Source organism: Ranitomeya variabilis, chromosome 4 (assembly GCF_051348905.1).
Source record: "Ranitomeya variabilis isolate aRanVar5 chromosome 4, aRanVar5.hap1, whole genome shotgun sequence".
In the NCBI taxonomy this organism is placed as follows: Eukaryota; Metazoa; Chordata; class Amphibia; order Anura; family Dendrobatidae; genus Ranitomeya; species Ranitomeya variabilis.
Window position 1 is genome coordinate 5,230,624 of NC_135235.1, and position 72,089 is coordinate 5,302,712.

Here is a 72,089-nt window from a genome sequence, read left to right on the forward strand (position 1 = left end):
TGCTCTGCTGCATGGCCACTCGCATGTGCGGTCCCTGGCTGCCGCTTGGAAGCTAGCCTTGGCTTGCGAGGTCCTCTGCAGCTGGTGCATGGCTTCTCACGTGTGTCCAGGCTAGCAGCCGCTGCCAGGTGCCCTAAGCCACAGTTCCTGTGCTGTCAGTGCTATAATGGTTTCTGTTTGTGCTTAGGGTGCGCGCGGCCACACCTACCCTGCTTTTATCAGGGTTTGAGTGTGCACCTGTGTTGCTTCCTCAGCCTATTGCTGAGGAGCAGCTCCTATATAAACTTCCTCTTTGCTGCTGGGCGTTGCCAGAGCATTGCATTGTGTTTCTGTGTCTTGCCTTGTGAGGTATCCAGCTCCCGTTCTGTCTGCAGTAAGTTCTGGAGAGCTGATGCCTGTCTCTCGCCTGTTCTGGGGGCTGAGTACCCAGATCCGCCTATCCTGGAGGCTGTATATCCAGATCCGTTTGTGTCTTGTTTACCCGCCTGTTCTGGGGGCAGAGTACCCAGATCCGCCTATCCTGGAGGCTGAATATCCAGTACCTGATCCTGTCTGAACCTGTCTCTGTTATGTTTCTTAAGTCCTATTGTGTCTGGCACCCCGCACCCTGTGACTGAACTTTCCGGGCTCATCTTTCAAAGATGGAGTTCGGTGTTCTTGCTGAGCGCTTACTATTCTGTGCTCAGTCTTCCATGCGGTGCTAACCCTGTCTGGCCCAGTTCCAGTCCAGCGGAGCTAGCACCATCACGCTTGAGTTCCTTCCTAGGTCTGATGTCCGGAGCCTGACAGCCGAAGTTATGAACCTGATGACCTCCGCTACCTGGTCCTGTGCCCTCCGTGTCCCAGCCGATGACCTGGGCTGCCACGCCAGTGTCCCAGATGTCTTTCCAGTATTCCCGATGTCCTTTCGGTGTCCGATGTCCTGATTCCTGGGCTGCCACGCTAGTGTCCCAGCCGATGACCTGGGCTGCCACGCCAGTGTCCCAGATGTCCTGCCTGTGTCCAGATCTTCTGCCTGTGTCCAGCTGTCCTGCCTGTGTCCAGCTGTCCTGCCTGTGTCCAGCTGTCCTGCCTGTGTCCAGATGTCCTGCCTGTGTCCAGATGTCCTGCCTGTGTCCAGATGTCCTGCCTGTGTCCTGAGGTCCTGCCTGTGTCCTGAGGTCCTGCCTGTGATGACGTCCTTCTGGATCGGTGTCTGATGTTCTCCTGCTGAGCCTGTGCTACGCCTGAGGCCTGAGAGAGAGGCCGTACTTGTATTCCCGAGCCAGATGACCCTGGACTGCATCACCCTGTGATGACACCTGCCTGGTGTCTGATGTTCTTCAGCCAAGCCTGTGCTACGTCCTATGCCTGAAAGATTGGCTGTCCTAGTATGCCCGTGCCAGATGACCCTGGACTGCATCAACCCGTGATGACTCCTGCCATCGTCACCTAAGCCTGTGTTCCTGATGTCCGGCCTGTGTTCCTGATGTCCGGCCTGTGTTCCTGATGTCCGGCCTGTGTTCCTGATGTCCGGCCTGTGTTCCTGATGTCCGGCCTGTGTTCCTGATGTCCGGCCTGTGTTCCTGATGTCCGGCCTGTGTTCCTGATGTCCGGCCTGTGTTCCTGATGTCCGGCCTGTGTTCCTGATGTCCGGCCTGTGTTCCTGATGTCCGGCCTGTGTTCCTGATGTCCGGCCTGTGTTCCTGATGTCCGGCCTGTGTTCCTGATGTCCGGCCTGTGTTCCTGATGTCCGGCCTGTGTTCCTGATGTCCGGCCTGTGTTCCTGATGTCCGGCCTGTGTTCCTGATGTCCGGCCTGTGTTCCTGATGTCCGGCCTGTGTTCCTGATGTCCACCCCGAGATGGCGTCCTTCTGGGATCGGTGTCTGATGTTCTCCTGCTGAGCCTGTGCTACGTCCTATGCCTGAAAGATTGGCTGTCCTAGTATGCCCGTGCCAGATGACCCTGGACTGCATCAACCCGTGATGACTCCTGCCATCGTCAGACGTCCATCTAAGCCTGTGTTCCTGATGTCCTGCCTGTGTTCCTGATGTCCTGCCTGTGTTCCTGATGTCCTGCCTGTGTTCCTGATGTCCTGCCTGTGTTCCTGATGTTCTGTCTGTGTTCCTGATGTCTTGCCTTTGTTCCTGATGTTCTGCCTGTGTTCCTGATGTCCTGAGGTCCACCCCGAGATGACGTCCTTCTGGGATCGGTGTCTGATGTTCTCCTGCTGAGCCTGTGCTACGTCCTAGGCCTGAAAGATTGGCTGTCCTAGTATGCCCGTGCCAGATGACCCTGGACTGCATCAACCCGTGATGACTCCCGCCATTGTCTGACGTCTGAGTCGTGTACCCTTCCTAGACATGTGGAATCGGGATCCTGACATCATTATGTTCTTGTTATGTACTGTGCTATCATTTAAGTAAACTTTGTTTCTTCATACCTGAAGTTGTGCGGTGTAGTCTAGTTCTGCATATCTACATCTTGTTCACATGCTCAGCTGCCACAGACCCTGCTCGCTGCCGTTCCCTAGTCTGGGTAGGTCCAGGTTACTCTGTGGTCCAGTGGGTCCACATTGCATTCCTTTTTGGGATGCTCGCCCACGTCGTCATGGTCTGGCGACGTGGAGGTGTCAGCTCGGCCACGTTTGTGGTCGCAGCCGTAGCACCGGAGCTTTTTAGTGGTGTTATTGTGCCAGGGTTGTCTATTGATATGTCACACTCTGCCATGAACAAGAGGGGCAACTGTGTCAATAGCTGATGCAAGAGTGGCATTTTAGAAAGCAGTGGCACTGTCTGTGTCGTGGAGTGAGGATATGGATGCCAGTGGTAGGAGAGAGTCAGAGAGTGTGTGGGTGTCTAGGTGTGCAAGGTTTCTGCGGGGGTGCGCATGTCGCTGGACATGGGTAACCGGTATTGATGAGTGAACGTGCTTGCCACTACTCTGTACTCGCCGGAGTATCACTATGCTCGGTGTACTCGGTGAGCACAGAGTATTTCCGGGATTATTCGGCAGGAGCTCGGGTCTCCACCCTACAATTCTGGCACTCTTTAGAGCACCAATGACAGCGCAGGGATTGTTAGCCATGCTATGTAATGCCGCAGCCATCTTTGTTGTGGTGAGTCATCGCGTATAAGAGACCTGGTGCCGCCCTGCTCGCCGCATTCTGCTCCGGACTTAGCGAGTGTAGGGAGAGCTGCTGCTGCTGAGATAGGGTCAGAATCGTCCTGTTAATAGTTAGTGCAGGTCTGCAACTGTTCAGTCCACAACTCCTGAGAAACCAGCAGTCCTTTTTAGGGCTAATTCGGGGGTCCTGCGATTGCAGCACTAGGTAGGCAGGGGAGTCTATGTGCACATATCCACATCAGTGCAAGGCCTGCAGGCAATGTATGTGAATACATAGCTCTCACTGCGTACCTCCAAAAGTTCCATTACTGTCTGCTGCTGCTGCTTATTTAATATATATCTAGCTGCAGTTTTCTGTGGCTTTCTTTTTCTTCTCCTGATATCTGCTGATTTTATTTTAAAGCAATCCAAAGCCCCTTTATTTTAACATTTATGTGCTTGTTCATGCTGCCTACTACAGCCAAGTTATTGAAATCTAAGAACGTGCAAATCTACCATTTTTTTTTGTCCCAGACACCAGATGTGAGTGCGCCAAAAAATCTTTTTTGTGCATCATAGTTATCTTCTTGACACAATTTAGTTGTGCCAAAAAAAATCAAGGCCACATTTAGATCAGTTTGTTATCTGAGGCTGACGGCTGGTATATCTATGGTGGAAAAATCGTAGCTTTGCAGGCATACATATCATAGTTCTGTGTGCTAGCCTTGTTGTTTTTTTTTGTTTGTTTGTTTGTTTTTTTCAAAAATTCCCCCCCCCCCCCAAGAAAAATTATACAGTCTGTTATGTCATACACATTTAGTGTGATCTGTAAGTAAATTGATCTCCACTCTGGTACAGATTTAAAACAACCAATTTTATTAAAGCACAATTTTAAAAAGGTAAAATACAATTACTACATGTCAACAATGGTATAAATCCATAAGAGGGACCATCGGCCCTCCAGAAGAAGCGAAAGCGAAACGCGCGTCGGGGCAGAGGGACGCCGAGGATCTTGCTCTAGGCTTATCAGGCAAGGTAATATACCCTTTATATCTCACATTATATTGGCTGTAAACCATTTGGGAAGTCTGGTTTTAGGACTACTATTGTGTATGCAAGTTATCCCTATTAGGGGAGTCAGCTTTACCTGCACTTCCTATAATGTGTTACTATCATTACTATATATAGCCTATATCTACTGAAAGCATTATCCTCAGGCCGATGGTCCCTCTTATGGATTTATACCATTGTTGACATGTAGTAATTGTATTTTACCTTTTTAAAATTGTGCTTTAATAAAATTGGTTGTTTTAAATCTGTACCAGAGTGGAGATCAATTTACTTACAGATCACACTAAATGTGTAGGTTCTAGTTTGGTGGTACACACACCCCCCATGAGGAGGGAATTGTGATTAAATAATATTGAGCAATTTTATGTGAATAAGTCTGTTATGTCAGGCTGAGGCTGTCAGGCTGTAGCTTTGCAGGCATAAGTTGCATAGTTCTGTATGCTAGCCTTGTTCTACTTTAAAAAAAAAAAGTTTTGCAAAAACAAAACAAAAAAAAAATGTATACAGTCTGTTATGTCAGGCTGAGGCTTCGCAGGCATAAGTTGCATAGTTTTGCCCGCTAGTCTTGTTCCACCTTTTTTCTTTTTTTTTTTTTCTCCAAACCCCCCCAAAAATGTATACAGACTGTTATGTCAGGCTAAGGCCTTGTGTATCTGTGGTGGAAAAATTGTAGCTTCGCAGGTATAAGTTTCATAGTTCTGTCTGATAGCCTTGTTGCCCTCATTTTTAATTTTTTGCCAAATTTCACATACAAGAGAAAAAAAATTATACAGTATGTTATCTGTGGCTGCTGCCTGGTGTATCGGTGGTGGAAAAATCGTAGCTTCACAGGCATACATATCATAGTTCTGTGTGCTAGGCCACCCCCCAAAGAAATATTTTATACAGTCTGTTATGTCAAGCTGAGGCCTTGTGTATCTGTGGAGGAGAATTGTAGCTTCGCAGGCATAAGTTTCATAGTTCTGTCTGCTAGCCTTGTGGTACTCATTTTAAATTTTTTGCCAAATTTCACATACAAGAGAAAAAAAATTATACAGTATGTTATCTGTGGCTGCGGCCTGGTGTATCGGTGGTGGAAAAATCGTAGCTTCGCAGGCATAAGTTTCATAGTTCTGTCCACTAGCCTTGTTCCACTTTAAAAAAAAAAAATTCTCTAAGGCTAGTTTCACATTTGCATTTAAAAACGCAGCGTTTTTAACGCAAACGCAGGTGGTGAAAAAACGCATGTAAACGCGTGCAAGCGCTGCGGTTTTTAGACACATGCGTTTTTGCATGCGGTAAAAAAACGCAGCGTTTTGCCGTGTTTACATGCGTTTTTTCATGCATTTGCATTTTTGAAACACATGCTGAGAAGTGTGTGACAGCTGCCAATCATCAAAATCATCTAGAAAACCCACTATAAATATAAAAAGCTATATTTACTTCAGCGCGATATATGTGAAAAGCCGGTAATTCAATTGCCGGCTTTTCATTTCTCCTGCCTAAAAACCCGACATGATATGAGACATGGTTACATACAGTAAACCATCTCATATCCCCCTTTTTTTTGCATATTCCGCACTACAAATATAAGTAGTGTGTATGTGCAAAATTTCGGCGCTGTAGCTATTAATTTTAAGGGTTAAATCGCTGAAAAAATTGGCGTGGGCTCCCGCGCAATTTTCTCTGTCAGAGTGGTAAAGCCAGTGACTGAGGGCAGATATTAATAGCCTAGAGAGGGTCCATGGTTATTGGCCCCCCCTGGCTACAAACATCTGCCCCCAGCCACCCCAGAAAAGGCACATCTGGAAGATGCGCCTATTCTGGCACTTGGCCACTCTCTTCCCACTCCCGTGTAGCGGTGGGATATGGGGTAATGAAGGGTTAATGTCACCTTGCTATTGTAAGGTGACATTAAGCCCGATTAATAATGGAGAGGCGTCAATTATGACACCTATCCATTATTAATCCAATTGTATGAAATGGTTAAAAAAAACACACACACAATATTTAAAAGTATTTTAATGAAATAAACACACAGGTTGTTGTAATATTTTATTGCTCTCTCAATCAACCTGAAGACCATCGTTCTGTAACAAATTAAAAATAATAAACCAACAATATACATACCTTCCGTAGATCTGTAACGTCCCCCGATGTAAATCCATCTCAAGGGGTTAAAATATTTTACAGGCAGGAGCTCTGCTATAATGCAGCTGTGCTCGTGCCTGTAAACCCCGGGGAATGAAGGTAATGTAGGCCAATGACCTATAGTTACCTTCAGTCGTGGTTGATGCGCCCTCTGCTGGATGTCCTCATGAACTGGAGCCTGGGAACTTTTTCCCACGCTCGACGTCATATGAGGACATCCAGCAGAGGGTGCATCACCGCGACTGAAGGTAACTAAAGGTTATTGACCTACATTATCTTCTTTCCCCGGGGTTTTACAGGCACGAGCACAGCTGCATTATAGCAGAGCTCCTGCCTGTAAAATATTTTAACCCCTTCAGATGGATTTACATCGTGGGACGTTACAGATCTACAGAAGGTATGGAATATTGTTGTTTTATTATTTTTAATTTGATACAGAACGATGGTCTTCAGGTGGATTGAGAGAGCAATAAAATATTACAACAACCTGTGTGTTTATTTCATTAAAATACTTTGCAATATTGTGTGTGTGTTTTTTTTTAACCATTTCATGCAATTGGATTAATAATGGATAGTTGTCATAATTGACGCCTCTCCATTATTAATCTGGCTTAATGTCACCATACAATAGCAAGGTGACATTAACCCTTCATTACCCCATATCCCACCGCTACACGGGAATGGGAAGAGAGTGGCCAAGTGCCAGAATAGGCGCATCTTCCAGATGTGCCTTTTCTGGGGTGGCTGGGGGCAGATGTTTGTAGCCAGCTTGGGCCAATAATCATGGACCCTCTCTGGGCTATTAATATCTGTGTTGTGAACTCTGTTTCCGGGCTCCCTCCTGTGGTCATGAGTGGTACTGTGTGAGTTCTCTCTTTGGGCTCCTCCTGGTGGCTCTTTTTGTTATTTTGCAGGTTTCTGGCAGGATCAGCTGTCTCGTCATCTGCTAGTTAGGTTTCCTATTTAATCCACCTGGTCCTTCATTCCTTGCCTGTTGCCGTTGTATTCAGTGCTATTCTGATTGCTCCTGTCTACATCCGTTATCAGTCTCTCCAAGAGAAGCTAAGTTCTGTTTGCTTATTTTTGCTCATCTGTGTTCAAGATGTTTCCTAGTATATGATGAGTTTTTGTCCAGCTTGCTAATATGTGATTTCCCTGCTTGCTGGTGCTCTGGAGTGCTGAGTTGCTCCCCCCACATCGTTAGTTTGGTGTGGGGGTTCTCGCATTCTCTGCGTGGATATTTTTGCATAGGGTTTTTTACTGACCGCACAGATCCCTTGCTATTTTCTGCTATCTAGCGTTAGCGGGCCTCATTTGCTTAACCTGTTTCATCTCTGCGTTTGTCTTTTCCTCTTAACTCACCGTTATTATTTGTGGGGGCTTCTATATCTCTGGGGGATTTCTCTGGGGCAAGTGAGGTCTTTACTTTCTCTTTAGGGGTAGTCAGTTTCTCAGGCCGTGAAGAGACGTCTAGGATTTCAGGAAACGTTCCACGGCTGCCTATAGTGTGTGCGGTTAGGATCAGGTTTGCGGTTAGTCCAGTTACCACATCTCCAGAGCTCGTCCTATTATTTTCTACTTAGCTGGTTAGATTTGTGATCCTAAGCCACTAGGATCATAACAGTGCAACAGGCCCAAAGTGTTAAATGCATCGCAAAAGTGGGATAAGAGAAATCCTGAGTTCAATTTTTTTTTCTGCTCTGCAGTCTGTCCTGCTTTTCTCCTCCCCTTAATCTCTGGGTGGCTTTGAGTTCTGCTGCAGACATGGATATTCAGAGTCTGACTTCTAGTGTGGATCATTTTGCTGCAAGGGTGCAAAGCATTCAGGATTTTGTTGTTCACAGTCCTATGTCTGAGCCAAAAGTACCTATTCCTGAGTTCTTTTTCTGGAGATAGATCTAGGTTTCTGAATTTTAAGAATAATTGTAAATTATTTCTTTCTTTGAGACCTCGTTCCTCTGGTGATTCCGCTCAGCAAGTTAGAATTGTTATCTCTCTGTTACGCGGCGACCCTCAAGATTGGGCCTTCTCCCTGGCGCCAGGAGATCCTGCATTGCTGAATGTGGTTCATCTGCACGGCATCCCTGAAAACATTGTGTCTGACAGAGGATCCCAGTTTGTGTCCAGATTTTGGCGGTCCTTTTGTGCTAAGATGGGCATTGATTTGTCTTTTTCGTCGGCCTTCCATCCTCAGACGAATGGCCAAACCGAGCGAACTAACCAGACCTTGGAAACTTATTTGAGATGTTTTGTTTCTGCTGACCAGGATGATTGGGTGACTTTTTTGCCATTGGCCGAGTTTGCCCTTAATAATCGGGCTAGTTCGGCTACTTTGGTTTCGCCTTTTTTTTTGTAATTCTGGTTTTCATCCTCGTTTTTCCTCGGGTCAGGTTGAGTCTTCGGACTGTCCTGGGGTGGATTCTGTGGTGGATAGGTTGCAGCAGATTTGGAACCATGTGGTGGACAATTTGATGTTGTCACAAGAGAAGGCTCAGCGCTTTGCTAACCGTCGTCGCTGTGTGGGTCCCCGACTTCGTGTGGGGGATTTGGTGTGGTTGTCTTCTCGTTATGTTCCTATGAAGGTTTCTTCTCCTAAGTTTAAACCTCGTTTTATCGGTCCTTATAAAATTTTGGAAATCCTCAACCCTGTGTCATTTCGCTTGGACCTTCCGGCATCGTTTACCATCCCTAATGTGTTCTATAGGTCTTTGTTGCGGAGGTATGTGGTGCCTGTGGTTCCTTCTGTTGAGCCTCCTGCTCCGGTGCTGGTTGAGGGAGAATTGGAATACGTGGTGGAGAAGATCTTGGATTCTCGTATTTCAAGACGGAGGCTTCAGTATTTGGTTAAGTGGAAGGGCTATGGTCAGGAGGATAATTCCTGGGTTGTCGCCTCTGATGTTCATGCGGCCGATTTGGTTCGTGCCTTCCATGTGGCTCACCCTGATCGCCCTGGGGGTTCTGGTGAGGGTTCGGTGACCCCTCCTCAAGGGGGGGGTACTGTTGTGAACTCTGTTTCCGGGCTTCCTCCTGTGGTCATGAGTGGTACTGTGTGAGTTCTCTCTTTGGGCTCCTCCTGGTGGCTCTTTTTGTTATTTTGCAGGTTTCTGGCAGGATCAGCTGTCTCGTCATCTGCTAGTTAGGTTTCCTATTTAATTCACCTGGTCCTTCATTCCTTGCCTGTTGCCGTTGTATTCAGTGCTATTCTGATTGCTCCTGTCTACATCCGTTATCAGTCTCTCCAAGAGAAGCTAAGTTCTGTTTGCTTATTTTTGCTCATCTGTGTTCAAGATGTTTCCTAGTATATGATGAGTTTTTGTCCAGCTTGCTAATATGTGATTTCCCTGCTTGCTGGTGCTCTGGGGTGCTGAGTTGCTCCCCCCACATCGTTAGTTGGTGTGGGGGTTCTCGCATTCTCTGCGTGGATATTTTTGCATAGGGTTTTTTACTGACCGCACAGATCCCTTGCTATTTTCTGCTATCTAGCGTTAGCGGGCCTCATTTGCTTAACCTGTTTCATCTCTGCGTTTGTCTTTTCCTCTTAACTCACCGTTATTATTTGTGGGGGGCTTCTATATCTCTGGGAGATTTCTCTGAGGCAAGTGAGGTCTTTACTTTCTCTTTAGGGGTAGTCAGTTTCTCAGGCCGTGAAGAGACGTCTAGGATTTCAGGAAACATTCCACGGCTGCCTATAGTGTGTGCGGTTAGGATCAGGTTTGCGGTTAGTCCAGTTACCACATCCCCAGAGCTCGTCCTATTATTTTCTACTTAGCTGGTTAGATTTGTGATCCTAAGCCACTAGGATCATAACATATCTGCCCTCAGTCACTGGCTTTACCACTCTGGCGGAGAAAACTGCGCGGGAGCCCACGCCAATTTTTTCCGCTATTTAACCCTTAAAATTAATAGCTACAGCGCCGAAATTTTGCACATACACACTACTAACATTAGTAGTGTGGAATATGCAAAAAAAAGGGGGATATGACATGGTTTACTGTATGTAACCATGTCTCATATCCTGTTGGGTTTAGGCAGGAGAAATGAAAAGCCGGCAATTGAATTACCGGCTTTAGGGGTAGGGTTAGGGGTAGGGTTAGGGTTTGGATCCCTTTATCACCTTGATGGTGGGGGGTGGCTTATCAGTGTGTATTCTTGTTTTTTTCTATTAAAAACGCATGTGTTTTTAACGCAAACGCATGTGCTTAAAAACGCATGCGTTTACATAGACAGCAATACTTTTTTGCCGCAAAAAAACGCATGCGTTTTTTTGCGGCAAAAAAACGCCTCTAGAAATTACTACATGTTGCATTTCCGCAACAAGACGCAAGCATGGAAAAAACGCATGCGTTGTCAAACGTGGCAAAACGCATGCAAAAAAACGCATGCGTTTTTAATGTTAAGTATAGGAAAAAAAACGCATGCGTTTTTAATGTTAAGTATAGGAAAAAAAACGCATGCGTTTTTTTGCAGTAAAACGCAGCGGCAAAAAACGCAAATGTGAAACCAGCCTAAAAAAACAAAAAAAATTAGTACAGTCTGTTATGTCAGGCTGAGGCTTGTTGTATCTGTGGTGGAAAAATCATAGCTTTGAAGGCATACTGATTAGATGTAATTTTGCTCCAAATAAATTCATTTGTGTTGAGCTTTTGAAATAGTTCAGTAATCCATTTAAATTGGGCAAGGGGCAAGGGACAGAGAAGTGGATGGTGCATGCAGAGGACGAGGCCGTGGCCAAGCTGAACGTGGTCGACAGCAAAGACCCAAATGTTCGTGCCTCACCTTCCTGTCCCAGTTTCTAGGGGACCGCAGCACACCACTATTGAAGCCAGAGCAGTGTGAAACTGTTAAATATGAGGAGAACTTGAGTCATAATGTATCTCAAAATATAAATATTTTATTAAGGGTAGATATTTACCACATAGACTAAATACAAATACATATAATAGGATATGATAAAATACTGTGATCGAAAAAAAGGAGTAACAGTCACAGGGAGGATCAGGACAATGTATTATGCTGAATAATTACATATACAGGTCCTTCTCAAAAAATTAGCATATAGTGTTAAATTTCATTATTTACCATAATGTAATGATTACAATTAAACTTTCATATATTATAGATTCATTATCCACCAACTGAAATTTGTCAGGTCGTTTATTGTTTTAATACTGATGATTTTGGCATACAACTCCTGATAACCCAAAAAACCTGTCTCAATAAATTAGCATATCAAGAAAAGGTTCTCTAAACGACCTATTACCCTAATCTTCTGAATCAACTAATTAACTCTAAACACATGCAAAAGATACCTGAGGCTTTTAAAAACTCCCTGCCTGGTTCATTACTCAAAACCCCCATCATGGGTAAGACTAGCGACCTGACAGATGTCAAGAAGGCCATCATTGACACCCTCAAGCAAGAGGGTAAGACCCAAAAAGAAATTTCTCAACAAATAGGCTGTTCCCAGAGTGCTGTATCAAGGCACCTCAATGGTAAGTCTGTTGGAAGGAAACAATGTGGCAGAAAACGCTGTACAACGAGAAGAGGTGACCGGACCCTGAGGAAGATTGTGGAGAAGGATCGATTCCAGACCTTGGGGAACCTGAGGAAGCAGTGGACTGAGTCTGGTGTGGAAACATCCAGAGCCACCGTGCATTCCCCAGGTAAAGCCACTTTTGAACCATAAACAGCGGCAGAAGCGCCTGACCTGGGCTACAGAGAAGCAGCACTGGACTGTTGCTAAGTGGTCCCAAGTACTTTTTTCTGATGAAAGCAAATTTTGCATGTCATTCGGAAATCAAGGTGCCAGAGTCTGGAGGAAGACTGGGGAGAAGGAAATGCCAAAATGCCTGAAGTCCAGTGTCAAGTACCCACAGTCAGTGATGGTGTGGGGTGCCATGTCAGCTGCTGGTGTTGATCCACTGTGTTTCATCAAGGGCAGGGTCAATGCAGCTAGCTATCAGGAGATTTTGGAGCACTTCATGCTTCCCTCGGCTGAAATGCTTTATGGAGATGAAGATTTCATTTTTCAGCACGACCTGGCACCTGCTCACAGTGCCAAAACCACTGGTAAATGGTTTACTGACCATGGTATTACTGTGCTCAATTGGCCTGCCAACTCTCCTGACCTGAACCCCATAGAGAATCTGTGGGATATTGTGAAGAGAAAGTTGAGAGACGCAAGACCCAACACTCTGGATGAGCTTAAGGCCGCTATTGAAGCATCCTGGGCCTCCATAACATCTCAGCAGTGTCACAGGCTGATTGCCTCCATGCCACGCCGCATTGAAGCAGTCATTTCTGCCAAAGGATTCCCGACCAAGTATTGAGTGCATAACTGAACATTATTATTTGATGGTTTTTTTGTTTGGTATTAAAAAACACTTTTATTTGATTGGACGGGTGAAATATGCTAATTTATTGAGACAGGTTTTTTGGGTTTTCAGGAGTTGTATGCCAAAATCATCAGTATTAAAACAATAAAAGACCTGACAAATTTCAGTTGGTGGATAATGAATCTATAATATATGAAAGTTTAATTGTAATCATTACATTATGGTAAATAATGAAATTTAACACTATATGCTAATTTTTTGAGAAGGACCTGTACATGGAGAAGGCAATGCACATAAGCAATGGAACGTAAACAGGTAGGACAATCAGTTAGTCACTTGTTTGTACCAAGACTAATCAGTTCCACCTATAACTATCACCATGTTTAGCGCTAGCATGCATTGCTAAAAACCATTACAATGTATCAGACATAAGTAGCATAAGGTATGCATCAATAAATCAAGGGTTAACTACCCATATTGTGTCTCCTCTTGTCCACGATGTGACCGCAAACCCGATGCGCATTTCGCGAGTATAAACACTCGCTTCCTCAAGGATGTGGAAGATAAGGTGGTGGAAGTAGTGTGGTTATTCTACCTATATACAGCACTATTTTGCATTGAAAAAAATACAAAAATTACAGGCCACATATTTGGCAGTGTGGAATTTCCGTGACAGGCCTCATATATCTGCGTGCTCTAAGTTTTGGCATTTTAGGCCGGTATTCCAGTGTTTTTCCTGTCTGTTACTCTACTTATATACAGCACTATTTTGCATTGAAAAAAAAAGATACAGGCCACATATTTGGCAGTGTGGTATCAGTGTCAGACGTTTGATGTATTTGTGGCCTACAAATTGTGGAAATTCAGGCCTACATTTTGCTGTATTTGCTGTCTGTTACCCTAGTTCGGTACACTATTTTAGTTTAAAAAATTAACAAATACAGGCCACATATCGAACAGTGTGGTATCTCGGTAAAAATACTTCTGTTTCAAGTTGTTATGGCTGTTTCATGACTGTCTTAAATGCTCCAACTACTACTACCACCATCATCATCTTCTGTCTAGAGGCAGTCACTGCGCACATAGAAAGTCTAAGGAGCAGAGTGTGAACGCTTGAGCGGTGTTGTACTCTGTCTCTGGATTACGAAGGCAAAATCTTCTAGATTAAATCATGACTGGAAGAGCCAGAGCAAGAGCACGTGGAACAGCACATGGCCAGGACTCGCAACTACTGAAGCCTGCTGTTCCTGGTCTGTATTCTGACAATCCATCACCTACTAATACTGAACTGGTTGGATAAGGACGTCAAAAAGGAGCCTCTACATTTTCTAGAACAGAAGCTAGATATTTTGACATTTCGGCTGTATTTCAAGAGCTGTCAATTGGTGGTCGTAGATTTGACTTCTACACCACCACCGGAGCTGCCGCCTCACCACCACCTGAGCTGTCGCACCCCCGACCTTCTGTCTCTTCCCCATTATCCCATAGAATGTAAGTCCGCAAGGATAGGGTCCTCTCCCCTCTGTACCAATCTGTCATTGTAATTTATTTTTACTGTAAATTATATCTATTACTTTGTATGTAAACCCTTCTCATATACAGCACCATGGGATAAATGGAGCTATATAAATAAATCATAATATTAATAATACTTTATGGGCGTTTCCACTAGACAATCCATCCAACATATTATTGAATCAAAATTTTGTTTTTCTGACAACTCTGTTCAGCTGTGCACAAACTATTTCAAATTGGTAGCTAGACCCCAGAGGGTCTTGTCACAGTTGACTACACAGATGTTATCTAGATCCCTAATCTCACCTCTACTTTACCAGCATGATGAATTAATAGTAAAAGCCTGTGGTATTGATGGAGCTGTTGTTTTCTTGCCAAAGAAACTCAATAAGATCAATGAGGTGGTTAGCCGCACACAGAATGGAGAAATAGTAAAGATGACAATTACTTTCACATTTGAGTTAACACACACTTCACCAACTTGTTTTCACTTTTACAAATTATATTCTGAAGCCTTGAAGAAAAAGATGAATATATTGTGAAGCAAATAGGTATGAATAATTATCACCCAAATGATGTAACATAAGTCAGAATATACACAACCTATCTGTGGGGAAATGATTTACCACCAAAATTTTGAAGTATGAGACTAGTGTCATCTTGTGGATTGAGCAACAAAGTCCTTCAAAGTGAAACTGTTATGGATGTAATGTACAATTTTATCTTGAAAATTAGAAGAACATGCCTTCTATGATGCTTGAATTAAAGGACTGATTGGTCAGATATGTACGGAATCAGAATGACCGGGCTGCGGGCACCTATGCTGCATCGGGTCCGGAACTGTCAAGGCTGTGTCCCGTTTCCCGGGAGAAGGAAAAGGGGAACGGACAGGCTCCATTACCCAGGAAGAAGGGGCATGTTTAGACAGAGAACCTGGCAGTAAGCTGAAGGAAAAAAATGCAAAGCAGGAGTGAGTCCCCAGCTGTCAGCGTGTGAGCAGCAAGGGGGGCAGTGCACTACGCACCTGAATTGCTGACGCTGCGACCAACTGCAACAGACACACCCAGTGACCTAGAGGCAGGGGGGCCAGCTTAAGAGAAAGTGGGCAAAACAGCAGAGATTTTTGGCGTGGACAAGCAGCGCATAGGAGGCTGAGTGCGGTCCGTCCTTAGAGCACTGGCACCACAAAGGACTGTTCCCATTTGCTCCCGCCAGTAAAAGCGATACTGCCAGAAAGCCAGGAGCCATGTGCCCAGTGACTGCCAGAGAGCGAGGCACCATGCGCTGCATGACCGTGAGTACAGCGCATGTGCACAGTAGAGAGAGCCAGTTCATACTCCATGTTCAGCTTTGCTAAACAATTATTAAAGGGCAGAGAGGAATGACAGAGGATGTTGGTACGGTCAGCAAGGTACTCCCTCAGCATTTTGCCAAACGTTGCCCTCCTTGTGAGAGTCCACCATGCCTCAGGGCCAGGGCGATGGGAGGGTCTGAGAAAACTCTCCCTGAACTTTGCCAGTGTTCCACTGCCTCTGCTGGATTGGAGTTGGGTCTCTCTCACCTGTACTCTTTACTTGGCCAATGAACTGTGACCTGTTCTGCCAGCGTTTTCAGATGGGAACTTTTTAATAATTCAGCAAGAAGGGCCCTATTGTCCTCCAAGATGGTAGTACACCTGTCTCCCTCTGGAATAAGAGTTCTCCTTGTAGCGTGGGTCTAGAAGTGTTACCAATCAGTATTGCCTGTCACCCAAAATTTTGAGAACATAAAGGTGACGGGAAAGGCAGGGTAACATAAACTCAGCCATGCGTGCAAGACTGCTAACAGTCGATACTTCTGTGTCCTCACCAAGAGGACAACTGACCATGGTCTCCTCCTCCTCCTTGTCCTCAGGCATCCACGACTTTTGAGAAACCTCAGTAATATCATTGTAAGTACATTATTGTAAAAACTTTCCCCTGTAGTTTTTATCTCCCCCAACTCATTGTAGATTGTAAGTTGTCACGAGGAGGATCTTTTTTGGGGGTTTAATTATTGTTATCATTGTTACTTAGTGTAGATTGTAAGCTGTCACGAGCATGGTAGTTTTATTTCTGTTTAATTATTGTATTATTGTTATCGTTGTTACTTAGGACTGTTGTGTTTGAAACTGTAAATATGTTGACGCTATATAAATAACTATAAATATTAATATTAGAACACAGAGAAGCAGGTTGGAGACGTTAATTAAGGCATCATTGCCGCTCACCATCTTGATGAATTCCTCAAAGTTTTGGAGGGTGGTACATATGTCTGACATCCATGTCCACTTCTTATGTGTGAAGTCAGAAATGAATACCAACGGCCTTCTTGATGCTGGTAGTCAACAACTGCCCTCTTCTGCTCTCATATCCTTTCCAAAATATGCAGTGTAGAGTTCCAATGCATGGGGAGGACATCACACACCGGTCGGTGAGCTAGAAGCTGCAAGCGCTGCAGAAGCACAGCAAGGGCGGATAAAGCTCTAGCTGACTTTCTAAAATGGGTACGCAGAGCCTCTTTATTTTCCTAGCAGATCTGGCACCTCCGTGTTGCTTTTCAGAAAACGTTGAACAATGAGGTTTAGCACATGGGACAGGCATGGCACGTGTGTGAGCTCGCCTCGACACAGAGCAGCCACCAGGTTCCAGCCATTGTCACGCTTGACCATGCCTGGCTGTAGGTTCAGCGATGTAAGCCACAGATCTGCCTGCTCTTTCAGAGCTGTCCACAACTCTTCATCATTGTGCGGTTTGTCACCTAAGCATATTAGCTTCAGCACAGCCTGTTGCCGCTTGGCTGAGGCAGTGCTGCAGTGCTTCCAGCTTGTGACTGGTGTGTTACTTTCAGAGATGGAGGCTGAAGAGGAGGCGAAGGAGGAGGAGGTACAGGAGCTGTAGACTGTGGGGGCAACCCAGATTGACGTAGGGCCCGCAATACTCTGGGTTGGGAGGATGTGCACCATCCCAAGGTCAGACTGGGTCCCGGCTTCCACTAGGTTAACCCAGTGTGCCGTAAGTGAGATGTACCGTCCCTGACCACAAACACTTGTCCACGTGTCTGTGGTTAGGTGGACTTTCCCAATAACAGCATTGTGGAGGGCACGGGTAATGTTGTGGGACACGTTCCTGTGTAATGCCAGGACGGCACACCGGTACAAATAGTCCCACATGTTCGGGGCCTCAGGGTGAACCTCGACTCTGCCCTCTCTTTCAAGATACATTTCCAAGCCCTTGCCCCCTCCTGCCCACTACAACTCAAAAATATTTTCAGGATCCGTACATTCCAAGAAACTACAAAAATGTTTGTGTATGCCCTCCTGATCTCCTGTCTCCACTATTGCAACCTTCTACTCTCTGGCCTCCCCTCTAGCACTCTTGCACTGCTCCAATCTATCCTAAAGTCTGATGCCCAAGAAATCTGACTGTCCCTCTGTTATTCCCCAGCCTCTCCTCTCTGCCAGGCCTTTTACTGCCTTCCAATTGCCCAGAGGCTACAGTTCAAAACCCTAACTATGACATACAAAGCCTTCCACATGTATGTCTCCATACATCTGTTACATGGTCTCCCAATGTCTGACTGGGTCATGGCTTCCTCTATGCTAACCCAGCATGCCGTCAGTGAGATGTACCGTCCCTACCCACAAGCACTTGTCCACGTGTCCGTGGTTAGGTGCACTTTCCCTGTAACAGCATTGTTGAGGGCCCAGGTAATGTTGTGGGACACGTGCTTGCTTGTATAATGTCATGATGGCAGACCGGGAAAAATTGTGGCGGCTGGGTAACGAGTACCTTGTGATGGTCACCACCATCAGGTTGCGGAAAGCTTACATCTCCCATGGGCCTGAAATGCAACATTTTGAGCGCAAGCAGACAAGAAATGTGTGAATTTAGTACTGTGGCATTGGCTGCGTATTTCCACTTGCGTTCCAATGACTGGGGTATGGAAAACTGAACGCTGCGCTGGGACAAGGACGTGGACGTGCTTGTTGATGGTGCTAGTTGAGTTTGTGTGCAACTGCAGATGCAGGGCATGAGGCATCTTTGCATGCACCATGGACAGGGGATTGGCTTGCACGCACAACATCGGAAGAAGCAGCGGTATCACCTGCAGACACTGTTCATGGAGCCATGTGTTCAACCAACAAAGTTGGGTGCTTTGCTGCCGTGTGCCTGATCATGATTGTGGTGGTTACGATGGGAGTTTTGCTACCCCTGCTGATGCGGGCATGGCCGGTGGTGCAAATGGCCTTTTTGGGGTTATCGGCAGAGTCTTTAAAAAACAACCAGGCTGTTACGGGGACATTCAGTTTTCCCCTCTCCCACACCACCTCCTCACCTCAACCCCGGTCTTTCGGTGTTCCCCAAGACTCAGTTCTAGGACCCCCTACTCTTCTCCATCTACACCTTCGGCCTGGGACAGCTGATGTAATGGCACGGTTTGCAATCTCATCAGTACGCCGATGACACGCAGATCTACCTATCTGTACCTGACATCCCCTCTTTACGTGGACATGGACAAAACAGAATACATCATCTTTCAATCATCTCACCCTAAATAGACATGAGAACTGTGTATACATCATTCGGTACCACTTTAGTAAGAGGGAAAGATTGCCCAAGAGAAAATGATTTTCCAGACATTCACAGCCTTTTTTGCACATTTATTGCAGCTGTGATCTTCATGTTATTGGTGTGGATGTGGTAAATTTCAAAGTAGTTATCAATACCATCATCATCCATATCTTGTAAAGAGGAAATCTTCCCAGGGTTGTGGTTATAATAATAATTTTTATATAGCGTTAACATATTCCACAGCGCTTTACAGTTTGCACACATTATCATCGCTGTCCCCGTTGGGGCTCACAATCTAAATTCCCTATCAGTATGTCTTTGGAATGTGGGAGGAAACCTGAGAGCCCAGAGGAAACCCATGCAAACATGGGGAGAGCATACAAACTCCTTGCAGATGATGTCCTTGGTGGGATTTGAACCCAGGACTCTAGCGCTGCAAAGCTGCAGTGCTAACCACCGAGCTAACGTGCTGCCACCATGTTTACTGTAGTGGCATTCCTTTAACAGTGTATAACAAATAATTTTCGACTGTGACATTTGGATATTATTGGTAATATGTATGGGTGAAGATGAAGAAGCTTGTACCACAGGAGTGTTTATAGTTACGAACGGTGCACTCCTCTTTAAACTTGGTTTTTCACAAGCATCCATCATTTTGTTTGGTTTTCCTCCAACATTAATCTGCTTTCTCTAATTCAGCATCTCACGAACATGTTGCACTTTGCAATTTAGACAGACACATGCGTCTTTGGCAACATATTTTCGACAGGAATTTTTTAGGCCGAGTCTAATACGCTCATCTGTTACACCGATCTTCTGACGGGCATGAAACACATTCTGGTAATTGGTGGTGGCTAAACGACTAATCATTGTAGGCTGTATCCTGGATCTCAGGGCCGCCATCAGGGCATGACAGCCATGACTGGCGTATGGGGCCTGGTGAGCAGAGGGGGCCCGCATCGGGCCCCGTCTAATCTGCTCACCGGGCCCCCCCCTACCGGCGCTGCGGGCCCCCCCTGCCGGCGCTGCGGGCCTGCGGGACACTATTGACGTGCGGGCCCGTGCCGTGCCCGCACGTCAATAGTTAACAGCCGCCGCCAGCCAGTCGGAGGCTGGCAGCTGACTTGAGCGGCCGCAGTGCGCAGTCGCACTTCGCCGGCGTCTGACGTCATTGTCAGCCGCCGGCGAGTGCGTCCTTCACCTGCGTGGAGGAAGTGAGGTTCCCCGCCGCAGGAGCATGGCAAGGTAAGAACTTGTTTTTGTTTTTTTTTGAGAGCGGCGATCCCAGGGGGGTGGGGCCCGGGGCAGAACGCTGGACACGCTGGGGCAGAAAGCTGGACACGGGCAGTATGGGGCAGAGATGCTGGACACAGGGGGCAGAGATGCTGGACACGGGGCAGAAAGCTGGACACGGGCAGTATGCTGGACAAAGGGGCAGAGATGCTGGACACAGGGGGCAGAATGCTGGACACAGGGGGCAGAGATGCTGGACACAGGGGGCAGAGATGCTGGACACAGGGGGCAGAGATGCTGGACACAGGGGCAGAGATGCTGGACACAGGGGGCAGTATGCTGGACAAGGGGGCAGAATGCTGGACACAGGGGGCAGAATGCTGGACATAGGGGCAGAGATGCTGGACACGGGGCAGAATGCTGGACACAGGGGGCAGAATGCTGGACACAGGGGGCAGAATGCTGGACACGGGGCAGAATGCTGGACAAAGGGGCAGAGATGCTGGACACAGGGGCAGAGATGCTGGACAGGGGCAGAGATGCTGGACACAGGGGCAGAGATGCTGGACACCGGGGCAGAGATGCTGGACACGGGCAGTATGCTGGACACAGGGGCAGAGATGCTGGACAAAGGGGCAGTATGCTGGACAAAGGGGCAGAGATGCTGGACACGGGGCAGAATGCTGGACAAAGGGGTAGTATGCTGGACAAAGGGGCAGGATGCTGGACACAGGGGCAGAATGCTGGACACGGGGCAGAATGCTGGACAAAGGGGCAGAGATGCTGGACAAAGGGGCAGAGATGCTGGACAGGGGCAGAGATGCTGGACACGGGGCAGAATGCTGGACAAAGGGGCAGAGATGCTGGACAAAGGGGCAGAGATGCTGGACAGGGGCAGAGATGCTGGACACAGGGGCAGAGATGCTGGACACGGGCAGTATGCTGGACACAGGGGCAGAGATGCTGGACAAAGGGGCAGTATGATGGACAAAGGGGCAGAGATGCTAGACACGGGGCAGAATGCTGGACAAAGGGGCAGAGATGCTGGACACAGGGGGCAGTATGCTGGACATGGGGCAGAATGCTGGACACAGGGGGCAGAGATGCTGGACACAGGGGGCAGAGATGCTGGACACAGGGGGCAGAGATGCTGGACACAGGGGGCAGAATGCTGGACACAGGGGGCAGTATGCTGGACACACGGGGCAGAGATGCTGGACACAGGGGGCAGAGATGCTGGACACAGGGGCAGAGATGCTGGACACAGGGGCAGAGATGCTGGACACAGGGGGCAGTATGCTGGACAAGGGGGCAGAATGCTGGACACAGGGGGCAGAATGCTGGACAAAGGGGCAGAGATGCTGGACACGGGGCAGAATGCTGGACACAGGGGGCAGAATGCTGGACACAGGGGGCAGAGATGCTGGACACAGGGGGCAGAGATGCTGGACACAGGGGGAAGAATGCTGGACACAGGGGGCAGAGATGCTGGACACAGGGGGCAGAGATGCTGGACACAGGGGGCAGAGATGCTGGACACAGGGGGCAGTATGCTGGACACACGGGGCAGAGATGCTGGACACAGGGGGCAGAGATGCTGGACACAGGGGCAGAGATGCTGGACACAGGGGGCAGTATGCTGGACAAGGGGGCAGAATGCTGGACACAGGGGGCAGAATGCTGGACAAAGGGGCAGAGATGCTGGACACGGGGCAGAATGATGGACACAGGGGGCAGAATGCTGGACACAGGGGGCAGAATGCTGGACACGGGGCAGAATGCTGGACAAAGGGGCAGTATGCTGGACAAAGGGGCAGAGATGCTGAACACGGGGCAGAATGCTGGACAAAGGGGCAGTATGCTGGACAAAGGGGCAGAGATGCTGGACACGGGGCAGAATGCTGGACAAAGGGGCAGAAATGCTGGACACAGGGGCTATGAATGATGCTGGACACGGGCTATGAATAATGCTGGACACAGGGGCTATGAATGATGGTGGACACAGGGGCAGAATGGAGATATGGGGTATGATGAAAGACATGGGGGCATGACTGGAGACAGATGGGGAAGGATTTGAGACACAGGAGGCATGATTGGAGACACTGGGGGCAGAATTGGAGACAGATTGTGCAGGATCATGGGGCAGGATGGATACGATGGAGACAGATGGGGCAGGATGGGGAGATCATATGGGGCAGGATGGATACTCATGAGGGCAGGATGGGAGAACATATGGCTGACGCCAGGAATGAGACACACGGGGGCCAGGATGGGGAATATTATTACCATAGGGGCTAATTAAGGGATATTATTACTGCAGTGATGTATTTATTTTTTGAGTATACTGTTTTAAATGAGGGGGCGGTCCTGTTACTGTGTAGAGTGACACTATGTCGCCTCTTTTTCTTTATGCGGTGTAATGTAGAAGTTGGGAAAAATTAAGTAATGTGTTCTACAAGCGGAGCTCGAGATAACTGTGTTATTTCCTGCAGAAACGAGTCCTGGCTGGAAGACATGATGGCGGACTGTGCTGGATGAAAGATGAAGGACTTCACCTAGAGACGTCACTGGTGAGTCAGTGTTACCTATACACTGACACTATACACTGTATACTATATACAGAGCTCCTGTGTATAATGTCACCAGTCATCACTGTATTATCTGTACACAGACACTGCATACTAAGTACAGGTCTCCTGTGTATAATGGCACTTATGGTGATAGTGTGGTGCTTTTTTTTTTATTACTGATCAGAATTGTAGTATTCAGTCACTATGTGGTGGTAATATGCGGTCTGGACATGGTGTAGCGGTATTTGTTCTTTGTATGTGATATTATTCGATCACTGTGGTGGTAATATGTCATCTGGTCATGGTGTAGCGGTATTTGTCCCTTGTATGTGATATTATTCGATCACTGTGGTGGTAATATGTCATCTGGTCATGGTGTAGCGGTATTTGTTTTTTATGTGATATTATTGGTCATTTTAAAAATTGAAAAATAAATAAAAATATACCTAAATTGTATTGCATATTTTAACAAATATTTAATAGGTTACAGCAGAGTAGGGCCTCACCAAAAGAGTCTACCGTGTTATGGTGGCAGCTTACAAAATCTTTTGGCCAAAACAAAAGCTGCCGGCTATATGTGTGATCTGGTGCTGGGAACTGTTAGGGTATGTGTCCACGTTAAGTAAACGCTGCGTGTTTGACGCTGCGTGGGGCCACAGCGTCAAACACGCAGCGTCCACATGTTCCAGCATAGTGAAGGGGATTTTATGACATCCCGTCTCCACTATGCGTGCTAACACGCACCCGGCGGCCCTGCGACTCCGGACATGCGGCGCTTCTTTTAAGATCGCAGCATGTCCGTGTTCCTTGTGGCAGCTGCGACGCCGCAAGCTATAACACAGAGCCCTATGTGTGGGGTGCGATGATCCCGGATGTGTGCAATGAACACATCCGGCATCATCGCGTCACAGTAGGGGGCGGGGCTTAGCGCCGAGCGGGTTTGCCGCTCCGACGCCACCGCCGGCCATCCTGAAGGTGGACACGTACCCTCAATGTGTGATTGGTGAGAAGTGGAGTTTTTCCAAGAGAGAGCGGTGGGACTGTGGACAGTTTGAGGGGTGGAGCGTGGAGGCGGGTCTGGGGTGGAGCCTGGGCAGAGTCTCAAGGGGGCCCCGAAAATTTTGCCAGTATGGGGCCCCGAAATTTCTAGTGGCAGCCCTGCTGGATCTCATACCTCCCATAGCCACCGCTGTTATTAATCATGTACGTTCCCATTCCTGTCATCACCATGCCCCTTTTCCTGATCACTTAATCCAACAATTCGTCCACCATATTTTTACTAAAAACCTGCACCTTCCCAGCAGCAACTGTGTAGGAAACCACTTTCCAGTTTTGCAAGGTGTTTATGATGCCTGTAAACAATTTTTTTTTTAAAAATTGATCCCCCCATGGGGAAATGTTTGTCAGCCCATGCACTTAGTGTATGGGCATTACAAGTCTAGGAGACCCGCTCCTTTACATTGGGCCTACTTTTTAATGAGGCCTTCACCAACGTTTCATCATTCTCCACCACTAGATCACCAGGGTTAACGTATTCCGTGTTGTTACAGCCAGTCCAATTTTTGGCAAGGGTGTCTACGATGCCCATAAAATATTTTTTAAAGGGACTCTGTCAACCCAAAAATCGTATCTGAGCTAAGCCCACCGGCATCAGGGGCTTATCTACAGCATTCTGTAATGCATTCTGTAATACTGTAGATAAGCCCCCAATATAACCTGTAAGATGAGAAATAAAGGTTAGATTATACCCACCCAGGAGCGGTCCCAGTGCGGTCCGGTCTGATGGGCGTAGCGATCCTGGTGCAGCGCCTCCTATTTTCATTCGATGACTTCCTCTACTTGTCTTCACGCTGCGGCTCCTGCGCAGGCGTACTTATATTCCCTGTTGAGGGCAGAGCAAAGTACTGCAGTGCGCAGGTGCTGGGCCTCTCTGAACTTTCCCGGTTCCTGCGCACTGCAGTACTTTGCTCTGCCCTCAACAGGGAATATAAGTACGCCTGCGCCGGAGCCGCTGCAAGAAGACAAGTAGAGGAAGTCATCGAATGAAAATAGGAGGCGCTGCACCAGGATCGCGACGCCCATGACACCATGGTGAACGTGTTCTGTGCTGCTACAGCCATTTAATTTTTGTCCAAGGGCATCTATGATCCCCATAAATAATATTTTAAAAATGTAACCCCCCATGGGGAAATGTTTGTCAGCCCATACACTTAGTGTATGGGCATTACAAGTCTAGGAGTCACACTCCTTTAAATTGGGCCTAGTTTTTAATGAGGCCTTCCTCCACCTGTCATAATTTTCCACCACTAGATCACCAGGGTTCAAGTGTTCCGTGCTGCTACAGACATCAATTTTTTGGCAAGGGTGTCTGTGATCCCCATTAAATATTTTTTTTAAATTTAACCCCCATGGGGTAATGTTGGTCAGCGCATACACTTAGTGTATGGGTATTATGAGTCTAGGAGACCCGCTCCTTTGAAATGAGACAGTTTTTTATGAGGCCTTTCTCCATGTTTTTTCCAAGGTGGATTGGGGTGCATGCAAATTTGGGTCAAGGCGGAACTTGCATTCAATACATAAGGAAACAGTATGGCAGGATCAACTGAAGAATGTGAAGTGGGTTTTCCTGTGGCCATCCAGTATCTGGGTTCAAAGGCTTTTTGGGGTGCATATAACTTGATAGCAGGGCAGGCCTTGCAGTCAATGCAACATTTTTTCAGAAGCCCTCCTGTACCTCTCGTGAAAGGGGTATTGTGGTGCGTTATAATTGTTGGCAGCCCGGCCACTCACTGCATAGGCAATAACAGCATAGGAAACCCACTGTTTAATAATGGCCCTTTAAGAATATTAATGCCGCCTGATGCCCCTATAAAAATAGGCTTTGAGACTTTAACCCCTTTCTGTCATTGGACATACTATTCCGTCCATGTGGGGTGGGCCCTACTTCCCAAGGACGGAATAGTACGTCCAGCGCGATCGGCCGCGCTCACGGGGGGAGCGCGGCCGATCGCGGCCGGGTGTCAGCTGCTTATCGCAGCTGACATCCAGCACTATGTGCCAGGAGCGGTCACGGACCGCCCCCGGCACATTAACCCCCTGTACACCGCGATCAAACATGATCGCGGTGTGCCGGCGGTATAGGGAAGCATCGCGCAGGGAGGGGGCTCCCTGCGGGCTTCCCTGAGACCCCCGCAGCAACGCGATGTGATCGCGTTGCTCCGAGGGTCTCCTACCTCCTTCCTCGCTGCAGGTCCCGGATCCAAGATGGCCGCGGCATCCGGGTCCTGCAGGGAGGGAGGTGGCTTACTGAGTGTCTGCTCAGAGCAAGCGCTTGGTAAGACTGCAGCACTGTGATTCAGTTCGGTGATCTGACAGAGTGCTGTGCACACTGTCAGATCACCGATCTGTGATGTCCCCCCCTGGGACAAAGTAAAAAAGTTTTAAAAAAAATTCCCACATGTGTAAAAAAAAAAAAAAATAAATTCCTAAATAAAGAAAAAAAAATATTATTCCCATAAATACATTTCTTTATCTAAATAAAAAAAAAAACAATAAAAGTACACATATTTAGTATCGCCGCGTCCGTAACGACCCGACCTATAAAACTGTCCCACTAGTTAACCCCTTCAGTGAACACCGTAAGAAAAAAAAAAAAAACGAGGCAAAAAACAACGCTTTATTATCATACCGCCGAACAAAAAGTGGAATAACACGCGATCAAAAAGACAGATATAAATAACCATGGTACCGCTGAAAACGTCATCTTGTCCCACAAAAAACGAGCCACCATACAGCATCATCAGCAAAAAAATAAAAAAGTTATAGTCCTCAGAATTAAGCGGTGCAAAAATAATTATTTTTTCTATAAAATCGTTTTTATCGTATAAAAGCGCCAAAACATAAAAAACTGATATAAATGAGGTATCGCTGTAATCGTACTGAACCGAAGAATAAAACTGCTTTATCAATTTTACCAAACGTGGAACGGTATAAACGCCTCCCCCAAAAGAAATTCATGAATAACTGGTTTTTGGTCATTCTGCCTCACAAAAATTGGAATAAAAGGCGATCAAAAAATGTCACATGCTCGAAAATGTTACCAATAAAAACGTCAACTCGTCCCGCAAAAAACAAGACCTCACATGACTCTGTGGACTCAAATATGGAAAAATTATAGCTCTCAAAATGTGGTAACGCAAAAAATATTTTTTGCAATAAAAAGCGTATTTCAGTGTGTGACGGCTGCCAGTCATAAAAATCCGCTAAAAAACCCGCTATAAAAGTAAATCAAACCCTCCTTCATCACCCCTTTAGTTAGGGAAAAATTAAAAAATTAACAAAAGTATTTATTTCCATGTTCCCATTAGGGCTAGGGTTAGGGTTAGGGCTAGGGTTAGGGCTAGGGTTAGGGTTAGGGCTAGGGTTAGGGCTAGGGTTAGGGCTAAAGTTAGGGCTAGGGTTAGGGCTAGGGTTAGGGCTAGGGTTAGGGCTAGGGCTAGGGTTAGGGCTAGTTTTAGGGCTAGGGTTAGGTCTACAGTTAGGGTTGGGGCTAAAGTTAGGGTTGGGGCTAAAATTAGGGTTAGGGTTTGGATTACATTTACGGTTGGGAATAGGGTTGGGATTAGGGTTAGGGGTGTGTCTGGGTTAGAGGTGTGGTTAGGGTTACTGTTGGGATTAGGGTTAGGGGCGTGTTTTCATTAAGGTTTCAGTTATAATTGGGGGTTTCCACTGTTTAGGCACATCAGGGGCTCTCCAAACGCGACATGGCGTCCGATCTCAATTCCAGCCAATTCTGCGTTGAAAAAGGAAAACAGTGCTCCTTCCTTTCCGAGCTCTCCCGTGTGCCCACACAGGGGTTTACCCCAACATATGGGGTATCAGTGTACTCAGGACAATCTGGAAAACAACTTTTGGAGTCCAATTTCTCCTGTTACCCTTGGGAAAATACATAACTGGGGGCTAAAAAATAATTTTTGTGGGGAAAAAAAAGATTTTTTATTTTCACGGCTCTGCGTTATAAACTGTAGTGAAACACTTGGGGGCTCAAAGTTCTCACAACACATCTAGATAAGTTCCTTGGGGGGTATAGTTTCCAATATGGGGTCACTTGTGGGGGGTTTCTACTGTTTAGGTACATTAGGGGCTCTGCAAATGCAATGTGACGCCTGCAGACCATTCCATCTAAGTCTGCATTCCAAATGGCGCTCCTTCCCTTCTGAGCCCTCCCATGCACCGAAACGGTGGTTCCCCCCACATATGGGGTATCAGCGTACTCAGAACAAATTGGACAACAACTTTTGGGGTCCAATTTCTCCTGTTACCCTCGGGAAAATACAAAACTGGGGGCTAAAAAATAATTTTTGGGGGAAATTTTTTATTTTTTTTCACGGCTCTGCGTTATAAACTGTAGTGAAACACTTGGGGGCTCAAAGTTCTCAAAACACATCTAGATAAGTTCCTTGGGGGGTCTAGTTTCCAATATGGTGTCACTTGTGGGGGGTTTCTACTGTTTAGGTACATTAGGGGCTCTGCAAACGCAATGTGACACCTGCAGACAAATCCATCTAAGTCTGCATTCCAAATGATGCTCCTTCCCTTTCGAGCTCTCCCATGCGCCCAAACAGTGGTTTACTCCCAAATATGGGGTATCGTCGTACTCAGGACAAATTGTACAACAACTTTTGGGGTCCAATTTCTTCTCTTACCCTTGGGAAAATAAAAAATTGGGGGCGAAAAAATAATTTTTGTGAAAAAAAATGATTTTTTATTTTTACGGCTCTGCATTATAAACTTCTGTGAAGCACTTGGTGGGTCAAAGTGCTTACCACACCTCTAGATAAGTTCCATAGGGGGTCTACTTTCCAAAGTGGTGTCACTTGTGGGGGGTTTTAATGTTTAGGCACATCAGTGGCTCTCCAAACGCAACATGGCGTCCCATCTCAATTCCAGTCAATTTTGCATTGAAATGTCAAACGGCGCTCCTTCCCTTCCGAGCTCTGCCATGCGCCCAAACAGTGGTTTACCCCCACATATGGGGTATCGGCGTACTCAGGACAAATTGTACAACAACTTTTGGGGTCCATTTTCTCCTGTTGGTAAAATAAAACAAATTGGAGCTGAAGTAAATTTTTTGTGAAAAAAAGTTAAATGTTCATTTTTATTTAAACATTCCAAAATTTCCTGTGAAACACCTGAAGGGTTAATAAACTTCTTGAAAGTGGTTTTGAGCACCTTGAGGGGTGCAGTTTTTAGAATGGTGTCACACTTGGTTATTTTCTATCATATAGACCCCTCAAAATGACTTCAAATGAGATGTGGTCCCTAAAAATAAAATAAAAAAATGGTGCTGTAAAAATGAGAAATCGCTGGTCAACTTTTAACCCTTATAACTCCCTAACAAAAAAAAATTTTGGTTCCAAAATTGTGCTGATGTAAAGTAGACATGTGGAAAATGTTACTTATTAAGTATTTTGTGTGACATATGTCTGTGATTTAATTGCATAAAAATTCAAATTTGGAAAATCGCGAAATTTTCAAAATTTTCGCCAAATTTCCATTTTTTTCACAAATAAACCAGGTAATATTAAAGAAATTTTACCACTATCATGAAGTACAATATGTCACGAGAAAACAGTGTCAGAATCACCGGGATCCGTTGAAGCGTTCCAGAGTTATAACCTCATAAAGTGACAGTGGTCAGAATTGTAAAAATTGGCCCTGTCCATAACGTGCAAACCACCCTTGGGGGTGAAGGGGTTAAGACTGAGTCCCTCTTTCATAAATGAAACAAGATGGGTCTCCTTATGTGTCACACACCACATGGCCAGCTAGGGGTGTTAAATGTTACAATGACCTTTCCCAGTGAATGCATTTGCAGTGGTTGAAAGTAATGTAAAAGTTGAGAAATGCATCAAAAACGCTGCGTGTGAACATTGCCCTAGTGGTGGAGAAAATTTTGGTCTGGGGTTAGTTATTTTGCCTTATATACAAGTCATTACCCTGGAAAGGATGTACCTTAACATATTTCCCAGCAAAATCAGTTTTTGTTTAGTTTTTGTGTTTTTTGGTGCACCTGTAAAAATGGCGTGAAACTCTGACAACATTGCTTACAGCTGTGACCTTGGAGTTAGAAATGCTTCCAGGGGCGATCCCCATGATGTTCCCATGTCATTTGAGCAGTGTTTCCATCATTTTCAGATGTTTTTAGACCTTAAAAAGACCCCCGGGGGGATTGCGGTAAAAATACTCGGGTTTCCCATAGACCTACATTGGGTTTGTTGCTTGGGTCGAGTACCCGATGTGGAGAAACGGGGTCAGTGGGTGCTCTCGTCCGCTGGCTCGGCTGTCTTTAGCAAGACTGCATGGACCACGGCTCATACCACTGAACGCCCGCTCTATCTCCCCGTGGGCAATACACTACACAGACAACACAGGGTTAAGGTAAAACTGTGGCAATACTTTATTGAACCACAACATACAATAGCAAACAGAACAATCTCACCATGGCTGGAATGGTTTGGTCACATGGGCGCATATGAAATATCACTGCGTCTCCACGTATTTCCAGTATGGCACGATGTCAGAGCTCCCAGGGTCACATGGGCGCATATAAAATATCACTGCGTCTCCATGTATTTCCAGTATGACATGATGTCAGAGCCCCCAGGGTCGCTACTCCATCTGTGGATGAACGCACAGAGAAGGGGAAACGACAAGCATAGGGAGATGACCAAGAACTGTCCATAGAGTCCATACAAGGTCCAAAGCCAGTTGACACGAGAGTCACCACCTGGCTTATCTGACCATCTCCATGGAACCAGGCGACCAGCGGGTCCCAACCCTGGCTTTCTCCAAACATATCCATGGTTCAGAGAGGGTCACTGGATCAGATCTGTGTCCTTCCAACCGGAGCCGAAAACCCCTAGGTTGTATCCTATAGAATCCTAGATCAGTGTCCCTCGTGATGGGGCCATGATGAATTGGCTGCAGTCCTTTCTCTTGTCTGTTGGGTGGTTTGCAGAATGTCTAGCTGGTAGCTCTGTATTACTTCAGTCTCCAGGATCTGATCTCTGAGTCTTTTTATACCCAAGACATGTAAGCCACTCCCAGAATCACCCAGGGTCCTTCAGTCCAACATCAAGATAAGGCAAACAATGGTGATGGGATTAAGTAGCACTATTAGCATATAAGCACACATCAATAAACAAAGCTTAACCCACTCAATGTACAGTCACTATTACAGACTTAGGGTACTGTCTCACAGTGGCACTTTTGTTGCTACAACGGTACGTTCCAGCGATATCCATACGATATCGCAGTGTCTGACACGCTACTGCGATCAGACATCACGCTGAGAATCGTACGTCGTAGCAGATCGTTTGGAACTTTCTTTCGTCGTTTGATCTCCCGCTGACATCGCTGGATCGTTGTGTGTGACACCGATCCAGCGATGTGTTCGCTTGTAACCAGGGTAAACATCGGGTAACTAAGCGCAGGGCCGCGCTTAGTAACCCGATGTTTACCCTGGTTACCAGCGTAAAAGTAAAAAAAAAAAAACCGTACATACTCACATTCCGGTGTCTGTCCTCCGGCGTCTCAGCTTCTCTGCACTGTGAGCGCCTGCCAGCCGGAAAGCGAGCACAGCGGTGACGTCTGACGTCACCGCTGTGCTTTCCGGCTCTGCTGCTTACACAGTGGAGAGAAGCAGAACGCCGGGGGACAGACACCGGAATGTGAGTATGTACGGTTTGTTTTTTTTACGTTTACGCTGGTAACCAGGGTAAACATCGGGTTACTAAGCGCGGCCCTGCGCTTAGTAACCCGATGTTTACCCTGGTTACCCGGGGACTTCGGCATCGCTCCAGCGCCGTGATTGCAACGTGTGACCGCAGTCTACGACGCTGGAGCGATACTCATACGACGCTGCGACGTCACGGATCGTGTGACAGTACCCTTACAGACTTGCACAGTATGTTAGATAGTATATCAGTGGGCAAGTCTGTCTTCTTGACCCACTAGACATAAACACTTAAGGCCCCGTCTCACATAGCGATTTACCAACGATCACGACCAGCGACACGACCTGGCCGTGATCGTTGGTAAGTCGTTGTGTGGTCGCTGGGGAGCTGTCACACAGACCACTCTCTCCAGCGACCAACGATCAGGGGAACGACTTCGGCATCGTTGAAACTGTCTTCAACGATGCCGAAGTCCCCCTGCAGCACCCGGGTAACCAGGGTAAACATCGGGTTACTAAGCACAGGGCCGCGCTTAGTAACCCGATGTTTACCCTGGTTACCAAAAAAAACAAACAGTACATACTCGCCTTTCGGTGTCCGTCAGGTCCCTTGCCGTCTGCTTCCTGCTCTGACTGAGCCGCTGTACAGTGAGAGCAGAGCGCAGCGGTGACGTCACTGCTGTGCTCTCACTTCTCACTGTACGGCGGCACTCAGAGCAGGAAGCAGACGGCAAGGGACCTGACGGACATCAGATGGTGAGTATGTAGTGTTTGTTTTTTTTTACATTTACGCTGGTAACCAGGGTAAATATCGGGTTACTAAGCGCGGCCCTGCGCTTAGTAACCCGATGTTTACCCTGGTTACCAGTGAAGACATCGCTGGATCGGTGTCACACACACCGATTCAGCGATGTCAGCGGGGCCTCAACGACCAAAAAAAGGTCCAGGCCATTCCGACACGACCAGCGATCTCGCAGCAGGGGCCTGATCGCTGGTACGTGTCACACATAGCGAGATCGCTACTGAGGTCGCTGTTGCGTCACAAAACTAGTGACTCAGCAGCGATCTCGCTAGCGATCTCGCTATGTGAGACGGGGCCTTTAAATTCACAAGCCAATATACAGATAAAAAGCCAGTTCTTTTGTATTTGCAAAACATGGTAGTCTGGGAAATTAAGATACAATCTGGTTTCTTCACACCCGAGTATTCCAATTTGCTCAACCCGAGCAACGAGCACCTGAGCATTTTAGTGCTTGCTCATCATTAGTGACCGGTGAGGAGGACAGGGATGAGAAAGTGAGCAGATTGTGGTCGGACAGAGGGAGAGGGGAGGTGGTGAAGTTAGATAGAGAACAGAGACAGGTGAAGACCAGGTCTAGTGTATGTCCGTCTGTGTGGGTGGCTGCGGAGGATCACTGAGAAAGTCCAAAAGATGAAGTAAGTGACAGAAGTTTGGAGACTGTTGACTGAAGGGTATCAGTGGAGATGTTGAAGTCACCCATGATGATAGTGGGAATGTCAGTGGAAAGAAAGTGAAGAAGCCAGGTGGCGAATTGGTCAATAAAGGCAGTTGCCGGGCCCAGAAGTCGGTATATGACGGCCACTTGGAGGTTGGAGGGAGAGTAGATACGGACAGAGTGGACTTCAAAAGAGGGGAGGATAAGCAAGGGTAGAGGTGGGATTGGGTTAAAGGTGCAGATAGAAGAAAGGAGAAGACTCACTCCTCCACTGTGTCTGTTGCTGGGGCGAGAGGTGTGGGTGAAGTGGAGACCACTGTAAAGGTACCGTCACATTAAGCGACGCTGCAGCGATAGCGACAGCAATGCCGATCGCTGCAGCGTCGCTGTTTGGTCGCTGGAGAGCTGTCACACAGACCGCTCTCCAGCGACCAACGATGCCGAGGTCCCCGGGTAACCAGGGTAAGCATCGGGTTGCTAAGCGCAGGGCCGCGCTTAGTAACCCGATGTTTACCCTGGTTACCAGCGTAAAAGTTAAAAAAACAAACAGCACATACTCACCTGCGCGTCCCCCAGCCTCTGCTTCCTGACACTGACTGAGCTCCGGCCCTAACAGCACAGCGGTGACGTCACCGCTGTGATTTCACTTTCAGTTTAGGGCCGGCGCTCAGTCAGTGTCAGGAAGCAGAGGCTGGGGGACGCGCTGGTGAGTATGTGCTGTTTGTTTTTTTAACTTTTACGCTGGTAACCAGGGTAAACATCGGGTTACTAAGCGCGGCCCTGCGCTTAGTAACCCGATGTTTACCCTGGTTACCAGTGTAAAATATCGCTGGTATCCTTGCTTTTGCTGTCAAACACAGCGATACACGGCGACCTAGCGACCAAATAAAGTGCAGACCTTCTAGCAGCGACCAGCAATTTCACAGCGGGATCCAGATCGCTGCTGCGTGTCAAATACAGCGATATCGCTATCCAGGTCGCTGCAACGTCACGGATCGCTGGCGATATCGCCTAGTGTGACGGTACCTTAACACAGCGCAACAGGGGAGGTTGTGTCAGAGGGTGTTAGCCATGTTTCTGTGAGGCCGAGGAATGCAAGCTTGTGAGAGAGTAAAAGGTCATGAATCACATGAAGCTTATTGCAGAGTGAGCGGGAATTCTAGAGTGCTCCAGAAAGAGGGAGCAGGGTGGTGACCGTCAGGGGCATGGGTTTTATGTTGGAAAGATTGCGGTAGTTCATATTAGATAGGGATCGGTAGGAGGGGGTAGTAATGGGAGGTATGAGCTGTGGGGGTCCAGGGTTGGGAGATATGTCGCCAGCAGTAAGTAGAATTAGAGAGACAGAGCAGGTGGGAGAAGGAGAGTGGCTGGCTTGTTTTAGGTTTTATTAGGACAGATTTGAGGTTGAGAAGCAGCTCAGCAGAGGAGGTCAGGTGGGGAGGAAAGAGGGAAGGGGAGTTGATTATTTGGTTAGAGGGTGCCGGGGTTTGTGGATAGCAAAAGAGAGTGAGGATTAGTGGAGTAAGCACCGTGAGGGCATATGTAAATCTGATGGAGTAAGATGGGTTAATAGAAAAGCTAGATCCAAGTAATATTTATTGATAGTGCATAGATCAATAAAGAGGCAGCACTTACATAAATGGAAAGGTGATGTGTGTGGGGTTCCCGCCGCCCCGACGCACATATCGCTTCTTCGTCAGGAGATGTGGGTTGGGGAAGGGTGGACCAGGTTAAATAGTGTGGACAACAAATCAGAACTGTGAAAACTGGAGGTGTGCTTGGGTCACATGATCGACAAAGGGCTAATATGGTCAGGGAAATGTGACTGGCGAAAAAAACTTTCCCAGTATGAACGGTGCATGCGCCGCTGACTTCACTTTTTATTTAATTAACTACTATTTAATTCAGTTTGACACTTTACTTTGATTTATCTGTTCGGTTCTGCAGTTATTCATATTACAACAGTGTAAGGTTGTTGACCACTGAAGAAAAAATGAATAAATTCAAAAGTCAACATACAGATAAGTGTATTCCTCCTGGTTTACTGAAGATAGATGTCTGGTTAATTAAGATAAAATGCTGTGTAGTCACACAGGTCAACAAGCTTCATGGACTAATACAATGGGTAATTAACATATTAAAAAACATCAATTGTTCAATTACCCTAGGTCCTTGTCTTTCAAGGATAACTGCACAATAAGTTGCAACAAATATTCAAATGTTCAGACTCATATGAACAATGGCCTATGTCTCTTGACCTGCTGAAGAAAACTATGTATGGCCTAATTAAGAATAAATGCTGTGTCGTTACAGTACCTTTTAATTAACCACATAACATTTAATATTGTTCCTTACTCTCCATTCCTCTTTGTCTCCCCTGCCCTCTGTTTTCCTCCCTGCTGTATGGCAGAGCTGATCTGTATGGGGTAACTCCCTCCACAGTGATTGGCACCCATGCATAGTTGGGTCGACTGCACTTCTTCAGGCTGATATAATTGAAAAAAGTGGAGGTTGCAGTGATTGATTTTTAGCCTGAGAGCAGATAGATTTTGAGCTTGAGCTCTGATAATACTGAGATTAAGACTCTGTACACAGCAGGTGGACATCATTAAAGATCAGCACACATTACATGTCAGGCAGTGGTGCTTTGGAGTGGAGTTGAAGACCTGGCTCTATGGGTCAAGAACTTCTCTTCAGTCATAGACCTCTCTTGTTTCAAACCTTTGGAGTCTTGGACCTTTCTGCTGTCTCTCTGACTTCATGGACCTCTCTGGTGTCTCCATGGAGTCGTGGACCTCTGGTCTCTCTATATTGTTGTGAACCTCTCTGATGTCTCTATTGAATTATGGATCTCTCTGGTGTCTCTCTGAAATAATGGACTTCATTTTTGTATCTATGGGGTCGTGGATCACTATTATGTCTTTATGGAGGCATGGACCTCTCTTGTAACTTGATGGAGTCATGGACCTCTGTGGTGTCTCTATGGAGATGTGGATCACTAGTGTGTCTATGGCATGGTAAACCTTTATGGCGTCTTTCAGTCGTTGTGTACCTCACTTGTATTCCTCGAGTCATGGCTCTCTCTAGTGTCTCTATGAAGTCATTGACCTTACCTGTATCCCTCTCGATTTGTGGACTTCTCTGGTTTCTCTCAGACATCACGACCTCACTTTGTATATATCCTTTTGGAGTCTCTGTCATCTGTCAGATGTTGTTGACCTCTCTTGCATTCCTCTTAAGTCAAGGACCTTTCTGGCTTCTTTATGGAATCATGGACCTCTCAGTTGTCTCCCGGATGTTGTTGACCTAACTTGTATTCCACTTGAGTCGTGGACCACTCTGGTGTCTGGCTGACATCATGGACCTCTCTTGTATCTCTCTCAAGTTGTGGACCTCTCTGGTGTCTCTATGGAGTCGTTAACCTTACTTTTTTCACTCTTGATTTGTGGACCTCTCTGGTGTCTCTCAGTTGTCGTGGACTTCACCTATATCCCTCTTGAGTCACGAACCTCTCTGCCATCTCTCAGATGTCGTGGATATCTCTTGTATCCCTCTTGAGTTGTGAACCTCTTGTCATCTCTCTGATGTCAAGAACCACTCTTTTATACATCTTAAGTCATGGACCTCTCTGGTGTCTTTTGGACGGCATGCACCTCACTTGTATCCCTCTTGATTCATGGACCTCTCTGGTGTCTTCTGGATGGCATGTACCTCACTTGTACACCTCTTGAATCATGGACCTCTCTGGTGTCTCTATGGAGTTGTTTTCCTCTCTGGTTTCTCTTGAATGTTGTGGACCCTTCTTGTATCTCTCTTGAGCGATAGACCTCTCTAGCATCTTTCAGACATTGTGAACCTCATTTGTATCGCTCTATTTTGTGGACCCCTCGGGAATCCATCTTGAATCATGGACCTCTTTGGTTCCTCTCTCGAGTCGTGGACCTCACTTGTATCTCTCTTGAGTCATGGCTCTCTGTGGTGTCTATGAATTCATTGACCTTACCCATATCCCTATTGATTCGTGGGTGTCTCTCAGACATCATGACCTCACTTTGTATATATTCCTCTTGAGTCTCTGCCATCTCACATGTTGTGGACCTCTCTTGCATCTCTATTAAGTCGAAGACTTCTCTGGCTTCTCTATGGAATCATGGTCCTCTCTGGCATCTCTATGGAGTCATGGACCTCACTGGTGTCTCTCAAATGTCGTGGACCTCTCTTGCATCCCTCTCGAGTTGTGGACCTCTCTTGTATCCCTCTTGAGTTGTGGACCAACCTGGCATCTCTCGGACGTCATGGACCTATCTTGAGTCCCTCTCGAGTTGTGGACCTCTATTGCACTGCAATCCAATATTTTTCAGACATTAATTTAGGTCAAGCAATTATTGTGCGTTTCTGAGTCGGCACCACCTGTGATCAAAGTGTTTTTGCAGTAATTCTCTACCTATACATGAATATTTAATGGGGGGAATTGCCCTGCAGGTGAAGAACAGACTCTTAATTAAATTGATGTCAATATTTTTCAGCCCGTCTCCTTTCATGTAAATGTCCGTGACGCCTATACATCCCGGGAAGAAACACATTATAATTGAGTGATAACCAATATTTTCTGTCGGTACAGACTCCTATCAAACTCCTATTAACCCATGTGCAGCGGCTCTGAAGCTGTGAATGGTGGTTGCTTATCTGCAAACCATGGGCAGCCTCATCTCTGCACACGTCAAGGGGTATTTAGAAAGATAGGGGACCCCATTTCCCTTTTCATGGACACAATTCCCCCCCATTATTAGGCCTCATATGCCATGATGGTGCTAGAAGTATCCAGGTACGAGTGACTGCATCCAGACTGGATCATTTCAAAGATCTGTGAAGAGCAGCTGTTAGTGGATCAGGATCAGCACAATCCCATGAGAGACATTGAGGTCACTGAAAAGACAATACGAAAGTAAGGCTAACTACCACTGCTTCCTGTCATCTTGGACCTTGAGTCAAGTTCACCATTTTCCATTTCTTTGATCCTTGACAGTGCATTTTTCGTGGTTTGTCACTGATTAGACTGGCAAAATGTCTGTGAGGCTTCGGCAAGGACAACCAGCAGGAGGCAGGGTGCTAAGAACAATATACAGGGCAGCGATCTGGCTAGGGCAACCAGCAGGAGGCAGGGTGCTGAGAACAATATACAGGGCAGTGATCTGGCAAGAACAACCAGCAGGAGCCAGGGTGCTGAGAACAATATACAGGGCATCAATCTGGCAAGGACAACCTGCAGGAGCCAGGGTGCTGAGAACAATGTACAGGGCAGCGATCTGGCAAGGACAACCAGCAGGAGCCAGGGTGCTGAGAACAATGTGCAGGGCAGCAATCTGGCAAGGACAACCTGCAGGAGCCAGGGTGCTGAGAACAATGTACAGGGCAGCGATCTGGCAAGGACAACCAGCAGGAGCCAGGGTGCTGAGAACAATGTGCAGGGCAGCAATCTGGCAAGGACAACCAGCAGGAGCCAGGGTTTTGAGAACAATATACAGAGCAGCGATCTGGCAAGGCCAACCAGCAAGAGCCAGGGTGCTGAGAACAACATCCAGAGCAGCGATCTATGAGAGCGTTCTCTGAACCCAAGATGGCATATGGCTTTGCAGTATAATGTGCATTCCAGGTTAATTGCTGGAGAAGTCCAAGTATCTAACAACTGCAGGATGGGAGTTGTCATTCTGGCACCATATGCGGAGTCACAGATTGAGGTCTCTTGGTATTGGGGTTTTTCGTAATCCTATGCTGGTGGCCCCTGGGTGCTGTTGCCACTCCTTCTACCCTCCAGTCATGGTTAGAGCTGTGAGAGGACTTCTAATGGAGTAGTTATATGGCCAAGCCTGGAATGTGTCACCCTCTGCACACTCATGGGCAAGTTTCGCTCTCATTTTCAGATTGGTAAGAGTTTGTACAGTATGTAGTGACAATGAGGATATACCCCAACTCTTCATATGGAGGGCTTCTCTGGTGTGACTGTGTGATGGCTTTACTGTGGGTCGCAAGTTTCTCCAATGCCCCTAAAGATGGCCAGAGACATGTAGATCAGTCCATCCAGTCTCCAGTATAATGGGTCTTTATGAGTCAGCGAGTATCAGTCACTAAAGCCAAATTCTGCAGTCAAAGTCATAAGCTATTACTCTAATATTTCACTACAAACCAGTGGAGAAACGTGCGGAGAAACCACGAATCATCCTATAAAAAACAGCCGAGGCTGACGGCACGGGCTGTGATACAGCCAGAAGCCGCCATCACATGCACCAGTGAACAAACCTATGTTGTCACCTCTCCCCATAGCCAGAGCTGGGAAAATATACAAGTCCTGGTGCCTCGCACGTAAAGAGCACGCAGCTCCGATTTATTATTCATGCATGGTAAATGTATGCACTGGAAATAGCTGCCATGTGTGCGGTGAGATTTACCGGGATTACACATAATTATACAGCTGTCCCTTGTTCCCGGCAGGGAAGAATAGAGTCCTGTGATCACCAGTAACAGCATCACTTACCAGGCGCATGCATGAGGATGGTATTATACACCATCACTGCGGTATTATACACACCATCACTGCGGTATTATATACACCATCACTGTGGGATTACTGTAAAGCGCTGCGGAATATGTTAGCGCTATATAAAAATAAAGATTATTATTATTATTATTATTATTATTATTATATAACAATCACTGCGGGATTATACACCCGTCACTGCAGAATTGCTTACAACATCACTCCAGTATTATATATGTATATTAGCAGTGCAGTATTATATAAGCACTGCGGTATTACATATATTAGAACTGTGGTATTATATACACCTTCACTGCGATTTTATGTACACTCACCGGCCACTTTATTAGGTACACCATGCTAGTAACGGGTTGGACCCCCTTTTGCCTTCAGAACTGCCTCAATTCTTCGTGGCATAGATTCAACAAGGTGCTGGAAGCATTCCTCAGAGATTTTGGTCCATATTGACATGATGGCATCACACAGTTGCCGCAGATTTGTCGGCTGCACATCCCAAAGATGCTCCATACAAGGCAGGATGGATCCATGCTTTCATGTTGTTTACGCCAAATTCTGACCCTACCATCCGAATGTCGCAGCAGAAATCGAGACTCATCAGACCAAGCAACGTTTTTCCAATCTTCTACTGTCCAATTTCGATGAGCTTGTACAAATTGTAGCCTCCGTTTCCTGTTCTTAGCTGAAAGGAGTGGTACCCGGTGTGGTCTTCTGCTGCTGTAGCCCATCTGCCTCAAAGTTCGACGCACTGTGCGTTCAGAGATGCTCTTAGGCCTACCTTGGTTGTAACGGGTGGCGATTTGAGTCACTGTTGCCTTTCTATCAGCTCGAACCAGTCTGCCCATTCTCCTCTGACCTCTGGCATCAACAAGGCATTTCCGCCCACAGAACTGCCGCTCACTGGATTTTTTTTCTTTTTCGGACCATTCTCTGTAAACCCTAGAGATGGTTGGGCGTGAAAATCCCAGTAGATCAGCAGTTTCTGAAATACTCAGACCAGCCCTTCTGGCACCAACAACCATGCCACGTTCAAAGGCACTCAAATCACCTTTCTTCCCCATACTGATGCTCGGTTTGAACTGCAGGAGATTGTCTTGACCATGTCTACATGCCTAAATGCACTGAGTTGCCGCCATGTGATTGGCTGATTAGAAATTAAGTGTTAACAAGAAGTTGGACAGGTGTACCTAATAAAGTGGCCGGTGAGTGTATATTAGGAATTATATATATTAGCAATGCGCTATTATATACTAGTACTACGGAATTATATACACCAACATTGCGGTATCATGTACACCAGGGGTGTCAAACTGCATCCTCGAGGGCCTCAAACCATGAGTGTTTTCAAGATTTCCTTAGCATTCCACAAGGTGCTGGAATCATTCTGTGCAGGTGATTAAATTATCACCTGTGCAATACAAGGAAACCCTGAAAACATGACCTGTTGGTGACCCTCGAGGCATGCAGTTTGACCCCTCTGATGTACACCATCACTGCTGTATTATATACACCAACACTGCGGTATTATATACACCATTACTGCAATATTATAGATACCATCACTGCGGTATTATATACATAATCACTGTGGTATTACATATACCATTACTGCGGTATTATATACACCATAACTGAGGTACTATATACAGCATCACTGATGTATTATATATATTAGCACTGCGGTATTATATATATTAGAACTGTGGTATTATATGCACCTTCACTGCGATTTTATGTATATTAGCAATGCGGAATTATATATATTAGCAATGCACTATTATATATTAGTACTGTGGTATTATATACGCCATCATTGCTGTATTATATACACCATCACTGTGGTATAATATACACCATTACTGCAAAATTATAGATACCATCACTGCGGTATTATATACATCATCAGTGTGGCATTATATACACAATCACTGCGTTATTACATATACCATTCACTATGGTTTTATAAACACCATAACTGCAGTATTATATACACTCACCGGCCACTTTATTAGGTACACCTGTCCAACTTCTTGTTAACACTTAATTTCTAATCAGCCAATCACATGGCGGCAACTCAGTGCATTTAGGCATGTAGACATGGTCAAGACAATCTCCTGCAGTTCAAACCGAGCATCAGTATGGGGAAGAAAGGTGATTTGAGTGCCTTTGAACGTGGCATGGTTGTTGGTGCCAGAAGGGCTGGTCTGAGTATTTCAGAAACTGCTGATCTACTGGGATTTTCACGCACAACCATCTCTAGGGTTTACAGAGAATGGTCCGAAAAAGAAAAAAAATCCAGTGAGCGGCAGTTCTGTGGGCGGAAATGCCTTGTTGATGCCAGAGGTCAGAGGAGAATGGGCAGACTGGTTCGAGCTGATAGAAAGGCAACAGTGACTCAAATCGCCACCCGTTACAACCAAGGTAGGCCTAAGAGCATCTCTGAACGCACAGTGCGTCGAACTTTGAGGCAGATGGGCTACAGCAGCAGAAGACCACACCGGGTACCACTCCTTTCAGCTAAGAACAGGAAACTGAGGCTACAATTTGTACAAGCTCATCGAAATTGGACAGTAGAAGATTGGAAAAACGTTGCTTGGTCTGATGAGTCTCGATTTCTGCTGCGACATTCGGATGGTAGGGTCAGAATTTGGCGTAAACAACATGAAAGCATGGATCCATCCTGCCTTGTATGGAGCATCTTTGGGATGTGCAGCCGACAAATCTGCGGCAACTGTGTGATGCCATCATGTCAATATGGACCAAAATCTCTGAGGAATGCTTCCAGCACCTTGTTGAATCTATGCCACGAAGAATTGAGGCAGTTCTGAAGGCAAAAGGGGGTCCAACCCGTTACTAGCATGGTGTACCTAATAAAGTGGCCGGTGAGTGTATATCATCGCTACAGTATTATATACCGCATCACTGAGGTATCTATATATATTGTCATCTAAGGCAACTTCCGTATGTCTGTCTGTCTGTCACGGAAATCCCAAGTCGCTGATTGGTCGCGGCCAGCTGGCCGCGACCAATTAGCGACCGGCACAGTCCGGCCGCAAAATGGCCGCTCCCTACTCCTCCCCCAGTCAGCGCCCGCCACCCACATAGCGTTTTAGCAGTTCGTTAAATCAACTGCGTTACATTGCGGCATAACGCGGTGTAACGCAGTCTGTTAACGCTGCTATTAACACTGTGACTAACTTTTTACTCTTGATGCTGCCTATGCAGCATCAATAGTAAAAAGATATAATGTTAAAAATAATAATAAAAAAAAAATGTTGCTATTCTCACCTTCCGCCGTCCACCGATGCGTGCAAGTGGCGAAGCTGCCGCCAGCTTCCATTCCCAGAGATGCATTGCAAAATTACCCAGATGACTTAGCGGTCTCGCAATGCATCACTGGGAACGGAAGCTGGCGGCAGCCTCGCCACTCGCGCGCATCGGTGGACGCCGGAGGGTGAGTATATAACTAGTTTTTATTTTAATTCTTTTTTTAACAGAGATATGGTGCCCACACTGCTGTATACTACGTGGCCTATGTTATATACTGCGTGACTGATATATACTACGTGGGCAGTGTGATATACTGTGTGGGCTGTGTTACATACTACGTGGCTGCTATATACTATGTGGCTGCTATATACTACGTGGCTGCTATATACCATGTGGCTGTGCTATATACTACGTGGCTGTGCTATATACTACGTGGCTGTGCTGTATACTACGTGGCTCTGCTATATATTACGTGGCTGTCTGTGTTATATAGTACTTGTGCTGTGTTATATACTATGTGGCTGTGCTATATACTATGTGACTATGCTATATACTACGTGGCTGTGCAATATACTACGTGGCTCTGCTATATACTACGTGGCTGCTATATACTATGTGGCTGTGCTATATACTATGTGGCTGCTATATACTACATGGCTGTGCTATATATACGTGGCTGTGTTATATACTGCATGGGCTGTTATATACTACGTGGGCTGTGTTATATACTACGTGGCTGTGCTATATACTACGTGGCTGTGCTATATACTACGTGGCTGTCTGTGTTATATAGTACGTGGGCTGTGTTATATAGTACGTGGCTGTGCCATATACTACGTGGCTGTGCTATATACTATGTGGCTACTATATACTACGTGGCTGTGCTATATACTACAGGCTGTGCTATATACTACGTGGCTGTGCTATATACTACATGGCTGTGCTATATACTACGTGGCTATGTTATATACTATGTGGCTGTGCTATATACTACGTACTATGTGGCTGTGCTATATACTACGTGGCTATGTTATATACTATGTGGCTGTGCTATATACTACATACTATGTGGCTGTGCTACATACTACGTGGCTGTGTTATATACTATGTGGCTGTCCTGCACCCGAACCCCCGACATACAGCGCCCCAAATCTCCAACATCCTGCGACCAATCGGCGACAGACGCAGTCCAACCGCGAATTGACGCGGGATTTAAACCACGCTTCGCTGATTGGTCGCGCCCAGCCGGCCGCGACCAATCAGCGATATTGGCGCGGTATTTAAATTCTGCTTCAGTCATTGGTTGGGCCCGGCCGACAGCGACCAATCAGCGATATTGGCACGGGATTTAAACACCGCTTCAGTGATTGGTCGCGGCCGGCTGTGCGCGACCAATCAGCGATATTGGCGCAGTATTAAAATATCGCTGCGGTCATTGGTCGTGACCGGCCAGCCGCGACCAATCAGCGACAGGCACAGTCCGGCCGCGAATTGGCGCCAGATTTGAACCACGCTTCGCTGATCGGCCAATCAGCGATATTCAGCATCCCTGAGGTATTATATATATTAGCACTGCGATATTACATACCAATCAATGTGGTATTATATACCCCATCTCTGCCGTATTATATGCACTATCACTGTGGTATTATATACACCATCACTGCATTATTATATACTGTGGTGTGTCAACTCTCGTGGCCGTTCAGCTCCTAGAAAGCCATCTCAGTCTCAGCAGACCATTTAATCAACAGTGATCTTGTGCCTTGAAGGAGGTCCGTCATCGGCACGGCAATCATAGCGAACCTTGGGATAAACTGCCGATAGTAACCCACAAGTCCAAGAAATGCCCTCACTTGCTTCTTGAAAAGCGGTTGTGGCCATTCTTGGATCGCCTCAATCTTGTTTATCTGGGGCTTGATTTCACCCCTCCAGATGAAATCGCCTAGGTATTTGGCTTCCTCCCTCCCTCCGGCACATTTTTGGGGTTAATGTTGAACCCTGCATTCCTCAATGCATCCAGGACTGCCTGTACCTTTGGAAGATGACTACCCCAGTCAGGGCTGAAGACCACAATGTAATCTAGGTAGGTGGCGGCATACTTCTTATGCGGAGCCAAGACCCAATTCATAGCCCTCTGGAAGGTTGTTGGAGCCCCCTGCAGTATGAAGGGCATTCACCCATCAGGCGTTGAGAAAGCTGTCTTCTCCTTGGCACTCTGGGACATGGGGATCTGCGAGTAGCCCTTAAGTGGGCTGAGGGTGGTGATGTACCTGGCGGTTCCCAGTCTCTCAATGAGTTCATCCACACGGGTCATTGGATATGCATCACATTTGGAGACCTCATTCAGCTTGAGGTAAGCATTGCAAAATTGCAACTCACCATCAGGCTTCGGCACGAGGACGATGGGACTCAACCATCCACTTTCCGACTCCTCAATCACCCCAAAGTCTAACACATCCTCTTCACCTCATTGGCTAATACCTCCCGATGTGCTTCGGGAATTCTATACGGGAATTATATAGGGCCTGAATTTCACCCTTACATGTGGCTCTGTCAACACATCATGCTTGACCACCTGCGCATGCCCTGGCAACTCCGAGAACAGGTTACTGTTCTGCTGCAACAGTTCCTGACACTGTCTCTAGGCCTGCGTTAGAGTCTCTGAAACTTTGACATTGTCCACTGTGGCTTTGCGATTGGCTCCCAGGCAAAGGGTTTCCAGCGACTCCCGATGGCTTGAGCAAGTTCACATGGCATATTTTGTGAGGCTTCCTTTGGCCTGCCTGGTGTACTTTGTAATTTACCTCACTCAGTTTTTCCACCACCTCATATGGGCCTTGCCACTAGGCTAGAAACTTGCTCTCCACCATGGGGATAAGCACTAGCATGTGGTCCTTGGGCTGGAACTGCCTCACTGTCGCTGAACGGTTATACACCACCCTTGCCAGTACCCCCTGAGCCTGGAGAAGATTCTCTTTCACGATGGATATTACTTTTGCCATCCTCTCCTGCAACTGGACGACATGCTCTATAATGCTCCGTTGAGGCATGACCTCGGCTTCCCAGGTTTCCTTGGTGATGTCCAGGAGCCTTTGCGGATGTTGACCATACAAGAGCTCGAGCGGCGAGAAGCCAGTAGAGGCTTGTGGAACTTCTCTGATTGAGAAGAGCAGAAACGGAAGCAGACAGCCCCAGTCTCGACCGTCCTTTTCAATTACCTTTTTGAGCATGGCCTTCAAGGTCTTATTGAAGCGCTCTACTAGACCGTTTGTCTGCAGATGGTAGACTGAGGTTCGCAGCTGGACAATCTGACGGACCTTACAGAACTCCCTCATTACCTTGCGCATGAAAGGGGTTCCTTGGTCTGTCAAAATCTCCTTCGGCAGACCACTCATGCAAAAATATGAAAAAGTTCCCGGGCGATTACTATTGGCCGAGAAGTTTCTTAGTGGTATTGCTTCAGGCTACCAGGTCGCATAGTCTATGAGCAGTAAGATGTATTGTACCCTGGTGCAGATTTAACTAGAGGACCCACTTGATCCATGGCAATCCTCTCAAATGGGACCTCTATCACAGGTAACAGAACTAGGGGACTTCAGAAGTGAGAAGAGGGAGTGGTTATCTGGCAGGTGGGGCAGGACCTACAATAATTTAGGATCTCCGGTAACATCCTGGCCAATAGAACCTCTGTATTATTCTCCTGCATTTTCTCTACCCCTAGATGTCCCCCCCAAAACATGTGAATAGGCCATGTCTAAAACCTTCCGCTGGTAGGGACCTCGAACCAACAGCTACTCCACTATCTGCTCTCCCCTCAGTGTGGTAACCCATTACACTAACTCACTATTGACTGCAAAGTGTGGGAACCTGGTGTCAGCCCCCGGCTCTTGAGCAACCGCATCTATCAGACACATTTTTTAACGCACTTTTTAGAGTAAGATCCCACATTTGAGGAGAGACAAAATTTTTCCGAAAAACCCAGAGATCAGGAACCTCGGCCTCACTGACCACTGTCTCATCCTCTTCACCTGCCAGGACACACAAGGACAACTACTCCACTACTAGCTGTGACAGGGATTGATCAGGGTTGAGTTGGCTCCTGTCTGAGTCACTTAGCAACCCCACCTTTTCTACAAGTCCCAAAACAGGCTGAAGTCCAGCCCAATCATCACAGGGTATAGGAAGTCTCTCACAACCCCAACCTCGTGTGACTTAGTGGCACAGTTTGTTTTTATATAATGTGATGTACCAACTAGTGGTATACTGAGAGACAGGTAAGTATCACACAGACAGAGGTATGCTGCGATCTGAATTCAGGACAGGTTGCTGGGTCTTGTAGTCCCACAAACCTGTATATTTGTAAAGGACTGGACTTAAAGGGAACCTGTCACCCCGGTTTTTCATTCGGAGATAAAAATACCGCTACATAGGGCATGAGCTGTGCTTTACAAAAGTGTTTTTTTTTCTACCCTGATTCCCCACCTAAGCTGCCGAAATTACTTACCAAAGTCGCCGTTTTCGCTTGTCAATCATGCTGGTCTGGTCATAGGGGCGTGGTGACAAAGCTGTTTCTTCCCCCAGATCTTGCTTAGGTTTCCATTGGTGGCGTAGTGGTTTGCGACTGCGCAGGTGACGAAAAACAGCGCGCTCTGCGCTATATCCCTGGTGATCGGTGGGGGCGGCCATCTTCCTGTGGCCGCGCGTGCGCAGTTGGAGCGCCCTGCTGCCCGGGGCTTCAGGAAAATGGCCGCGGCATGCCGCGCGTGCGCAGATGGGGATCGCGGCGGCCATTTTCCTGAAGCAGAGTTAGCATCTCGGCTTAAAGAAAATGGCCGCCGCGATCCCCATCTGCGCACGCGCAGCATCCCGCGGCCATTTTCCTGAAGCCCCGGGCAGCAGAGCGCTCCAACTGCGCACGCGCGGTCACAGGGAAATGGCTGCCCCCACCGATCACCAGGGATATAGCGCAGAGCGCGCTGTTTTTCGTCACCTGCACAGTCGCAAACCACTACGCCACCAATGGAAACCTAAGCAAGATCTGGGGGAAGAAACAGCTTTGTCACCACGCCCCTATGACCAGACCAGCATGATTGACAAGCGAAAACGGCGACTTTGGTAAGTAATTTCGGCAGCTTAGGTAAGGAATCGGGGTAGAAAAAAAACACTTTTGTAAAGCACAGCTCAGGCCCTATGTAGCGGTATTTTTATCTCCGAGTGAAAAACCGGGGTGACAGGTTCCCTTTAAGGGTTAACCAGAATGTGATGGGTGGGACTGGTTAACCACATACCTCCCAGGGGGTGTGCTTCTATGACATCAGAAAGGTCCTATATGCTTACTGGTTGCACCACATGGGGAGAGGATGGCCATGTGTGAGACTGGAGCTGGCTGGAGCTCCTGAAAGTCCAGGAAGCTACTGAGAGTCTGGACTACTGACAAGACCTATATGAAGCCAGGCTGGTAAACCTGAGAATCTGTTAAGCAGGTAACCCAGAGCCTGGGAAATTGTGAACTGACGGGTGTCAGGTATTGAACTGTGTGAACGTAACCGCAACTGACATGGACTAATATGTCAGATACATGTCTGTAAAGTGTGCAGATTTATCCGCTAAAGAGAATGGACTATATGTCAGCTCTGTGATGTTCACATGGCCTACCGTGATTTATGGTGGTGTAAAAAGCCAGGAATGGACTTGTGTAAATGAGAAACGGTTGCTGTTTGTTTAAATATCGCCGCCAAGTGAGTGTACCCCAACCAGCTTAGTGATAGCTACGTCACATGTGGTGAAGAATGCTAGGAGCACTCTTGTAGCCTTGTTGCTAGGGGCGAAGGACGAGGTGCATAATTTCTGGATTCTGCAGCAGTGGAGCCTAGTTGCTGGGGGCAATGATATAGCTGCAACAGCACATGCGGAAGCAAGCATCTGGCTGTGGCTCTTAAGGACCACGAAGATTAAAGCTTCTGGTGGTAACTCGGCAGGGTTACGAATGTTATCAACGCACTCAACCCAGGTTTGTGGTTCAGAAGAGCAGGCCAGGACAAGGAGCGACCGCAGCAGAAACTGTGCAAAATGCCTGGTGTGGATCGGTGTGCAGCGGCAGGGGTCCAACAACTGGGGGTGTCAGGAGGTCCAGCGACAGCTGTGGGAGGCGAAGCAGCCATGTGTGTGGTGGCTTGCAGTGTCGCTCTTGAGGAGTTCTATCACTCCGTGATCTGTGGGCATCTGCAGGAGCCGGTGGAGTGTCCACGGAAAGTACATCAAAAGGAGGCGGTATCTCATAAAGGGGCTAGTTGCCCAAAAGGGGGTGGTATCCCAAAAAGCGGTAGTTGCCCAAAATGGGGCAGTATCCCAAAAGGGGGTAGTTGCCCAAAAGGGGCGGAGCATCCCGAAGTAAAAGGGGTGGCACAGACAGACAGACTGATGCTGGGAACAAGTGCACTATGTGTTCCCATTCTGCCATATGAATGACACATCCGACAAGGGGCTAAGTAGGTGTGCCCTGCAGATTAACTCAGAGGACATGGTCGGACTGGTCGATTCTGGGAGCTCAGTGACCCTAGTGGGGGCTGCATCCATGGGGGCACTAAATACTATTCGGTGTCCAGGGTGATCCTTGAGACGGCTAACGACATTGCAAACCATGATGTTGCTGTAGTCCCGAACTTAACCTATCTGGTGATAGTAGGCCGGGACAATAAGCTGTTCTCGGACTTGTGGGAGAAGGGAGCTCCTCTACAGCAGGAGGATGAAGGGCACTCTGCTGATGGGGTTGGGTACATTAAGGTAGTAACATCTCCCAAAATTGACGGTTCAGACGTAGGGGTGACCAGAGGAAGGTATGCGTCTGCCCAACGTACTGACCTGACTTCACCTGAAATGTACCACGGTATGACTGAGTGATGTAGTAGCTAAAAAGAGTGGAGCTGACACCAAGTTAGAGAGCAACTTTAGGGTTCACCATACTGTGGGGTGTAACAGACTCCGGGAGTGACTGTGACTCTAAGAAACAAAGGAAGAACAGTAAGGAAGGGCCTAACAAGGACGACAAATCCTCCCATCGCCGAAGGAGCAAGGGCCACAAAAAAGTGGTCCAAGTGACTCTTGCTGATGATGGTCGATCAGTTGATGGCGCTATGGGAGAAGAAATCCTGGGAAGTGCTGGTGGAGCACGAGTCTATGATGCTCAGGAAGAGTAGACCAATGGTGGAACCACGTCTAGGGAGGCTGGAGACCAGAACAGCGCCATGGGTGAAGAAGTGGAGAGGGTTGAAGACTCCAAAGTCCCTGAGGGGGAAGAGTTGGAGGGAGTGAAAACCTTGGAAGGTGACCCCACTGAGACCCAAGAGAGGGCTGAAGATGACACTGCTGAGACCTAAGAGAGGGCTGAAGTTGCCATTGCTGAGACCCAGGTGAAGCCGAGAGTGCAGAAGTGGAGGAAGCCACCAGAGAAGTGAGGCCTGAAGCAGATACCTCTTTTAGTGATGGAAGCTCAACCAATCCAGCGGATGGAAGAAGCGAGCTAAGGAGGATCAAGGAGACTATACTAGCTCATTTGAAGCAAGATAAGCTTCGGAGACAGGCTGCTGAGTGCCGCGTGGGTGCATAGGAAAGAGAGGTGTTCGAGCTCAGAGGTTGCCTGGCAGAAAGTTAGTTGATGAATACAGCAGCCTTAAAGAAAATGGAGCGGCAGGTGTGCGTTCAGACAAACCAACTCGAAGAGGTGGAAGTACAGTGAGAGCCAATGCCAGAAACTGAGCAAGGCGATCATCTCTGTTCAGTAGAGAAGGGTGAGACTCCCTTGTTCAAGTGCCTTGTAGAGGTTCCTGAAGACTTGAGAGAGCAGTGTGCCAGAAAGTCTGTGCATGACGACTTTAAGAAGGGCGTGGAAGCCTGTAAGGTGTACTGGTCCTCAGAAGCTAAACAGCTGGTGGTTCTGTCCACATCCAAAGTCACGGTGGATCAGGTGGCTATCCTGAGGGACATGCACTTGAGGTGTGTGCGCATGATGCGGTTGATCCAGTGGAAGAACGAAGAAGCCGCTAGACAGCTGGGGCTTATGAGGAAAGCTCGGAGTCTAATGGAAGATGTTGTCCAGGTGCCTTGTGCTCTGCTGAGAGAAGTCATCGGGACAAACGGACGACTCATGCAGGAAATGGTAGATAAGTGTGGTGTGACGAGAGAGAGAAATCCCGGTAATAATGAAGACAAGATACCCGGGGAAGTGGGTATGGTTCTGGAGCGCCCCCACACCGCCGCAGGGCCGAGGGGTACCCGGAGCCGGGCCTCTAGGTCTCAGTCCTGGGGTTGTCACGGTGGCTAGACCCGGTCCGTGGCCCTGTCTGTCAGTGGGGGACGTCCGGTGCAATAAGTGATGTTGTAGCGGTGCAGTCGTGGGGTGCAGGTCGCGGTAAATAACGAGGACACCAGGTTGCAGTCTCTTTACCTCTTTACTGAAGCTCTCTGGGTCCTCAGTCCGGAATACGGCTCACCAGGCTGCGCAAGTCCGGCCGGTCCAATGGCACTTCCAGAGCTCTCCTTGCAGGTGGAAATCGGTGCCTTCCTTCTAGCGCTATGTGTTGCAGTCCTTCCCTGCTGTGCTTACGGAAAGTACCCCACAACTGTTGTGTCTGTTTCTCGTGTTCCCTCACAACAACTTAATTCGCAATGATCTTCCTCGTCCCTCCAGATACTATGGTAGGAACGCACCCGTATGACGGGGAGGCTCGGAGATCTTCCGGGACTCTATCTGCGCCCCTCTCCTGTTGGTACCCCCCTTTGCCTTCCTGGGTGATGCGTGAGACAGTCCGCCTCAAGCTAACTGCCCTGCCGTAGGTCTGAGGTATGGCTTGAAACTCTTTACCTCCTCGGCGTTCCGGCCACCGGTAGTGCGCCTCAGTAAGGTGCTGCCTCTTTCAGCACAACCCTCACTGGTATCTCCTTTCGCTTGATTTCGTTTCTCACTCAGCACAATCTATCTCGCTTCTTAGTCCTTCCTTGGGCACCGCCGCTATGCTGAGCAGGCACGGTCCCTTTACGTTCTTTCCATGCCAAGCCTCTGCCAGGATCCCACCCCTGGCAGAGACCCTACAGTCTCTCCCTTCACAACACCCTCTGCCACCAGGTGTTGCTCCGTTCAATCCCGTCAGCGTTCTCTCTAACTTCCTGCCTGACCCCCAGTTTACCCACTATGGTGGGGAGTGGCCTAATGAATAGCACCCTTAGCTCCCCCCGGAGGCCCAGCTGTGAAATGTATTGGTGACTGTGATACCTGCTCAGAGAACTCCTTCCGTGCCATCGAACGCAGCATGGCCCCCCTTAGTGGCTGAACCATGCTACTGCAACGACCAGGACTCTGGGGCGCTGCACTCCCCCCTGGTTAAACACAGTACTCCGGGACTGGGAAGAAAAACAACAATACAGGTTAGCAAAAAGACATACAATTTTGTTGAGTGCAAATAACAATAAGTATACTTAAGTAGGCTTCCCTTTATGGGAGGTGAGGACACTTGTAACGTTACAAACATAATTAACCTTATAATTTACAGAGTATAAATAACTTCTGTTACCCAACCGGGTATTCTATTTAGTGCAACTTTTGAAATAATAACTTAACATTGCCTTTAAGAAACTCACACTCTTAGTCTATCAAAGGCCTTCCTATAATCACATTATAAGGCATTTCAACTTTACATTCTCCTTCTTGTGAACCTGCAGGACCGCCTGTCCCTACGGCACCAGACCTACTGCCTCTCCTTTCTTCTACAGGACCGCCCTGTTCAGCCAGGGCCTACTGCCTTTCGCTACTATACACAGTATAGACATAACATTCCGTTCGGTTGAAGAACTCTGAGCCAGCTCTACTCGGCCCCTTTAAGGACTCACTCTCTAACCCCTACGGGTTCACTCTCTGTCCTTAGCAATAAAGTAACTTTTCAATGGGGACGCAGGGTTTACCTTCTATCCTCACCCTCATTATTACTTCTCTTACTTTCAACTATGCAGACCTCTACTTCTACCCCTACGGGCTCTCTGCATCTTTCCTGTCTTCAAAACATTATTCAAATTTCACATTTTAACAAATTCAACACATATAACTCGCATGTAAAACAGTTACATTTCTTTTCAAGGCATCATTATGGCATTACTGTTCTGCAACAGTATCTCTCTCAAGTTCAGTTTCTCACATCCCCTTTAAGAGGAGACCAAGTCTTTCTAAGGTAGCTCGTCTTCTCAGCCTACCAGTCCATGCAAAGGTTCCGGTATGGTATCTTCGCAAAGTGTCTTTAACTAGAACCGGTAGGAAAGGTATCTTCACAAAGTGTCTTTGGCTCAAACCAATAGAGCAAATATCTTCGCAAAGTGTCTTTGGCTAAAACCAGTATGGAGCACCTTTAAGAAGGTGCAAACTATTTACAAGGGAAAGTTTGAATCATGCACAGTCCATGATTACTGCAGTTTGTGTAACTTTGCAAAACTTTAAGAAAACAGCAATAGTGACCCCGGGTCAACAAAGGGGTCACCTTTTAAAGTTTACCCTGGACGGGTTTTAGCAGCAAACAATCAGGAATAGTTAAAACAATAAAATAGCAACTATTTACATTTTCTGACAGCAATGTCTTACTGAGGCTCTGCGGAAGGTGATCTCTTTTCTGGCCTCACCAGACCAACAGATCGGCCCGGTGAGCCAGGACGCCGTTCTGGTCCCAGTAAGGATAAGATTCCCCTCCGGGGGGTCCTCCTTGTCGGCAGGTGCACACGTCCCTCTGGAGTGCGACGAGGCTGGGCTCCTTGCGGTTCCGCGGGGCCGGGTTCTGCTGCCTTTCCTCCGGAACTATCCCCTTCTGGTGTCCCCGCAGCAGCCTGGAGGGCGATGCATCGCTGGACCCCTCGAGCGAACCAGCCCGTCTCACTGGCGTCCCTCTTCCACCTCGTATAGGTGACGGCATCTCCTGGCTCCAGGTCGCGATCAAACCCCCCGCGGCAAGGTTCCACCTCTTCTCGGTCTACCCGAACTTGTACTGGCTCTCCAATTTCTTGGATCACTCCTCTCCCATATCGGGGATTAAAGGCCACCACCACACCCCAGTGCGAGGTCGGAATCTCCGGCGCGCCAATCAGATCAATCTGCTCCGCAGGCTGGGGTCGGCTCCGCCAGGCGGCCATCAGACGCCGGAAGTGTTCGGCGTCCGGGATTATTTTCAGGTCCGGAGTCGGTAGCGTACCTTCAGACGCGGCCAGGTGGGACGGAGCGGGGGATACTGGGGACAAGCGGATCTCCGTTGGTTGACCCATCCGAGCAAACACACGGGCATCCTCTTTCAGCCGGCGTGCTAACTGTCGGGCCTCGGCTGCAGCCGCGCACTCCGCAGACATCGGTACAGGGGGTCGGCCCATCGGTGGCCCTGTGAGGGTCAGACCCCGCAGTGTTGGTATCTCTGGGGCTACCCCAGACTGCGCAGCCTCAGGCCGGGCCGGGTCAGCTCCGCATGGTGCTCCGGGTGTCGCCATCTTTTTCTCCTTTCCCGCGTCTTCTTCCCGCGGTCTCTTCCGTGGGCGGCCCCGTCCCCATGGTCTCCACCCTCCGACCAAGATCAGGAGGCGTACCTCAGCTGTTGACGGGCACGTCCTCAGGACACAGAAATACTTAGACTGGGCGGCCATTGTTGTTCGCGCTCTGCAGCTCGTCTACGCCCACTCCACGCCCCTCTTCTCTTCCTGCGCTCTTCTCAGCGCTGCAATGGCGGCGGATTTTGGCGCGAACTCTCAACGGCAAGCAATACACAGTTCTCTCAATAAAGTACAGTCCAAGCACAGTAAATCACAGTCTCTAGGCACACATGACCTGATTCTTCAGGCTTAAGTAGATCCTGTTCGTGACGCCAAGTTGGAGCGCCCCCACACCGCCGCAGGGCCGAGGGGTACCCGGAGCCGGGCCTCTAGGTCTCAGTCCTGGGGTTGTCACGGTGGCTAGACCCGGTCCGTGGCCCTGTCTGTCAGTGGGGGACGTCCGGTGCAATAAGTGATGTTGTAGCGGTGCAGTCGTGGGGTGCAGGTCGCGGTAAATAACGAGGACACCAGGTTGCAGTCTCTTTACCTCTTTACTGAAGCTCTCTGGGTCCTCAGTCCGGAATACGGCTCACCAGGCTGCGCAAGTCCGGCCGGTCCAATGGCACTTCCAGAGCTCTCCTTGCAGGTGGAAATCGGTGCCTTCCTTCTAGCGCTATGTGTTGCAGTCCTTCCCTGCTGTGCTTACGGAAAGTACCCCACAACTGTTGTGTCTGTTTCTCGTGTTCCCTCACAACAACTTAATTCGCAATGATCTTCCTCGTCCCTCCAGATACTATGGTAGGAACGCACCCGTATGACGGGGAGGCTCGGAGATCTTCCGGGACTCTATCTGCGCCCCTCTCCTGTTGGTACCCCCCTTTGCCTTCCTGGGTGATGCGTGAGACAGTCCGCCTCAAGCTAACTGCCCTGCCGTAGGTCTGAGGTATGGCTTGAAACTCTTTACCTCCTCGGCGTTCCGGCCACCGGTAGTGCGCCTCAGTAAGGTGCTGCCTCTTTCAGCACAACCCTCACTGGTATCTCCTTTCGCTTGATTTCGTTTCTCACTCAGCACAATCTATCTCGCTTCTTAGTCCTTCCTTGGGCACCGCCGCTATGCTGAGCAGGCACGGTCCCTTTACGTTCTTTCCATGCCAAGCCTCTGCCAGGATCCCACCCCTGGCAGAGACCCTACAGTCTCTCCCTTCACAACACCCTCTGCCACCAGGTGTTGCTCCGTTCAATCCCGTCAGCGTTCTCTCTAACTTCCTGCCTGACCCCCAGTTTACCCACTATGGTGGGGAGTGGCCTAATGAATAGCACCCTTAGCTCCCCCCGGAGGCCCAGCTGTGAAATGTATTGGTGACTGTGATACCTGCTCAGAGAACTCCTTCCGTGCCATCGAACGCAGCATGGCCCCCCTTAGTGGCTGAACCATGCTACTGCAACGACCAGGACTCTGGGGCGCTGCAGTTCCGTTCCTCATGGTGGGGACAGGGGAGAGTCTTGGCAATATGCAGATTCTTCTCACATATAGGGTGGCTCACCTCAAAAAACTACAGCAGTTAAGGCTGGAAAGAGCGTGGATCGAGAGACAGTGTCGCTTCCAAAGATGGAAGCCATCTTTAAAGCATGGTACCCAACGAAGTGGGGGTCCTCCAAGTAATAGATGAGCCACAGCAGAAGCGAGAGGCAAGTGGTGCAACGGGTCTCTAAGCAATGGAGGAAAACGCCATCTGAGAGCTTTCCAGAGATGGCCTGAGGATATTGGGCATACTAGGTTGAGGTGTAGTGAGTTCCCTGCTAAACCAATGCTGAGGGTCTTAGACAAGAGACCTAATAGTGTATGTGACAATAACTGAGTCGGTCCTGACTGTAGATGCAGAGGGAAGTGAATTACACTGATATATTGACCGCCGGGGTCGGGGGAGGTCTAACCAAGTCACGACTCGGGATTGTGAGATGAGAAAAACTGGTGCCACATTTGTCACAAAAAGGAAGTTGGTGACAGTGATGGACGGTAGCTCTCTAAAGAATCAGGTGACGATGAGGGATCAGATTCCAGGAGCCAACGCTCATAGTAGGTGAAGAGGGTCCCCTCGACTGAAGCTCGAGATGACAGGGACTTCTTTTCTCTGTGCCCTGGACTGTGGATGTGTTCATCCCCACTGGTTTGAACAGCTGGGCAAGGTATGTAATGTACCGACTAGTGGTATACTGAGACAGGTATGTATCACACAGACAGAGGTCTGCTGCAATCTGAATCCACGACAGGTTGCTGGGTCTTGTAGTCCCACAAACCTGTATATTAGTAAAAGGCTGGATTTAAGGGTTAACCAGAAAGTGATGGTTGGGACTGGTTAACCACATTCCTCCCAGGGGGTGCGCTCCTGTGACAAAGGTCCTATATGCTTACTGGTTGCACCACATGGGGAGAGGATGGCCTGTGTGAGACTGGAGCAGGCTGGAGCTCCTGAAAGTCCAGGAAGCTACTGAGAGTCTGGACTACTGACAGGACCTATATGAAGCCAGGCTGGGAAACCTGAGAATCTGTTAAAGGGAACCTGTCACCCCCCCCCCCAGGCGTTTTTAACTAAAAGAGCCACCTTGTGCAGCAGTAATGCTGCATTCTGACAAGGTGGCTCTTTTAGTTCTGGGTGCTATAACTGCAGAAATAATCCGTTTTGTAATTTGTCATAAATACCTTTCTTCAGTCCTGGAGGCCGGCCTTTCCCCCCTGCTGCAGATGCCACACAGCCGTCACTCAAGTCTTCTTGGCGCCGAGCGCCGCTTCCTCAGCGCTGTTTTGAAATCAGCCGGCGCCTGCGCTCTTTTGTCATGCCTTGGGCAGGCGCAGTGAGCGCTGCCCGTCCTCTGTCCTCATATGCAGTTTAGCTGACTGCGCCTGTGCGGCCGCCCTGCCTGTGAATCCGAGCCCCGCAAAGTGAATAAATCAGAAGACATTGCGGGCATACCTCCCAACTTTAGGGGAAGGGAAAGAGGGACAAAGTCAGCGGCGCGCATAGCGCGCCGCGGCAAATTTTAGGCCACACCCATTTCACAACTAGCCACGCCCCAACCACACCCATTTAGCACTTCTGATCACAATGTTTCGTTAACAATAATTATGAACAAAAAAATATGGCCACACACGACGCTCCATACTGTACAATGGCCATTGGCCACATTATGCTCCATACTGTATAATGGCCCCACATGATGCTGCGTACAGTATACTTGCCCCACGTGATGGTCCATACAGTATAATGGCGCCACATGATGCTTTGTACAGTATAATGGCGCCACATGATGCTTTGTACAGTATAATGGCCACACAATGCTGGGTACAGTATAATGGCCCCACACAATGCTGGGTGCAGTATAATGGCCACACATGGTTACCCCACCCCCATCATTGCCTTCTCCATCAGTACACACAAACACCTTTCACCGCGCTCCCTCGCAGCAGCCGGCAGCTTCCACTCCCACGGCGCTGAATGGTGTCATCCAGCTGCGCCGCTGACTGCTGTATCCAGCATTACAGCTCAGTCCCCATAGAATGTAATACAGCACAGCCCCATAGAATATAATGCTGCACAGCCCCCATAGAATGTAACGCAGGCAGGTGGCAGCCCCCATAGAATGTAACGCAGGCAGGTGGCAGCCCCCATAGAATGTAACGCTGGCAGGTGGCAGCCCCCATAGAATGTAAGGGGTGCTGCACCAGGTTGGTGGAGAATCCGATGGATGGGTACCAGGGGGAGAGTGGGAGCGGGGTGCGCGCACCATGGGGAGACAAAGTTTAGTTTGTCAGTCCTCCTATGCTGTCAGAGTCTCTGCTGTAACCGCAGCAGGGCAGCGCTGCATGGAGAGGGGGAGAGACACATACATTCACTTACAGTCTGGAGATCCGCTCGCTGCTCCCGCGGTCACACAGACACGGAGTGTCTCACAACTCTGCCCCCGTGCCAGAAACCAGTCCGGGTGCTGCCGCTCTGTCCTCAGAGTCCGCCCACGTCTATAGTTGAGGAGGAAGCCGGAGGCGGGCGGTGAGGCAACTCAAGGGGGCGTGGCTACAACGCAGTCCCAGGGAACGGAACGAACAGCGGGTACTAATCGGGCTCTCTCTACGTCCCGGAAGTGGGCGGGGCTTCACCGGCGGCCGCAAATTCGGGATTTTAAATGCCCGAAGCGGGACAGCGGGACCCCGGTGCCAAAGCGGGACTGTCACGCTGAAATCGGGACGGTTGGGAGGTATGATTGCGGGGCTGGGATTCACAGGCAGGGCGGCCACACAGGCGCAGTCAGCTAGACTGCATATGAGGACAGACAGGCAGCGCTCACTGCGCCTGCACCAGGCAGGAAAAAAGAGCGCAGGCGCCGGATCATTTCAAAATAGCGATGAGGAGGAGGCGGCACCAAGAAGATTTGAGTGACGGCTGTGTGGCGTCTGCTGCAGGGGGGAAAGGCCGGCCTCCAGGACTGAAGAAAGGTATTTCTGACAAATTATAAAACGGATTATTTCTGCCGTTACAGCACCAATAACTAAAAGAGCCACCTTGTCAGAATGCAGCATTACTGCTGCACAAGGAGCCTCTTTTAGTTAAAAACGCCTGAGGGGGGTGACAGGTTCCCTTTAAGCATGTAACCCAGAGCCTGAGGAATTGTGAACTGACGGGTGTCAGGTATTGAACTGTGCGAACGTAAACTAAAATGGACTAATATGTCAGATATGTGTCTGTAAGGCTACTTTTACACTTGCGTTGTGCAACGTACGTTGCAATGCATCGTTTTGGAGAAAGAACTCATCCTGCAAAGTTGCCCGCAGGATGCGTTTTTTTCTCCATACACTTGCATTAGCGACGCATTGCGACGTATGGCCACACGTCGCATCCGTCGTGTGTCGGATGCGTCATGTTTTGGCGGACCGTCGGCACAAAAAAAGTTCCATGTAACTTTTTTTGTGCGTCGTGTCTGCCATTTCCGACCACGCATGCGCGGCCGGAACTCCACCCCCTCCTCCCCGGACATTACAATGGGGCAGAGGATGCATTGAAAAACTGCATTTGCTGCCCTCGATGTTCATTTCTTTCACAACGTGCGTCGGGCCAACGCATGGCGACGGCCCCGTACTGACGCTAGTGTGAAAGTACTCTAAAGTGTGCAGATGTATCCGCTAAAGAGATTTATTTATTTATTTATTTATTATTATTTATTATTATAGCGCCATTTATTCCATGGCGCTTTACATGTGAGGAGGGGTATACATAATAAAAACAAGTATAATAATCTTAAACAATACAAGCCACGACTGGTACAGGAGGAGAGAGGACCCTGCCCGCGAGGGCTCACAACCTACAAGGGATGGGTGAGGATACAGTAGGTGAGGATAGAGCTGGTCATGCAGCGGTTTGGTTGATCGGTGGTTACTGCAGGTTGTAAGCTTGTCGGAAGAGGTGGGTCTTCAGGCTCTTTTTGAAGGTTTCAATGGTAGGTGAGAGTCTGATATGTTGTGGTAGAGAGTTCCAGAGTAGGGGTGATACGCGAGAGAAATCTTTTATGCGATTGTGGGAAGAGGAGATAAGAGGGGAGTAGAGAAGGAGATCTTGTGGGGATCGGAGGTTGTGTGCAGGAAAGTACCGGGAGACGAGGTCACAGATGTATGGAGGAGACAGGTTGTGGATGGCTTTGTATGTCATGGTTAGGCTTTTGTACTGGAGTCTCTGGGTAATGGGGAGCCAGTGAAGGGATTGACAGAGGGGAGAGGCCGGAGAATAGCGGGGGGACAGGTGTATTAGTCGGGCAGCAGAGTTTAGAATAGTTTGGAGGGGTGCGAGAGTGTTCGAGGGGAGGTCACAGAGCAGTAGGTTACAGTAGTCGAAGCGGGAGATGATGAGGGCATGGACTAGGGTTTTTGCAGATTCTTGGTTTAGGAATGTACGGATCGGTGAAATATTTTTGAGTTGAAGGCGGCCGGAAGTGGAAAGGGCTTGGATATGTGGTTTGAAGGAGAGATCAGTGTCAAGGATTACCCCGAGACAGTGAGCTTGTGGGACTGGGGAGAGTGGGCAGCTGTTTACTGTAATGGATAGGTTCGTTGGGGGGGGTCGCGTGAAATGGGGGAAAGACAATGATTTCTGTTTTGTCCATGTTAAGTTTCAGAAATCTAGCGGAGAAGAAGGATGAAATAGTGGACAGACATTGAGGGATTCTGGTTAGTAGGGAGGTGATATCTGGTCCAGAGATGTAGATCTGTGTGTCATCAGCATAGAGGTGATACTGAAAGCCATGAGATTCTATGAGCTGTCGCAGACCAAAAGTGTAAATGGAGAAGAGCAGGGGCCCTAGAACTGAACCTTGCGGGACTCCGACAGATAGGGGGCGAGGTGAGGAGGTGGTGTGTGAATGGGAGACGCTGAATGTTCGGTCATTTAGGTATGACGAGATCCAGGATAGGGCCAAGTCTGTGATGCCAAGGGATGAGAGGGTCTGTAGTAATAGGGAATGGTCCACTGTGTCAAAGGCAGAGGACAGGTCCAGGAGGAGGAGGACAGAGTAGTGTCGCTTGCTCTTGGCAGGTAATAGTTCATTGGTGACCTTAGTTAGGGCAGTTTCAGTGGAGTGGTGTGACCGGAAGCCTGATTGTAAGTGGTCGAAAAGGGAGCAGGAAGATAGATGGGAGGACAGTTCAAGATGGCCGTGTTATTCCAGTAGTTTTGAGGCATAGGGGAGAAGTGATATAGGGCGATAGCAAGATACAGAGGATGGGTCAAGTGAGGGCTTTTTGAGGATAGGTGTGATGGAGGCATGTTTAAAGCTTGAGGGGAAAACACCAGTTGTTAATGATAGGTTGAAGAGATGGGTTAGAGTTGGGATGAAGACTGTGGTGAGGTTTGAGAATGGACTATATGTCGGTTCTGTGATGTTCATATGGCCTGCCGTGGTTTATGGAGGTGTAAAAAGAACAGGAGTGAACATATGTAAATGAGAAATGGTTGCTATTTGTTTAAATATCGCCGCCAAGTGAGTGTACCCCAACCAGCTTAGTGATCGCTACATCACAATACACTCTGGCGACGGGGTAGTCCTTGGCATCGCCGTGGATACAGCAGACACCTATGTGTTTCCCTGGGATCAACTAGTGGGGGGAGTGTGGAAGGGTCACCAAACTCCCTGAGTCCAATAGTCCTGACACCAGCTCCCCATTTATGGTAACGGGACATGACTGCTACCCCTCTATGGGCTGATGGTCCAAACGATTAAGCATAGTATGAGTAGCGCCTGCTTAAGCTGCAATCCATCTGCTCAGAAGATAAAGGACTACAGGCTGCTATGTGTCCAGGACCATGACACTGCCAACAGATCAGGTCTTTACCAGCAGTCTTTTGCAACCCTTCAAGGGCTCCTTGCGACCTCGGACTTCCCCCAATGGTGGCTCTGCTACCCCTCTTTTGAGACTCAGGCTCCCGCTGCGAACCCCAGTATGGAGATGCACCACCCGCCGGCTTCCTTACAGACCTCTCAACCACCTAGTACCTTTCTACGAGGCCTACTAGTTAATCCGCATTCCGGGGATCCCCCTGGGCAACCCATGTCTGTACCAGCCTTGGTAGGGAGCATATAAATCTGTCCATTACAACCTGCTCTACCATCTGGGCTGGGGTGGAGGACTCCAGCTGCAACCATTTCTGCACCAGATGCAACAAGTCAACCGTTTGAGAGCGAGGAAGTTTATCACTGCAATTCGCACAGTGATGAACCCTATGTGCTTGGACAGACATAGTCACCCCTGAGCGTGCCATTATCTCAGTTTTTAGTTTGGCATATTCCCAGGCATCTTGTAAGGCCAAGTCATAATAAGCCTTTTGGGCTTGCCGGTTAGATAGGGAGCCAGCACCTCCATCCACTGGTCTAGCGGCAGTCTCTGTCGCTCTGCTACCCTCTCAAAAATAGTTAGAAATGCCTCACAACACATAGCGTACTGGAGGAAAATATTCTAGTTTCATATCACTGATGCCATTAAGCGCGATGACACATATCACCTTTCTATTGCATTACCTGTGACTGTCAGAATACCCATCACTGCGGTATTATATACACTGTCACAATAATATAAAAATTTCTTAGTGTGAGATTAGTTCTAGAAAGTATCATGTCAGACACACACTGCAGCTTTGACCCTCATCTCTCTCCACCCTCAGCACTCGCTCATACCACAAACAAAACCCTGTGGCAGAGACACTGTGCAGCTTGATACTAATGTGTGAGCAGGGTGTGGCTTTTAAACTGCAGGCAACCGATCCTGTAAAGCCACTCGTTCCCCCTCCCCTTACTGACCCAGGAATGTCTTTGCCTGGGGCTCAAGAAACCTAAATAGTTGGAAGAGCAGTGCATATCATTACTCAGCCCACTCAGTGATGTCACGACAGAGGGCATATCTTTATCCCTGCTGAATTGGGAGTTAGTATTGGCCAAGGAAGCGGGCTAACACCAGCTCGGCAAAGCTGTTCCATGCATCTGGATGTATTTATCCTCCTAAGCCACAGACCAGCCAAGATGATACCATGACATAACGACCTGTAAGTGTTCTCATTTCAACGTTAATCTATTTTATTTTGTAATCTGTAATGTACATACGAATTGTCTCCTTTATCATATCTTTTTATACCTTGTAAACACTGCCTACCTTTTTTATGGAGTAAAATATATAATCTACTAGCTTGTCTCTTCATGCTCTATAAACAAACTGTTGCTTCCTCTGAGGTGAATTGCGCTACTGATTTGGGTTGGCTCCGGACCCGTTAATCCTTGTGAAAATCGGAGCTGGTGGCGGCATACTTTGTCCTGTGCAATCAGGCATCTTTGCAGCGACCGGCAGCATTGATAATTATTGTTCCTGCCTGAGCGGGAGTAGTTTATCGCGTCGCTGCAGCGTGCCCAATAGCCAGTACATAGGCAGCCTTTCTGGTGACTAATTACCCTAGGTGCAGTACCTAATATGACCTGATGGTAAGGGGGGCGCCAGAGAGCTGCAAGCTCCAAACCGGAACTGGGAAGTGGGATATAGATAAAACCTCTTCAGAAGGAACCAGGGGCAATCAAACAACCTCGGTTCGTGACAAATTGGTGTGAGTAGTGGGGACAATAAAGATATCCTCTGTGGGATACATCACATACACCATCACTGCAGTACTATATACACCGTCACTGCTGTATTATATACCCATCATTGAAGGATTATATACACCATCCCTACGGTATTTTATACACCATCACTGAGGTATTATATACACCATCACTGCGGTATTATATACACCATCACTGTGGTATTATATACCCATCACTGCAGTATTGTATACACCATCACTGCGGTATTATATACATCACTGCGGTATTATATACACCATCACTGCAGTATTATATACCCATCACTGTGGTATTATATGCAACACTGCGGTATTATATATACCATTACTGCAGTATTATATACACCATCACTGCAGTATTATATACACCATCACTGCGGTATTATATACATCACTGCGGTATTATATACACCATCACTGCAGTATTATATACCCATCACTGTGGTATTATATGCAACACTGCGGTATTATATATACCATCACTGCAGTATTATATACACCGTCACTGCTCTATTATATACCAATCACTGAAGGATTATATACACCATCACTGTGGTATTATATAATCACTGCAGTATTATATACACCATCACTGCGGTATTATATATACCATCACTACGGTATTATATACCCATCACTGCAGTATTATATACATCATTGAAGGATTATACACAACATCACTACGGTATTATATACACCATCACTGCGGTATTATATAAATTACTTCGGTATTATATACACCATCACTGCGGTATTATATACATCACTGAAGGATTATATACACCGTCACTGCTGTATTATATACACCATCACTGCAGTATTATATACACCATCATTGTGGTATTATATACAGTACATCATCACTGCGGTATTATATACCCATCACTTAAGAATTATATACACCATCACTATGGTATTATATATACGATCACTACGGTATTATATACACCATTACTGCAGTGTTATATACACCATCACTGTGGTATTATATACAATATCACTGTGGTATTATATACAGTACATCATCACTGCGGTATTATATACAACATCACTGCGGTATTATATACATCAGTTCGGTATTATATACACCATCACTGCGGTATTATATACACCGTCACTACGATATTATATACACCGTCACTGTGGTATTATATACATCACTCCGGTATTATATACAACATCACTGCAGTATTATATACACCATCACTGCGGTATTATATAAATCACTGCGGTATTATATGCACCATCACTACAGTATTATATACAACATCACTGAGGTATTATATACACCGTCACTATGGTATTATATACATCATCACTGTGGTATTATATACACCATCACTGCGCTATTATATACAGTACATCATCACTGTGGTATTATATACACCATCACTGCGCTATTATATACAGTACATCATCACTGCGGTATTATATACCCATCACTTAAGAATTATATACACCATCACTATGGTATTATATATACGATCACTACGGTATTATATACACCATTACTGCAGTGTTATATACACCATCACTGTGGTATTATATACAATATCACTGTGGTATTATATACAGTACATCATCACTGCGGTATTATATACAACATCACTGCGGTATTATATACATCAGTTCGGTATTATATACACCATCACTGCGGTATTATATACACCGTCACTACGATATTATATACACCGTCACTGTGGTATTATATACATCACTCCGGTATTATATACAACATCACTGCAGTATTATATACACCATCACTGCGGTATTATATAAATCACTGCGGTATTATATGCACCATCACTACAGTATTATATACAACATCACTGAGGTATTATATACACCGTCACTATGGTATTATATACATCATCACTGTGGTATTATATACACCATCACTGCGCTATTATATACAGTACATCATCACTGCGGTATTATATACACCATCACTGCAGCGTTATATGGTTGTCACTCTGCATGGGGTTCTGTGTGATGATGCTGTATGGTCTCAGGAGTCACATGCGTTGATATTCTGATGGGAGCAGTAGTCCCTGGAATCCCCATCATGCACCTTGTGCTGCTTACAGTCGGGCTGGTAAATAATCCACAATGCCAGGAACCTAATCCTGCGGCTCGGATGTTTAATTCATCATTATAAGAGCTAATTGTGCAGTGATTATATGGTAATTGCTCATTAGTGCGGGATATTTATCGCTCTGCCGTATGTCGCGGCCCCGGGAATTGTGCAGAGTCGTCTCCATTACACAGATCAGTTACACAGCAGAAGACACGCAGCCGGCTCCAATACCTGCTGACGTCACACCGCACCCAGCGGAGGGGCCCCGGGGTGAGTATATAGGGCCAGACCCCATAGTGCAGACACAGGAGGGGCCCATGGTGTGTATATAGGGGCAGACCCCACACTGCAGACACAGGAGGGGCCTCGGATTGTGTATATAGGGCCAGACCCCATAGTGCAGACACAGGAAGGGCCCCGGGTTTGTATATAGGGCCAGACCCCGCACTGCAGACACAGGAGGGGCCCATGGTGTGTATATAGGGCTAGACCGCACACTGCAGACACAGGAGTGGCCTCGGATTGTGTATATAGGGCCAAACCCACACTGCAGACACAGGAGGGGTCCCGAGTTCTGTATATATGAATTGGTTGCGGGATGCAGTGATGGGCAGGAGGCAAAGCAAGGGTTAACAATTTTAAATAACACTGGAATACTCCTCGTGGGGAGATAAATGGTTAATAGCGGGGTAGACAATTCAAAACGTGAATAGTATGCAGGGTTATAGAACAGTAGAAAAGGTATTAACAGTTCTTGTTGGGTCAACTTATGCTGTCATTCGTTTCCTAGGATGTGGTGGATCACAGAGCAGGTGATGGCGCCCACAACGGCTGGAGCGGCGTTTGTCTGATGAGGTCCTGAAGGCAGCAATGATCCATCTTCTGGTGGCACCGGTTGGTCTCCGGTACCTTCCGCTGAGCCCCTAGTCCATATACTGATGTGACCGGGGAAGCATGGGCCACTGCACTATCTGAGCTCACCATAGTCCCTGGCAGATATACACTGGGGAATCAGGGCGCAGATGGCAGTCCTGCACCCGGTCTCTCTTAGGCGGCGCGCACACAGTATTCACGGACCCAGAGCGTTTGGCACCTCACTTCGTGGTGACCAACGGGCACACCGCACGCCACTCCTCACAGTCTCTGTCAGCGGTGACAGCGAAGCTTGGGGGCGGGCCTGCGCTGTACTGACACTCATGGGCCGGAGCACTCACTGCTGCGCGCTGTCTGTTCCCGCCAAATCTCTCTGTTTCCGCACACGCTGAGGCAGTGCACCCTTAGCCACACCCCCTGCTCCCGACCTGCAAGGATTGGTCCGGTCCTTTAAGCTTTCTCCCCGGACAACAGAGGAGATAGCCCAGACAGTTCCGGAACCGACACAGAACAGGTATCCGCTGATAGGTCCCTCTTTTTACCATCTTACACTCCCCCTCTCCTTTTGCTCGCCATTCCACGGGTGAGAGTTCCTGCAGCAAACGTTGACATTCTTCCATCTCCTAGATGATTCGCTGCCAAATAAATTGGTCTTGTTCATATCAGTTGGGTGGTATTCCTGCCGTTATCCGTTCTGTGCCGCGTAAATCAGGTTGAGTAGTGGGGACATGTGAGGTAGTGGAGTCAGGTTGAGTAGTGTAGTCAGGTTGAGCGGGTGAGGATGGAGACGTGCCCAGGTTCAATCAGGCAGACAGTTTGGGAGCTAAGTTCCTGTTCCTCCTCTGGGTCAATGGGTAGCGGGTCAGAGAATTCTTTCTCGTCACAAACGAGAACTATGGAGGGGAGCGTTTCAGGAACAACTGGTGATCTCTCTGTTTGATCAGGATCACGTGACAGGCAAGGACGTAACATGTTCTGATGAACTACTCGAGTGGGAGCGGCTTCTTCCCCCTCAGGTTGAACTACATAGACGTGACATTCAGATCCGATCCTGCGTTTCACCCGATACAGGGTCTTTTCCCACTGACACTCCAAATTGCCTCTAGGACGCTTGTTTCGGACCAACACGTGGTCCCCGGCCTTAAGAGATGTCCCTCTCAGGGAAGTCATGTCATGATGTTCAAGTTCCTGGAACTTGGTCTGCACAAGCAGATATAGAGTCTTCAAACAGTGACGATGTTCGTGGACCCAGGTGGACACCCCCGTCTGTGGGTAGTCCTCCTCTGGGTCCAATTACAGCTCAGTGATTTCTCACCCCTTCTGGCTCAACAGCAGAATGTATGGTGTATATCCAGTTGTATTGTGCACCTGATTGTTGTACACCCAGACTAATTCGGCCACAAACTTAGGCCAGCAAACTTTCTGGTCTTCTTCCAGGATTCTCAGCATCTGAATCAGCATCCGATTAAAACGCTCGTAGGCCCCATTCCCTTGTGGATGGTAAGGCATCGTCCTGGATTTCTCAATTTGATACAGGCGACGCAGCTCTTCCATAACCCGCCCTTGAAAGCAGGTGCCTTGGTCACAGTGAATTCTCTTTGGACAACCATAGACTCAGATGAAGTCTCTGCAAATGGCCTGCGCTGCCGATTCAGCAGTCTGATCCCGGGTTGGAGCCACCACCGCGAATTTGATGAAGTGATTGGTCATTACCAGACAGTGTTCATATCCAAGGTGGGTTGGGCCTACAGTCAGGGAGTCAATCATCAACACCTCTAGGGGAGCAGAAGTCACGATTGTTTGTGAAAGGGCCCTCTGTTCTGGGGGTTTAGCAAAATCACAGTTCCTGCATTGCCGACAAGCTCCTGCGGCTTTCAGTCGAGGATGGTAGACCAACTTGTGCAGCCCCTGGAATGTCTTTTCCAGGCTAAAGTGGGCTCCTCTCACGAGCTTCTGTGGCTATTAGTGATGGGCGAGCACTAAAATGCTTGGGTGCTCGTTGCTTGGGTGGAGCAAATTGGAATATTCGGGTACTCGGCCAGAACAACAAGCCCAATGTAATTCTATGGGAGACCAGAGTATTTTTACCGCGATCCCCCCGGGGGTCCTTTTAAGGTCTAAAAACGTCTGAAAATAATGGAAACACTGCTCAAATGACACAGGGACCTCATGGGGATTGCCCCTGGAAGCATTCCTGACTCCTAGTTCACAGCCTTAATCAATACGAATAGTGGCGAGCACGTTCGCTCATCACTAGTGGCTACCCCTCGGAGCAACTTTTCCAGGAGTACCACTTGCCAGGTAACCCCCAAATCTCATGCCAACTGCAATTTCCTATACTGCAGGTCACCTTTCATCTGGAGTCTCTCCCACTGTCAAAGAATCTGTAGGGTACCTGGGGACAGGGCGTCTCTCTCTCTTTGGCTGGGAAGTTGCTTCAAGGACACTCATTGCCTCATCTGAGTGAGTTCTCTATCTTCCTGTTGAATCCGTACCCAGTTGTCACAGGGCCGCCCCAGTGTGTGCCCTCAGGAAGCCTCCCTGATCTGTCCCTGCGTTGCCGCCATCGTCCTGGCGGAGTTACGAAACTCAGGGATCTCTTCAGCCTTCAGCTCTTCGTCCTGGTTAGGTCCAGGTCGTTCGTGAGTCACCCTGGATAAAGTATCAGCATGTGTGTTCTCTGTTCTCCGATAGGCGATCTTGTATTGGTACTTGGCCATGCGAGCCACACATCCTTGTTCCAGGGCCCCTAATTTTGCATTTTATCGGTGCGCACCAAGACTTCGGTCCCTGACAGGTACTCACCGAACTTCTCGGTCATTGCCCACTCCAAAGCTAGTAGTTCCAACTTGAAAGAACTGTAGTTATCTGGGTTTTGTTTGGAGTGGTGGAGGGACCGACTCACATATGCACTCACTCGCTCTCTTCTTCCCTGCATTTGTGACAATACCACTCCTAGTCCATGCAGAGTTCCGTCAGTGTGAAGGATGAAGGGTTTGGAGAAGTCTGCATAGGCCAGTATGGGTGCCTCATTCAGGGCCATCTTCAGGGCTCAGAAAGCTATTTCCTATCTCCCCACTGAATGGTCCGATTCTTTGCACCGGATGGCACTCCTTTCAACAACTCCAGCAGCGGGTTAACAATGCGAGTGAAGTTTTTTATGAACTGTCGATAATACCCGGTGAGTCCAGAAAGGCCCGGACATCTTTCACGGTCTTCGGAGTGGGCCAGCCCTGTACCGCTGCTATCTTCTCACGCGATGGTCTCACTCCTTCAGCGGAGACGACATGTCCCAAGTATTCGATCTGCTGGCGGAAGAGGTGACATTTCTGAGGTTTTACTTTCAGGCTGTTCCTCTGTAGCTGGCTCAATACTTGCTCCAGCCATTGTAAATGCTCCTCAAAGGTGGCTGCATAGATAATGAGGGTAGCCTCGAAGTTCAAGTCTCCCAAACATCTCGCCATCAATTGTTGGAAGGTCCCAGGTGCGTTGGTAAGGCTGAAAGACATCCAGTTGAACTCGAACAACCCCATAGGGAGTATGAATGCGGTCTTCGCCCGGTCATGCTCAGACATAGGCACATGCCAATATCCACTGGCCAGATCTAACGATGAGAAGTACTTCGCTTTTCCCAAAGCAGACAGTGATTCTTCAATTCTCGAAAGTGGGTGGGAGTATCGCACAGTTCAAGCGTTCAGTTTCCGGTAGTCTGCACAGAAGCGCAGGGTCCCGTCTTTTTTTCATTACTAGAACAATGGGCACAGCCCACGGACTTTGGCTTTCCCGGATGACTCTTGTCTGTAGCATATACGCCAACATCTCTTTCACCTCCTGGTACATTTGTGGTGGGATTTGTCTGTACCGTTCCCTGATGGGTGCGGTCCTCCTCATTGGAATCTCGTGAGTGATAGCTGTGGTACACCCAAAATCATTGTCAAGACAGGCAAAAATATCCTAATATCGCTCTAGCACCACTCCCAATTGTTGTACCTGTTGTGGTGAGAGTTTCGTTAGTTCGGCCCGCATCTCCTCCAGGAATCGGCGTCCTTCGTTTGGGTTGTTAGATTTTGGTTCGGAAGACACCGATACGGCCACTGTCCAGGGATCCCCCTGCTTCACTGCCAACTGAACAGCCTCCGATGGCATCAGCTCCTCTGGCATTCCCATGATCTGTGCTTGGGCAGAAGCGTGAGATCGCCCTCCCCGAGGTTGACACATTGCACGGGCACATTTCCATCATGAGCAGTGTCTAACTTCCACGCAACGAGGAGCCCTGGAGGTAATTGCTTCACAACAGCTGGCTCTATCTGGACTTCGACTCCTTCAAGAGGACTACAGGCTCGAATAGGCAAAGTCACAGTCTGACCTGGGGTAAGACGAGATTGGTGGAGGCCAGAACGATCACCCTACCTAATGCTCTTCCTCCACTTGAGGTCTCTTGGGCTTGAGCCACTCATATCAGCTGTTGGAACACTTTCCTCTGGGGGTGTGTGAGGGTTTCATAGATTCAGAAACACATCGGCTGACTCATTGACAAGGATGTTCCGCAGTTCCTTCAGTAGGTTCATTCCTAAAGTCACAGTGGGGCCGTTGCGGGGGTTCCGAGCAGTCAGCACAACCCCTTTCTGGCCCACATCTTTGCAGCACACAGTGATTTGCATCCAGACCACCCCTGCAACCGGGATTGGTAACTGATTGGCTGCTATCAATTTGATCACGGCACCCCATACAGGCTGCGTCGTCTTGGGAAAATGACGTGTCAAATATGTCTCAGGCATGGGGGTTACTTGAGAGCCGGTATCAACTAAGCAGCGGACAGCCCGGCCATCCATTTTGGCCCAAACGAGGTGTCACGGTTCACATCGTGCTGCCAACACTATGTCACGGATCCCAGCAGTATGTCAGGGATCCCAGGGAGGATATCTTTATCGTCCACAATACTCACACAAATTTGTTGTTTGATTGCCCCTGGATCCTTCTGAAGGGGATTTATCCCACTTCCCAGTCCCGGTTTGGAACCTGCAGCTCTCTGGTGCCCCCCTTACCCTCAGGTCAAATTAGGTACTGCACCTAGGGTAATTAGTCGCCAGAAAGGCTACCTGCTATGTACTGGCTATTGGGCACACTACAGTGAGGGCAATATAACTACTCCCACTCAGGCAGGAACAATAATTATCAATGCCGCCGTTGCTACAAAGATTCCCAATCGCACAGAACAAAGTATGCTGCCACCAGCTCCGATTAACGGGTCAGAAGCCCGTTTGGGTTAAATCAGTAGCACAATTCACTTCAGAGGACAAAGTTCGTTATAGAGCAGAAGAGACAAGCTAGCAATTAAATATTTCACTCCATCAAAAATTATGCAGTGTTTCCAAAGTATAAAAAGATATTAGAAAGGAGACGATTCATATATACATTACATATTACAAAATAAAATAGGATTAATGGAAGAAAAACACACTTACAGATCGTTAGATCTGCATGGCGGACGTGTGCTCAGGAGATACATCCAGGTGCATTGGAAACAGCTTGAAGAGCTGTTGTTAGCTGCTTCCTGGGCCAAGACTGAAGGCTGGGCTAAAGGTACCTTCACACTAAGCGACGCTGCAGCGATACAGACAATGATGCCGATCGCTGCAGCGTCGCTGTTTAGTCGTTGTGTGGTCGCTGGGGAGCTGTCACACAGACAGCTCTCCAGCGACCAACGATGCCGAAGTCCCCGGGTAACCAGGGTAAACATCGGGTTACTAAGTGCAGGGCCGCGCTTAGTAACCCGATGTTTATTCTGGTTACCAGCGTAAATGTAAAAAAAAAAAAACACATACTGACATTCCGGTGCCCGGCGTCCGCTTCCCTACACTCCTCCTGCATCCTGTGTCAGCGCCGAACATCTCCGGC